The sequence below is a fragment of the Nicotiana tabacum genome, chromosome 22 (genome assembly GCF_000715075.1).
Source record: "Nicotiana tabacum cultivar K326 chromosome 22, ASM71507v2, whole genome shotgun sequence".
Taxonomy (NCBI): domain Eukaryota; kingdom Viridiplantae; phylum Streptophyta; class Magnoliopsida; order Solanales; family Solanaceae; genus Nicotiana; species Nicotiana tabacum.
Window position 1 is genome coordinate 20352067 of NC_134101.1, and position 72089 is coordinate 20424155.

At 38.4% G+C, this 72089-nt stretch overlaps 2 protein-coding genes across 3 annotated transcripts; one reads left to right on the forward strand and one right to left on the reverse strand.

Annotated features, from left to right (window-relative positions):
• Positions 1 to 21411: 21411 nt before the first annotated feature.
• Positions 21412 to 25705, reverse strand: LOC107778257 (flavin-containing monooxygenase FMO GS-OX-like 4). 2 transcript variants are annotated; one of them, XM_016598478.2, is made up of 7 exons: positions 24956 to 25705; positions 24061 to 24131; positions 23328 to 23480; positions 23164 to 23246; positions 22603 to 22738; positions 22340 to 22513; positions 21412 to 21840 (listed from the first exon to the last, which is right to left on the reverse strand). In XM_016598478.2, the coding sequence occupies exons 1-7, from the start codon at positions 25590 to 25592 to the stop codon at positions 21637 to 21639; spliced, it is 1458 nt and encodes a 485-aa protein (XP_016453964.1). In that variant the 5' UTR covers positions 25593 to 25705; the 3' UTR covers positions 21412 to 21636. The 2 variants fall into 2 exon arrangements, with proteins under 2 accessions (XP_016453964.1, XP_016453965.1); XM_016598479.2 differs by having other exon boundaries at positions 21412 to 22228; positions 24956 to 25703.
• Positions 25706 to 59229: 33524 nt separating this feature from the next.
• On the forward strand, positions 59230 to 63121 carry LOC107792535 (protein NRT1/ PTR FAMILY 6.3-like). Its single transcript, XM_016614756.2, has 5 exons — positions 59230 to 59493; positions 59697 to 59874; positions 60009 to 60048; positions 60650 to 61218; positions 61886 to 63121. Exons 1-5 carry the CDS (start codon positions 59376 to 59378, stop codon positions 62757 to 62759), a joined length of 1779 nt encoding a protein of 592 aa, XP_016470242.1. The 5' UTR covers positions 59230 to 59375; the 3' UTR covers positions 62760 to 63121.
• Positions 63122 to 72089: the final 8968 nt, after the last annotated feature.

A 72089-nucleotide genomic window follows, 5' to 3' on the forward strand; every position in this document is an offset into this window, starting at 1 on the left:
TTAACTAACGTAGTGGTAGTGCCTAAAAAGGGAAATAAAGTAAGAATGTGCGTAGATTATAAAGACTTGAACAATGCATGCCCTAAGTACTTTTTTCCTTTGCCTAGCATCGATTGCATGATCGATGCGACGGTCAGGCACGAGATACTCAGCTTTATCGATGCCTATTTCGGGTACAACCAAATCCGGATGGACCCGAGGATTACGAAAAAACTTCATTTATCACTAAATTTGGCACCTATTGTTATAACGTAATGTCGTTCAGACTAAAGAACGTCGGTGCCACTTATCAACGCCTAGTAAACCGAATGTTCGAAGAACATATAGAAAAATCAATGGAAGTTTATATTGATGACATGTTAGTTAAGTCCCTGAGAGAAGAGGACCATTTAAAACATTTACAGGAAACCTTTGACATATTGAAGAGATACAATATGAAGCTAAACCCAGAAAAATGTGCATTCGGGGTCGGATTCGGAAAATTCCTTGGATTCATGGTGTCCAACCAAGGGATTGAGATTAATCCCGATAAAATCAAAGCTATAAAAGATATCACCATAGTGGATAGTGTCAAGGTCGTTCAGAGGCTAACCGGGCGCATAGCCGCCTTGGGCCGGTTCATATCGAGGTCCTCAGATAAAAGTCATTGGTTCTTCTCATTATTGAAGAATAAGAATAACTTTTCTTGGACCCCGGAGTGTCAACAAGCTTTGGAAGAACTCAAACGGTACTTTTCGAGTCCATCCTTGCTCCATACTTTGAAGGCAGACGAGCAGTTGTATCTTTACTTGGCGGTATCCGAGGTAGTGGTAAATGGAGTCCTAGTCTGGGAAGAGGAATGTACGCAATTTCCTATTTACTATGTTAGAAGAACTCTAGGCGAGGACGAAACAAGGTATCCTCACCTGAAAATATTGGCGTTCGCTTTGTTAAGTGCCTCCAAAAAGTTAAAACCATATTTTCAATGCCACCTCGTATGTGCCGTAACCTCTTACCCACTAAGGAACATTATGCACAAACCCGAGCTCTCGGGCCGGTTGGCCAAATGTGTTGTAGAAATTAGCGGGTATGATATCGAATATCGACTCCGAACCGCCATCAAATCACAAATTTAGGCAGGCTCCGTGGCCGATTTTACGCCGGCCTTAATACCCGAAGTCGAAAAGCAATTGTTGTTAACCTCGGGGACTTCCTCGAGAATCTGGACCCTCTTTATGGACAGTGCCTCGAATGCAAAAGGGTCTAAACTCGGCATCGTGTTGAAGCCGCCTACGGGTAACGTAGTTAGGCAGTCCATTAGAACTATGAAATTGACTAACAATGAGTTCGAGTATGAGGCCATGATTGCACGTCTCGAATTGGCTAAAAGACTTGGGGCCAAGGTGGTCAAAGGTAAGTGCAATTCCCTTATTGTGGTAAATCAAGTCAATGGGACGTTCGAAGTAAAAGAGGAACGAATGCGAAGGTATTTAGACAAATTGGATGGAACGTTGCATCAATTCAAGGAATGGACCCTATAGCACGTGCCTCGAGATCAAAATAGCAAGGCCGATGCTCTAGCCAACTTGGGGTCATCGGTCGATAATGATAAATTCAGCTCAGGAACAGTCGTACAGCTCATGAAATCGTTAGTGGAAGAAGGGTATGCCGAAATAAACTCAACAAGTTTAACTTGGGATTGAGAAACGAATACGTAGACTATTTGAAGGCTGGGAAGTTACCCTCGGATCCTAAAGAATTTAGAGCTCTATGCACAAAGGCGGACAGGTTCAGCCTATTTGAAGGGACTTTGTTTAGAAGAATATTCGACGGCCCTCTCTCCATATGCTTGGGGCCGGGAGATGCATAATATGTCTTGAGAGAAGTCCACGAAGTCACCTACGGAAACCATTCGGGAGCGGAATCATTGGTTCGGAAGATAATCAGGGTTGGCTAATACTGGATCGCATGGAGAAAGAAGTGAAGGACTTTGTACGAAGATGCGACGGTTGTCAAAGACACGCACCGATGATTCATCAACCCGGAGAACTACTCCATTCGGTCTTATCCCTATGGCCATTCATGAAATGGGGAATGGACATCATTGGTCCCCTGCCATGGGCACCTGGTAAGGATCAATTCATATTGTTTATGACTGGTTATTTTTCTAAATGGGTCGAAGCTCAAGCTTTCGAGAAAGTACTGGGAAAAAGAAGTCATTGACTTTATTTGGGATCACATAATATGTCGGTGTGGGATACCGACCGAGATCGTGTGTGATAATGGGAAGCAATTCATCGGCAGCAAGGTAAACAAGTTTTTCAAAGACCATAAGATTAAGAAGATACTATCCACACCCTATCACCCTAGTGGGAACAGACAAGAAGAATCTACAAACAAGACCATACTCCAAAACTTGAAAAAGAGGTTGACCGATGCCAAAGTGAAATGGAAGGAAATTCTACCTGAAGTCTTGTGGGCATACCGTACAACTTCGAAATCTAGTACCGGGGCCATCCCATTTTCATTTGTCACGCCCCGACCTTGGGGAGCGCGACCAGCACTCAACCGAGATAACCCGGTCGAGCAAGCATGTACAATACCTTCTACCCAAACTCACTCATGAATAAAGAAAATATCCATTTAATTAATTAGACAATGGGAAGGACCATGTGAACAACGCTGATTCCTTATCATTAGTTACATCATTTATAAAGTTCAAAATACATACACTTTCATTGTTTGAAGTAAAACGTGCGATACAACTACAACATTACTAGTTTGACCTCCCCAACACCAACATACCACACACACTATGTCTACGGAGCCTCCAATAGATACAAAAGAGAACGATGATAGTATCGGCAACAAGGCCACGGCTATACCTCAAAACATAATACACAAGGAACAAAAGATACGACCCCGATATAAACTGATGCTCACCAAGTCAGCTGGGAAGAGGGTGTACCACTATCAATGATCAAAGCCGCCTTTTATGGAATCACCTGCATCCATTAAAGATGCAGCGCCCCCGGATAAAAGGGACGTTAGTACATATGGAATAGTACTAGTATAAATGACTAAATACCCTCTCAATAGAACGAACAATAACACAAGGAAGGACAATCATAAAATCAATGGGATCCTCAAACAATACCAAAATATCAAGTTAGTAGAAAGACAAATTTTCAAGTAAATTTCCATATTTTAGGTTGGGAGATCTTAGCACCGATATACCAGCGTTATTTTAGCACGGAGTCCGATCACGGCCCGATCAGCTAGGTCGTCTCACCCAAAGACATCAACCACAATCACAATCATTATTTCAATCTCAATCATTATTTCAATCATAATCTCAAGCACAATCAGCACCATGTGTGCGGCATAGCGTCCGATCACGACCCGACCGGCTAGCCCGTCTCACCATAATTTTGTATGTATCAACATCACCCTTTTCTAGAAATTATCTCATCCCAATAAAGAGGAATATTCTTATCACATCAATCGCATCCCAATAAAGGGGTATAACCACAATTCACTCTTACACCCGCATGTGTAGTTTCAGGGTTAGGTTTTTTTAACCTACCCTTCCTTGGTGACTAACGAGATTCCCAGGGTGTTTATTTATTTAAAGGATTGATAACTTATTTCATTATCTTTTATATATCATTCATTTCATTGGCACCAATGGCCATAACACAATGTCACTCTTGGCATGTTGGCCGTATTTCATATTTGATGTTCATCTCTTTCACTTTCAAACATCATCACGGATCATCAACAACAAAACATTTCGATTCAAGACTTTAAGTCCACATGTGAGCAAATAAGAATGTTAAGAACATTGAGATTTCTAACACAATTTGGCATATTAGCTTTCATTTGAATCACGACTTGAAGTTATAACATTTAGATATGCAACCCATGCTTTGAGAACATTTTCAAATGGAACATAACATAAAAAGAACATTTGGAATACATATTGAACATATATCTTTTGACACAAGGCTTATTCGGAATAATCAATTTATAATGAACAACTCGGGACTTACAAGGACATGGTGGTGTTCAATTCTATGAGAGAAGTTTAGCCAACATACCTCGCCTCGAGCTTTTTAAATTACTACAATATTCCGCAATTCTTAGTCACTTCCATCTATTTAGAAATATAGCAAAATTAAACACAAATTAGGATGGAGTTTATGGTTCCAACTCATTTGAGCATTTTATCAAACACTAGGTGTGCATTAAGGTTTCAAGGTCCTCTTATGGTGGATCCCTCCATCCCACTACCCAAAATTTACCCAAATGAGCTCAGCAATCTTCCCACTTCCTTGATGGTACATGCATGCACGATGAACAACTCCCATACCCAAGAATTGCTTTTCTCATTACCTATTTCCAATTAATTCCCGAGATTGAGGGATAGGGAATAGAATCTTACCTCCACGATGAAGACCTAATGAGTTTTTCTTGTGAATTCTTTAACTTTGAGAAAGAGTTGATGAAAAATAACCTTAGGAACTTCTTCTCTCAATCTAGACCACTCCCCTCTCTCTAAATATCAGTTAGGGCCAGCCAAAATAACCCACAAGTTATTTTTATGAAAATGGGATCGGGTGAAATTTTCCAAACATAAACTCTACGAAGCTGGGTCTATGGTCGCAGACCGGACCGCAAAGCAGGTATGCGGCCCGCAAAGGGGACCCCAAAAAAGGGTCCCAAAACTGGGATGTTCAGGTTGGGTCTCTGGCAGGTCTGCATTCTGCAGACTAGTTCTGCGACCGCATAATACGCCACAAAACTCCCCTATGAAAATCTTCATGCTGGATCTGTGATGGATTGTGCGGCTCGTAAAATATTTATGCGGCCACATAATGGACCGCAAAACAATGCAGGAAAATGGGCCATTTCTATGCTTTATTCAGTGGAGGTCCTGCGACCCGCAGACTGATTCTGCGGTCGCATAGTGGACCGTAAAAATGCCCTACTCTACCAAAAAAATAATTTCAACTCCATAACGCACTGTTCAACCCAACAAGCCTATACCATAGTGAGCTTGCGAGCCACAAAGAATCTCTGCAATCGTCAACACATAAGTCTATCTTGGTACCACGAAACCCCGGGTTTTAGGTAAAACTTTATGGGGATTTACATCAGTGGTCTACGATGCCGAAGCATTAATACCGGTGGAAGTCGGAGAACCGAGCCTCAGGTTCCGATATGCGACCGAAGAATCAAATGGTGAGGCCATAAGTATGAGCCTGGAACTATTGGATGAAAGACGAGAGGCCACCCTAGTCCGGCTGGTCACCCAGAAACAACGGATAGAAAGATTTTACAACCGAAGAGTGAACCTCCGACACTTCAAGATAGGGGACGTGGTGTTAAGAAAAGTAACATTTCATACCCGAAACACGAACAAGGGAAAGTTAGTATCGAATTGGGAAGGACCATATTGAGTCGTCGGAATTACCGACAAGGGCTCGTACAAACTCGAAGCGGGAAACAGTGCACAGCTACCGAACAACTAGAACGTGACATACTTAAAGCAGTACTATTGCTAAGGTACGATTATATTTACTATTTTATAATATTATGAATCGGGCTAACACTTTCAGGCAACATCCAAAGGAAAATGTGACTATTAGGTCTGAAAGCACGCGTTGCACTCTTTTTTCCTTGAACCGGTTTTTTTCCAAATGGATTTTTCGGCAAGGTTTTTAACGAGATAACAATAAATCGTGCTAACTTGGATTCGAAGATCGATTTTAAATCGGAGTCAATGGGTGCATCAATAGTATCTGAGCGCTCTCAAGATCGACCTCGAATACTGGGGGCCATCACCCTCGGGTTAAGGTTCTTAACAAGGAAACAAGGAAACTTTATACTTGAACAACTTAGGCTCGGTGGATAGGATTTATTGTAAGGGCCAAACGGTCAAGTGAATCGTGCCCGCATAGGCCACCTAATCCATAATAAATGTTTTTGATCATGTGATTTACACTCAAAAATGAAAGAAAGTTTCCACATTGCTATTACGTATTTTTGCCTCTTCAAACATCGAGCCTAAGGGCTACCCCTACTCGGGGACTATCGAGCCTAAGGGCTACCTGTAATGATCCGACCGGTCGTTTTGAGTATTATTACCCCGTTTCCACAGTTACTACTCAATTTATGCCTTACAGTTGATTTATGACTTATCAGGGTAGTTGGTTCATGTCCGGAAGGATTTCGGAGTGAAATGAGACACTTAGTCTCATAATTAAAAATTTAAGTTGGAAACCGGATATTCACTTATGTGTAAACGACCTCGGAATTGAATTTTGATGATTCCAATAGCTCCGTATGGTGATTTTGGACTTAGGAGCGTGTCCGAAGAATTATTTGGAGGTCCATAGTGGAATTAGGCTTGAAATGACGAAAGTCGAATTTTTGGGAAGTTTGACCGGGGGTTGACTTTTTGATATCGGGGTCGGAATTTGATTCTGAAAATTGGAATACCTCCGTTATATCATTCATGACTTGTGTGCAAAATTTGAGGTCAATCGGATGTGATTTGATAGGTTTCGGCGTTGTTTGTAGAAATGGAAAGTTTCAAAGTTCATTAGGCTTGAATCTATGTTTGATTCGTGTTTTTTAGTGTTGTTGGATGTGATTTGAAGACTCGACTAAATTCGTATGATATTTTAGGACTTATTGGTATATTTGGTTGAGGTCCTGAGGGCTTCGGGTGAGTTTCGGATGGTTAACAGATCAAAAAGTGGACAAAAATAGCTGCTGCAATTTCCTTGTGCTGCAATTTTCGTCTCCCAGAAATCGAGCCCAGAATCTGCCAGAAACTGAGCCCAGAAATCGAGGGCCATGATCGAGCCCAGGGTCGAGGGCCACGATTGAAAGCAGGGTCGAAGACATGATCGAAGGCCAGGGTCGGAGACCAGAGTCGAAGACATGATCGAAGGCCACGATCGAGAGCCATGATCGAGGACCAGGATAGAAGCCAGGATCGTGGCCCAGGATCGAGGACTAGGATCGAGGCCTAGGATCTAGGACCTCGACCGAAGGCCAAGATAGAGGCAGAATCGAGGTGGTCTGGGCAGAATTATAAAAACAGGGACTTCGTCCAATTCGCCATTTTTGTCAAATTGGAGCTTGAGGAGAGGCGATTTTTGGTAGATTTTCAAGGAAAACTTGAGGTAAGTCCCTTGTGATCATTTCTACTCCATAATATTGAATTATCATTGAATAATCCGACTAGATTACATGATTTTGAGGTGTAAATCGGAGATTGGAACTTAGAAATTTGGAAATAAGATTTGTAGATTTGAGGGTGGAGTTGAGGTCGAATTTTGGTAAAATTGATATGGGTAGACTCGTGGTTGAATGGGTTTTCAGATTTTGTAACTTTTGTCGGGTTCCGAGACGTAGGCCCCACAGGCAATTTTGAGCTAAATTTTGGATTTTTATGGAAAATTAGCATTTTCTTATGGAATTAATTCCAAAGAATTTTATTGACTGAAATAAATTATTTATGACTAGATTCGAGGAATTTGAAGACCAATTCACGAGGAAAGGACATTGCAGAATAAGAATTTTACGGCGTGAGGTAAGTAACAGTTTTAAATCTGGTCCTGAGGGTATGAAACCCCGGATTTGTGTCATGTGATTATTTTAGAGGTGACGCACATGTTAGGTGACGTGCATGTGGGTATGCACTGAGGGGATTATGACTTGGTCCGTCCCGGAAAACTGTAAAGTTGAATAATTTATTGTTAGTTATATGCTTTCTTTGTGTTGAAGAAATTTGACTCTAAATCATATCATAAATCATGCGTAGGCTATGTGATAGTACTGTTGGGACCTACCGAGGTCACGTACTTGTTGAATTATTTGTTAATTGTTGTATTGTACTCAATCATGATTTTACATGCATATCATACCTCAGTCTTTCTTAATATTTGTTGATACACTATGTTATCTTTGTTTGGGCTGATCTATGTGATTTTCGAGAGCTCAAGAGACTAGAGAGGTTAAGGACTGAGTAAGGCCGAGGGCCTATCAGTGAGGTAAAGATATTATGGCACGTGAGTTATCCGTGCAGGATATTATAGCACGTGAGTTGTCCGTGCAACACGTGAGTTGTCCGTGCAGATTATGGCGTTTGGGCTGTAAGAGCCCCTCCGGAGTCTGTACACCCCCAGTGAGCGCGGGTACCCATTGAGTATGAGTGCTGAGGGCTGAGAGCCGAGTGATGAGTTGAGTGACTATTGCCTGAGAGGCTATACTTGCTTTGCATTTGTTGTTGCACTTGGTTGCTATCTGTCATTGTTGTGAAATCTCTGAAAGATTTTATATCCGGATTACATGAAATTGAACTTTATAAAATAGATTTGACTTAAACTGCCGGATTTGAAAGTATGTCTATTCCTTGATGAATTACTGAAAGTGAACTATAACTGTATAGCTCGTCATTATCTTCAGTTCCTTAGTTATTATTGTTACTTGCTGAGTTGGTTGTATTCATACTACACCCTGCACTTCGTGTGCAGATCAAAGTATTCCCGGACATAGCGGGTGTTGATCCTTTTGCGCAGTTGAATTCCAAAAGATTTTGAGGTAGTTGTAGTGTTCCATAGACCTTGTCTCTCCTTCTCTATCTCCTTGTTTACTGTATTTAGCCTTAGACTATTATAGACCATATTTTTCAGACTTGTATTCATATAGATGCTCATGTACTCAGTGACACCAGGTTTTGGGAGTGTCGTATTAGTATTTGTGGGATTTTGTATTGTATTTAAATATTATATTTTCAAACTTGAAAGAAGTTGTGGATCATGGATGTTATCGGCTTGCCTAGTATCAAGATAGGCGCCATCACGACAGGTTGGGATTTTGAGTTGTGACACTACCTCTACTCGGGGACTATCGAGCCTAAGGGCTACCCCTATTCGGGAACTATTGAGCCTAAGGGCTAACCCTATTCGGGGACTATCGAGCCCAAGGACTACCCCTACCTGGGGATTGTCGTCTTTTTCTTTGTTTGAAAGGAGACAAAAAGAGGTAATATCTATACCTAAATATTAATCCAAATTGACACGAATCTAAATGACAATGACCAAGAATTGACCCCTAAGTGGACTAGAAAGAAAGGATTTCTCGGAGCAGCCCCCCAGGTTCGAGACCCAGGAGTCAACTTTTCCGTATGAGCATTCGGTACATGTATCAGTCCGTGTTGGAGACATGGGCAGTTACTCCTTCAGAAACCGGGAATCCACAAGGAAGGATAGGACACAGAATAAAGACCTAAAGTTGTTCGTCGGATGAAACCGAGAACCTAAAGATGTCTATCAAAGAGCGAGGGGGACTGACTAAACGGCTGTCAACCAGCTCTGAAGGTTGCAAAGCCTTTAGAGTGCCCCTGAACGGAAGGAAGGAAATATATTTAGAAATCTTTCCTAGCTACTAGGAAAGGGGACTTTCCACTCGGCAGTCCACCGGGTGGGTTTGTTTCTCCTTCCAGTTTCGAGAGTTCGGGCAACTCGAGCTACCAAATCCCGGACACAGAAAACCTATTGGGTAGTGCCTAAACACGAAAGGCTACGGCCACCCTAAAAAAATGGCTCGGAGACGTCCAAAACTCGTAATCAGAATATAAGGCCTTTATTAAAAAAAAATCTACTAAAAGGTTACCTTAGGCAAAAACATCATCTAAAATCACTTAAGCACCTTGGGAAAACTGTTGGTCACACCGAGTTTTCAAGGCCTCGAGCAAATAATGTTTCATAGAAGTCAGGCTCTGTTCGTACATATGAAACACGAATAACTTATTACTACATTTGATTCTATGTTAAGGCATCAAAAATATTTTCAAGAATAGAGATTATAAAAAGATGCTATAAGAGTAGAGACTTGAAATTGCCAGAAAGGGAAATTTTTATATATTCCGCAATGTATTTACAAAGGCCCAACAAAACTGACCTCAAAATAAACAACAAATATACACAAGACAAAAAAAAAACTTTCTAAGGCATTCATGCCTGATCTTCACCAGGGGCCGACTCGTCGCCAGAACCGTCGGAGCCTTTGGACCCCCTAGAACCCTCGGAACCTTCGGCACCTTCAGGCTCGGAAAGTTTCTTCGCCTCGGCCTAAATCTTTATTTCTTCCTCGATCTCGGTCGATAGGTCAAAGCCTCGGGCATGAATTTCTTTGAGGGTCTCCCTTCGAGACAGTCGCCTCATATATTCGGCATTGGTCTTTAGGCGGGCCTTGGCTACTTCGACATCGACCTTGTATTGGGCAACCATCACTTCAGCATAGGCAGAGGTTGTCTCCAGCTTGGACTTCATTGCCTCGTGTCTCTACCTAGGGCATCCCGTTCTGCGACAGCCGAGCTCAGCTCACTACAAAAAAACCTGGAATTAGCTACGAACATTGTCGCTAAACTGCTCGTAGCTAGCAGAATTTCTTGATAATTTGTTGCTAATCCGTTGCTAAATGAGATTAGCGATGGATTTTTCTATTTAGCTACAAAATTTGTTCGTCACTAAAACCTGATTTTTTTAGTACTGTTCTGCTCGGAGATCTTCATTCAGCTGAACCCATTTGTCAGCTTTCTCCTTCGCCACCTGAAGTTGAACCTCTACCGATGACAGCTTTGCCTTGGCGGTTTCCTTCTCCGAAGCCAGATGGTCCATTTTTCTTTTCCACCCATCAGCCATCGCTTGGACCTCGTTCATTTTAACTTGGAGTTGGTCGATCAGGTTGATCTTCTGCTAGACCTGTGAGGTTTTGTCGTTAGTCGCCATGACTATTTCCTCATTTCTAACTTCAAAGATCTTTACCTTTTCGACCAGGTCGACATATTCCCGCCTCAGGGTCGAGGCTTCGTTATGAGCCCTATCAGCTTGGCCTGAAGGTCCTTGATGGCCCCGTCTTGTTGCTCGCTGAAGAGCTTGTACGTATCCCTCTTTTAAGCTTGCTCCTTGAGCTCAAGATCGAGCTGATTGACCTCAACACGGTACCAGAGGAAGCTTTCATGATGAACTACCGAGGCTTGAAAAATAATGAAAGTCATGAGAGATATCGAAACCTGAGTAAAATTTAAAAAGATGTAATGATGCCTTACTCGGTTCAGCGCATGCTGCCCCTAATTGAAAAGATACGACACGTCCACCTCGTTCATTTTTTCCTGGTCCTCCTCGGTCTCCAGGCATCGGAGGTAGCTGGCTACAACCATGGGAGAAGATAGAACCCATGCATCATCCAGGACAGTAAGAATAACCGATATCTTGTGACCGGGTTCAACACTCAGAGCGAGAAACTAATTAATCAATTTTGGGCTCGAACTCGGCCCACCAACTTCTGAAGATGTATCCTTCTTCAGGACTTCCAGGTCGCCCAGCCCAGAAACATCTTCCAAAGTGGACGAGTCCATACCATCAAAGAAAGATGATGGGGATCGTCTGCGCTATTGGACTTCTCTTTTCCTGCTTGGGCCTCCTCAAGCATGGACTCGGTGTAGGAAGGTGTCCCCATAATTTCAATTACACCGGGCGCTTCCTTCGGAATGGAGCCGGCATCCCAAGGGGTCCCACCCCCGTCTCTATATCGTCTTCCCGAGTCTGAGGGAGGTTGGCCTCAAGAAACTCCCCCTCGGATGCCACCTGCTCCTCGGGAGGGGTCGATCCATGGGCAACAAAAATGTCATCTTATTCCGACTCATCCTTGAGCCGGAGAAGCGAGTCAGAATCTGGCACATAGGAGATGGTACTCTTCTTGGGCTTGCGAGCCACCCTCTTCTTTAGCTTCACCTCGGGACCCGGGGAGCCCGCAGGTTTTCTTTTCCTCTTCTTCTTTTTCCCTCAGGTAGCCCTGGGTTGTCCCGTAATGGAGGGATCAATGGATAGGGATACGTCGTCGTCCCCTTCCAAAAGCCTAAGCTCGGTGGTCTTAGGAAAACCTATAAAAGAAAGAATAAAGGTCAGTATGATATGAGTTAAGAACACGGTAATAGCTATTCGAATGAGAACCTTTCCGTGAGAACGGGACTCCCATCGGCCCTTTGAAAGCTTGCACCATGAGCGTTCAAAGTATGACATCTTTTTGCAGATGACTTTGATCCTCTCCTTAAGCCAGGGGACCGCACTTGGAACCTGGGCAACATCTGCATAACCACAAATACAGATGATGAGAAAGAAAATGAAGAAAAATTGGCACTTAAGTAAGGACTGCACTTACGAGATGCATTCCACTTCTCAGGGAATAGCATAAACTCAGAAGGGATCAGATCTTCGGTCTTCACCCGAACAGAGTTGTAACGACCCGGCCGGTCATTTTGAGCGTTATAGTCCCGATCCCCTATTAACTGCTTCTCCCATATCTATTTCTTCTATTGTGACTTGCCGGGAGGTTTCGTTTTGGTTTTTGGAGTGTTTTGGGACACAGTCCCTAAAACGGGAGCTTAAGTCTTAGGATTTTTGACTGTAGTCAGAACTGTGTGAAGACGACTCTAGAATGGAGTTTCGGCGGTTCTGTTAGCTCCGTTGGGTGATTTTGGACTTAGGAGCGTATCCGGATTACGTTTTGGAGGTTTGTAGCTTACTTAGGTTTGAAATGGCGAAAGTCAAATTTTTGGAGATTTGGACCGGTAGTGAAAATTTTGATATCGGGGTCGGATTCCAATTTCGGATATTTGAGTAGGTGTGTAATGTTTAATATGAATTGTGTGCAAAATTTGGGGTCAATCGGGCGTGGTTTGGTTGGTTTCGGCATCAGATGTCGAATTTGAAAGTTTCAAGTACCTTAAGTTTGAATCGGGGGATGAATTGTGTTTTTAACGTTGTTTAATATGATTTGAGGGCTCGACTAAGTTTGTATGGTGTTTTAGGACTTGTTTGTGTATTGGGTTGAGGTCCCGGGGGCCTCGGGTGTGTTTCGGATGATTGACGGATCAAATTTGGTTTTGGAAGAATAGTTGAAGCTGCTGCACCTAGTGTAATCGCACCTGCGCAACACTGACCGCAGGTGCGATCCCGCAGAAGCGAGCCAATGGATGCAGGTATAGTTTGGAAGGAAGAGGCCAGAGGTTGCAGGTGCGGAGGTATAACCGCATCTGCGCATCCGTAGATGCGAAAGATGGAGCGCAGAAGCGGAAGGGGCCAGGACGTGAGGGATCGCAGGAGCGGGCGCGCAGATGCGGCCCATTGCTCGCAGATGCGGACCCAGTCCCCTTAAGTCATTTCCGCACCTGCGATGGAAATTCCACAGGTGCGGCGTCGCAGGTGCGACTATGGGCCGCAGGTGCGAGATTTCTGGATAGAACACTTAAATGCAAGGGTTCGCGATTTTTGCTCATTTTCAACATTTTGAGCTCGGGTTTGGCGATTTCTTGAGATCATTTTTTAGGGGTTTCTTGAGGTAAGTCCCTTGTGCTTATTTTTTATCAATAATCTTTCTTCCCCATGTATTTTCCCACCTAGTTAGTATGTATTTAAGGTGAAAATTAGAAGTCGGAGGCTAGGGATTTGGAGGTTTGATTTGTGGATTTGGAGGACCATTTTGTGTCGGATTTTAGTAAATTTGATATGGTTAGACTCAAGAGTTAATGAGCTTTTGGATTTTGTGACTTTTACCCGATTTTGAGACGTGGGCCCGGGTCGACCTTTTAGGGCAAATTTCAGAATTTTTGTTAAAGTATTGATTTAATTAATTAGATGAGTCTATTATGATTGAATTTATGATATGTAATTTATTTTGGCTAGATTCGGGCCATTCAGAGCCGGATATTCATGGGAAAGGCATTCTTACAGATTGATTGAGCTTGGTTCGAGGTAAGTGGCTTGCCTAACCTTGTGTGGGGGAACTCCCCGTAAGAATTGTATTGTTTTTGATATATGAGCATCGTGTACGTAAGTTGACGAGTACGTAAACGGGCTAATTGTGTAAAACCCCGATTTTCTACTAAGTAATAACTTGATTTCTTCCTTAATTGAGTTCCATCAATATGTGTAGTATCCTGCTAGATTAGAATAACATGCTTACTTGCCTTAACTGTTTACTTGAACTACATGCAGCATGTTTAGTGAATTTATATGTCCTTCCTTAACTGATACTTAGGTTGAACTACAGGATTTCGTGCCATGATTATTGAATTCTATTATTTTTCGCTGTATATTTATTTTGGGACTGGAACGGTATTCCGGGAGATCCCCCTGTACTGTATATTTACTTTGGGACTACAGAACGGTATTTCGGGAGATCCCCATGTATTGCATATTTACTTTGGGACTACGGAACGGTATTCCAGGAGATCCCCATATTCTGTATATTTACTTTGGGACTACAGAACGGTATTCCGGGAGATCCCCTTGTACTGCATATTTACTTTGGGACTATGGAACGGTATTCCGGGAGATCCTCCTGCACTACATATTTACTTTGGGACTACGGAACGGTATTCCAGGAGATCCCCCTGTACTGCACATTTACGTTTGGGACTGCGAGACGGTATCTTGGGAGATCCCCTGTTGTGTTTCTGCGTACTGAGTTGTTACCTTCTATGATTTCACTGTTGTTAGATTTCAGCCTTTATTTTATTGCGGTATTACACTCTATCTTGTTTTATTATATATTTACCAGTAGGGCCCTGACCTGACCTCTTCACTACTCGACCGAGGTTAGGCTTGGCACTTACTGGGTACCGATTATGGTGTACTCATGCTACTCTCTGCACATATTTTTCGTGTGCAGATCCATGTACTCCTTATCAACCGCACTATCAGTGAATTAGGACAGCTTTGGAGACTTCAAGGTATATCTGCCGCGTTCGCAAACCTCGGAGTCCCCTTCTACTCTTCCCCATGTCCATTATCTTCTATCTTTTCTTTTGATAGACTCTGATGTATAGAGACACTAGATTTTCCATCCTGTAGTTTGTGATTCAGGATGTTCCGGATTTTGGGATTGTTGTGTATTTTTGAATAGTTGGTTAAATTTATATTTTTATTTCATGTTTCCGAAAAAAGTTAAGCTTACCTAGTTGTAGAGACTAGGTGCTGTCACGACGTCACACAGAGGAGAAATTTGGTCGTGACAGAAGTGCCCCTACCAGTCTCGGTCTCGGTCTTCATCAATACTCGAAAATGGGGCCTTGCTGGCCTGGCGAATAAGCTTGATTAGTCTCCCTCGAAAAATTCGATGATTGTATAGACGGAGCAGGTGGTCGATGGTGAACCGATTAGACTCGGTGTTATTCACAATAAAACATGGTTGATGGTGGATTTGCCCAAGGCACACCTCGTATCTCTTGCAAAAATCCAAAACAACTTGGTCTACCGGGCCCAGTATGAAGGGGTAAGTGTAAACACTTAAATACCCCTCCACGTGGTAGTAATAGCATCCTCAGGCCCGGGAACTACTACGTCTTTGCCTTCCCATTTACATTCCCCTCGGACCGCGGGAAGGGCGCTTCGATAACAGAGCATGTATACTTCGATGCTCCTTCACCCCGGTCCTATTTGGATGAGGGTTTCTCGACCTTGAAGTCGTCCGCAATTGAACAGCCCCCGAGAGTAAAAAAATTCAACGGGGGCTTGGGAGCTGGTTCGGTGGCAGTCGACTCGGTGGAAGCCACTTCGGGAGGAGCAGTCGGCCGGTTGGGAAGATGAAGAGGCAGCCTGCTGAGGGACTGGCTTGGATGTTTTGGCCATTACTATCTGAGAAAGTTCGAAGATTTGAAGAAAAAGTATGGAGGTTTGAAGGTGAAGAACAGAGTATGAAGATTCGAAGAAGGTTTGAAGGAAGTTGGTGATAGCTAGAGAATTTAAAGGTAGAAGCCTGATCGGAAAGTGGAAAAAGAACAGGGGATAGAAGCTTTTATAGGAGAAGTACGCGACGCTTCGCATTCGGAGGCAACCAACCAATGGTTGACTCGTGTTTGAAGTCAGAGTGACGCGACTGATGGGACGTTTATACTTCTTCGCCATTTCGGTTGTAACGTACGGAGGAAGGAACCGGAGAACATCTATCATTTCTCAACGTTTCGGCAAACCTACTCTCTGAGAAACGAAGGGACTATCTGTATATGGGTAAAACCGAGGCTAATGAGCACCCCAATTTCTCGGTGGAGTAAATGAAGCTAGGAGCCTCTCGTATCAAGGCCCAAACAAAATACCTGCCCTCGGAGCCATCGAGACCATGCCCCCCGGATCTGGTTCGAGTTCCAAGACCTCGAAAAGTATTACCAAACTTTCGCGCACGGTTAACAAAGGGTCGTGATATCCGTGCCCAACCGGATATCACGGCGTGAATCTCGGCCCGTATCGGCATCAGATCAGTGATTAGCGAAAAGGAAAACTTTTACCTTTCTTAGAATTGTACTTAGGTAAAACTCCCCCACTATATAAATAAAAAATTTATTATTTAATAAACACACTCTAACACGCATATCAAAACAATATAAACTTGATTTCTCTGTTTCTAAGCTATTCAAAGGTTCTTATTCTTGTTCATAAATTTTCATATATATATTGGCTACGAATCGAAGGCAGATAAATTGTTACGCCCACAACCAAGCCCGAATTCAATACTACTGCTGGTTTGGCTATTTATTCTATCTTTCATTTGCTTATTTAACATCATTAATCACTTGTATCGTATTAATCCATATATCTTTAAAATCGCGTATAAATTCAGTTGTTATCCATTTTAAGGGTAAAAAGTTTGGCGCCCACCGTGAGGCTAAGGATAATAGTGGTAGTTTGATATAAATTTTCATAACACACTCTGTTTTACGCTTGTTCTTTGAGATTTTAATTTCAGGTCAACCTAAAAATGTCAAACCCTCAGTCTACTCACTTGAACATTGATGTTGAATCTGACCATTACGGTGAAAACAATAATATAGTGCCTAGCAACGCGGTGCCCCCTACTGATCCCAACGGAAGTCCCAGTTGCAAACCCAGTCGATACCAACTCACATGTGGCCATCCACGCCAATCTGCCGATCGACCTTGAGAACAGCATTCGTGGAGGAGCCTGTCCAATGACTCGGGGTACGATTGTTGAAACATTATATATTAACCTTTGATAAGATTTTATTAAGTTTAATGTTGAATTTTTTTCTCCACATGACCGTCAACATAACTCACTATATACAATTGCCTCCCAAAGTAACAATCATATGAGAATTTGTATTTACAAAGATGATAAACAAATCAACTATAGCTTTTTAATAATAAGTACAATAAATATTTATATTACATATAAGAAAAGTAGGCTTTTGGGCCGCTAATTTTGTGAAGCCTAAAGCGGCCGCTTTAGTGGCCTGAGGGTTAAGCCCCCTCTGTACGTATATAACATATACCATCTTACCTATCAATCTTTATAGAGATTAACCAGTAACCAATTAATTAACTTAGAAGTGATTAGATTATGTAATACTCCATAATTTAACAAATAATGTCAAATTTTAACTTGTATACAATGTTTCTCCTTCTTACATCAACATATATTATATATATCTTTCTTTCTTTAATTTCCTTTTTTTTTCTTTTTGAACACGACGTGAAATAGGTTGAAGGCCTAGTGTTCTCTAGCTAGAATAACAATGGAAAGTCAAAAAACTATGACAGTGACATTAATGTAGAATTAAAGATCACAGGGAAAATAAGATAAAAATTGTCCATGATCTCATTAGACAGTAGCTGTAACTTGTAAGCCAAGCATTATTTGTTGATGTCCATATATTTAGTCATAGTCTTTCTTATTTTGAAGTCCTGTGCATGTTGCCCCCAAGAGGAAGTTACTTTTAATATTACCATATGGTATACGTACACGTTATTTTTTAATCTGTTATTTCAAGCCAGCAACCAGCTTGAGAGTTTGTATATATGAACCGTCGTCGGTGCCCAAATTTAGTTTGATTTGAAGGAAAATAACTTTTTGCTGATTTATTCCCTAGTATTATAGTCTCCCCTAAGTCTGTATGTCCTTTTCAAGTGCATCACATGTGTGGCGAAAATTACGGCACACAAATATATTTGAATTTTCATGTTCAATCGAATTTAGGCATCTGTCTCGCTCACAAGCGAAGTTATGGGTATTTGATTCTTGATTCTCATACCCAGAGAGAGAGAGAGATGCTCACTTGACCATTTTCATTTCAGTTCTGAATTACTGCTCGCGGAGCACCCATTTTTTCTACTTAAACAAGAAAAGGTAAAAATCAAAGACTTGCAAGTAGGGTTGGCATATATAGGGTAAAACTGATAGTCCGAATTGAAAAGTACCATTGGTTATCGGTATCGGATAATTAGGTTAATGATTCATTAACGATTTAATATTATTTGACTATTGGATTAACGATCTGTTCGGATCTTGATTTGTCTAATTTTATTAATAGTTTAACCGATAATCCAATAAGCTTAATTAAAACTATAATTTTATCCTTAAGTATATAAAGTCACCTTAGAGATTCATTCTCTCATTCTCTTAATTCTCAACCATCACTCTTCATTTTCAGACCTTACTTCTTAGGATAACTATTAGATTTTTCTGAAATTCTCATCTTCATTCTTCACAGATTATTTGTTTTAAACTTTAAATTGTATCTTTTGTACATTTACAATTTTTTCTGTGAACTATGTACTGAGATAGTTAGTAAGATTAAATTATTGAATATCTTATTAATTACTCCTACTAACTTATTTCGTTTATTGACTATCAGAATGAAGGTGATTAGTAAGATTAGATGTGCATTTTTCACTAATTGGTAGTTGGTTAAGGATCACCAACTATTCTGTTTTAAATTTTTCATCTTTATGCAGCGTTATATATTACGTTTTTTTCCTTTTAGATTGAGTTACTTTATCGGGTAAATCGATAATTATATTGAAACAATAATGATTAATAACTGACTAACTTACTATCCGATATGTCGGACCTATAATATTCACAAGCGAACAGAACCGACCGATACCTACCGTTGAAGGTAGATTGTAGATGTATTATTAGGAAGATACACAGCAGGACTTCATGAGACCAAGAGATTCAAGTCGTGCAAGTTGCATTTAATACTGCTTCTATTCATCTATTAAGAGCAAAAAAGAGTCACGGATTTTTCAACTTTTTATTGCTACTATACATTGTCGGAAGATTTATTTACCTGAGTGCACGGATTTACATTCCTTAGAATTTTGGAAATTTTATATACTATAGCAAAGTTATACACCATATTTATTATAAACCAAAATTATTTTAAAATATTATTTTCTATAGGTACCTTTTATATTTTATAACAAAATAAGTATTTTATGGTATATACTACCATTGAGGCATTAAATACGCTATTTATGTTTTTCCTCTCTCTTAAACAGTTGGACATACCTATTTTTAAGGGATTGTCGTTATTGTATTCATGAATACATGGCGCGAATACATGTGAATACATGCGCGTACAGCTGGACTGCCCCGATTTTAGGCGCTTTTTACTGTTGTATTCATGAATACATGGCGCAAATACATATGAATACATGCGCGTACACCTGGACTGCCCTGATTTTAGGCTCTTTTTGTTGTTGTACTCATGAATACAGCAACGCAAATACATGTGAATACACTACCGTAACAACTGAATAGTAGTTATAGGAAGTAATTATGTATATGGTAGTTATAGGAAGTTAATAGCTACTAAACAATAGTGATTTATGAAAATTCCTCTAGAATTTTCTTGTTAAACTTTTAGCTTTTAGCCAATTTATCTTTTGGCGTAAACTAGGGGTGTACATAAGTCGGGTTGGTTCGAATTTTCTAATTACCAAATCAAATCAATTGTGTCGTATTATTAAATCTAAAGACCAATCCAAACCAATAAAAGTCGGATTTTTTAATCTCGGGTTTTTCAGTTATTTCGGGGGTTTTTTTCTTTATAAAGTCTTCATATCACAAAACATAGAATTTGTGCTCCAAATATTCTTTGATCCTAGTAAGAGATAATTATATAAGGTGTTTTTCAAGAAAATAACATAAAATATGAGATGAGTTATGTCATTAATTGTACTAAAATATTCAACAATAAAGATAATAAAATCGCATAAAATAAATATAATTAATAAGCCATAATAAAAATAAACATAATCTAAAATTATTAAGTTGTTAAAATAAGTACGACTAACAAGTAATATTTTTACATGACTAACCACTATAAAAAATTGTGCATTTTATCTAAACCATGAAAAAATTAAAAAAAATAGATACCCAACACTACTGTCATTCCTACAACAATTTAATTGAATGTCTTTTATTAGCATTAATATTAATATGATTTTGGTTTGGGATTTATTTGAGTTACTAATATTTATGGACTATAAAATTTATTGTAGCATTCAAAAATTATAAGTCTATACATGTAATGTCAGGTTGGCTTGGTTTCGGTTTGACTTTTTTTAGTTAAAATCAAACCAAACCAATTATGGTTGGGGTTTTTTTCCCAACACCAAACCAAATCAAACCAAATTATAATTGGATTTTGTTTATCCGATTTGGTTCGATTTATCGATGTAAACATCAGGTGTTAGACTAGTATTTAACTATTTTGTGCCAGCTTTGTTTGGCCTAACATGATTTGCCGTCTTTCCGACATGTTAGGAGTACTCACTTTCTTTTTAGGTATCTATCAATTTTCGCACTAAACTTCCTAGTATCTTTTTTGCTTATTTGTTACCTCTATGAATGTATACAAGTAGCTCCACACAAAATGAAAAATTAACTTGAGATCATAGGTGAAAGCAACTGCACAAATGCATACAAATTTAGGTTTGAAGCATTTTAAATATCAACCCAAAAGAATTTTGAAACAGTTCAAGTAACCATGTTATATATTCCTCTCTTCCTTTTTGAGTGTACAATTCAAAATGTGTAAGAATTAGAAAAAATATGTAAATAAAGGCGAATGGGCGAGAGGTGCACCCAACCCACCTATGACCTACCCACTCGTTAATCTCGGTGTTAAGCTAACTTGCATACATAGAGTTTTCTTTTCCTATTATTTTGAGTATAATCTATGTGTTACTTTTGTTTTTATAATCGTGCTGTCTGAACCAACTTACGCGTACCTCAACTATTTCTATGGGATACCTACTACTCCATGTGTTATTTAATTGAGATTATTTATCCTTTAATTAAACCAAATATGTACCTTAAGCTACTTCTACTAGTCATTAATTCCTTTTTCCCACTTATCTTTTATTTCGTGTGTTATAAAGCAGTAGTTATTTTTTCTAAATCAAACATGAAATTTTGAGAATGGTTGAGATATTTCATCACTTGTTTTTCATACCAAACACACCCTTAATCCACCTTATTTTTGTTTTTCATGTCCTGATACATTATATTGAGTTTATCTGTGCTTGCTGCAGAGAAACTGAGAAGGTATTGGAATTCACCAGAATCTTATTGAATAAATGTACAAGCATAAGTAGCCTGTATATGTTTATAAGCTGGGATGACTTACATTATATTTCGATGGCAGAGTTACAATTGAAACTAATAGAGGAATTTCCAATTGTTTCTATACTTTTCAATTTATTCAACTACATTTTCCTGTAACAACAAAAATAAGCAATTTCAGGCATATTACATGCCAGTTCTCCCGAAAAATCATTTGGAGAGCTTCTGTGCTTCAGGAATATATTTTACAAAGTCTTCCTGAGCTTGAATGATCAAGTCATCATCGTCCCACTGGTCACGATATGTCTCGGGCTGAGTCTTTTTATTCTTTCTTGAAATAAAATACATTTGCTTTCTCCATTCTTCAGAGGGTGGAGATCCACACTCAGCAGCCAACCAATCATCATAGTCAAACTGTAAAGATGGGGATTGTCAACGAGGCAAGACATACATGTCACTCTTTTGGTTAACCTATAAGATAGGAATAATAAGCACTAGAGCTACTTTCTTGTATAGAACGGGCATAACCATTTGGTGTTACCATGCCAGAACTAGTTTAGCCACATATACAGACGTACATATGCCAATCACGCGCAGAGATTCATATCCGAGGATGTAAATGTGCTAAAAGAACCACGACAAGCCAACTTGAGTGCACATGAGAAGTCTGCATGGATTTTCGTATGACCAACAACTTGCGTTTGCTCATAATGACAGAAGCTTACTACTCTCTAGTTCTTCAGTTTCATTTCTCTTCTCTTTTTCTTTTCCAAATTAACTAAGGTGGTGTAGCCTAGAACTTCTGTATGTTAAGAATAGGCATATGAAGTAAAAAAGGAAAGGAAAAGAAGACGACACAGAGAACAGAAATAGAAACCTTCAACCATTCGACAAGTTTTGGCAGATGTTATACCTGACAATCATCCATATTATGAGTGTACCGTTTTGGAATGCAAGAGGTTTCCATGGATGAGTATAAAGCCTCAATATCAGCATTCATATCTTCCTTTGATGGGAGAGAAATGCGACCAGATAAAACACCAGCGATCCACTTGCTTTGCAATTCACACAAGGGGAATGGTATAACCTGGGGTCAACAACAGACAAATACTTTGTTCATGTCCGCCGTTTAAAATGTAAATTGATAAACCCAAGCACAGAATCTCTTAATTTTACCTTCCAAGGCAGCCCAACAAATGAAAGACTTGGAGCAAAGGCTGGTGGAAAAATGTGTTTGTAAAGTGGCCCAACCCGGTTGTCGTCCACAGTTACTAGTCCATTAGTTTCAAGGAAAGGAAAATGATACTTGTACCTAGGAAACATATAAGCAACATTCTTGAATACTTCATCCTCCCATCAATTTGACTATCTTGTAAGATTAATAGCAATTATTCTCGATTATGAAAGCAAAGTTAGAGATCTCTCACGGTGAATTAGGAGGTCTGTACTACCAAACTCACATAAATAATATTCATTTAGTTGAAAAATAACTTTTCTTTACAAAATCAGAGAAGTTTTCTGTCCTTTAGCCAAACTCACAATATCTCACCAAATCTGGGCTTTTACCTTTCTATAGACTATATTTTCAATAATATACACTGTCCAAAATAAATTCTAAGGGGAACCCCCCCCCCCCCACCCCACCCCCCCCAAAAAAAAAACAAGAACTATCACCTTCCTTTTGTTTTCTTTAACCTGGGGGTGAAAAGGAAAGTTTCAACATTACTAATCACTCACCCTGTGCAGTGTAGGATGATGTCGGCAAGGACTTTGGACCCGTCTCGAAAATTCACGCCACCATCGATACCAACAGATTCAATCTGCATCATTTAGACAACTGAAGATTCAGCATCTCGTGTTGATAAAAACCACATAAATATACAAGTTATAAACAATTTTACCATAGAATGTTGCCAAACATTATCATAGCTAGGCAGCTTCAGCGGAACTCCACTTGTAGCTGATCTAGAAGAAATGTGGACCTCTTTAGCAACTTCAGCGATTTCTCTGGAGATATCAGTAGCACTTGCAGCACTCCCTATCAGCACAACAACCTGTCAAACCATTTATCATATATGATATGCTCTGAATATGATACCAAAATGTAGAAATGTCATATGATTGCGCAATAAGATGATATTATTTCTTTGCAATATATTAGTCAAAGCATGGAAGCTGATACAACCAGGGAGCATTTTTCCCACGACTGGGCTCGAATGAGCATACAAGTACGTTCACTTTCCGTATAGTCTACCATATATCTAAACAGCTTCATGAAAATAAGGACCACTATAGCTTCTAAGTATTAATATTAATTATAAACAAACAAGTTGATTAAAATTAAAAAGTTATCTGTGTTTGTAGTGTCATCCTTCATATGTCCAGTACTTCATGCAAAAGTAACACTTGAATCATAGACTTGTCCAAAGATGTTCGGGTTCAACAGTCTATTATGTGTAGCCAGAAATTTCATGTAATAGAATATCATAGTTCACACTTTTAGTCAAGAAAATTAAAAGATAACTTCCAATGAGTAGAGCAAATTCATAATCGAAATAACTGCAAGCATTTCAGTTACGTGACCGCAGTTCTAATTCGGAAACATTTTAAAGAAACAATGAACCTGACACATACTTGGTCTCGAAAAGGATCAGGAACACGGTAATTGTGGCTGTGAATTTGCTTTCCGGGCCAGACTTCGATTCCTGAAAGGCTAAAGGCCTCCAGTTAGAAACTTCAAAAACTGCAGATTGACATAGCTTGTCAAATCATAATGACAACTCATAAATAGTCTCAAAGCTACTCATAAGGTCATCCTGAATAAGGAGAAAAATGGAAAAGAAGTGCCAACTCAAAAATTTTCAACTGCTTGCAACATATGAACCATAATAATTAACAGAAAAAAATACTTATCATATGCCTCATAACTAAACAAAAATTATGTTTGAATAAAAAAAATGGCTGGAAGCTTAAAAAGGCTAATCTTTTATTCGTACAATATTCACTATTTGTTGTGACACTACCTCAACAACAGAAAGAGAAAAGGAGAAAACATTTCAATTCAGATGGGAAGCCAAAATTTCCTAAGAAAAACCATGACAAACAGCATGCACATAATGTTGATGCTCAAAATGATCAACTTTGATCGGCCACCACAAATAAAACAGAAGGATGGAACTGTTGGCTTAATGTACAAATAAACCTGGCTAATGGATATTACAATTGGATTACCAAATACTTGAAATATTCATACCAAACTTTATTTACAAAGACTTCATCAGCATTTGTCTTATTCCCTTAAAGAATCTACAACTACCACAAATTGAAACGTCACTATAGGAGATACTCCAATATTCTATTCAAATGTGAAGAGTTAAAGATCAAAATATAATTGGATTACCAAATACTTGAAAATTCATCAGGATTTGACTTATTATATCAAAGAATCTAAAATCGCCAGAAATTTAAAAGCAACAAAAAGAATATAGTACTCTGTTCGACTAGAAAGAACTAAAGATCAAATTTTTACCAGGAATATCAGCAGTTCTTGGTTCAGTATAATGTCCATTGCATATAACTACAGCATCATATTCCTCATTAACAAACACAGCATCATTCTCTCTCTTTTTCGAACTAACCTTCCATTTTCCATTCTCCAATAATCCCACATGGCCCACTTCCATCCCAAATCTCACAAGTCCAATAAGCCCAAAATCAACCGCAAAATCCTCCAAATAATCCAACACTTCTTTATGACCCGGATACCTCCTCGGGTCTCTATTAGGCTTTTTCTTTGCCACAAACGGATAATCCCGATAACCCATTACTTCCCGAGGAAGGTTAACACGAAGAGATGAATACAGGCTTGAGTGAACGATTTCCCGTTTTGGGTCGATCCCAATCGGGTCGGATTCTGTGGCGGGCGTGTAAACCCATGTGCCACCAAATTGATTTTCTCGTTCGAATACAACGACACTGTGACCTTCTCGTTGGAGTTCGCGGGCCGTAACGAGTCCCGCGGAACCTGCACCGATAACGGCGACGTTTTTGTTTTTGGGGGAATTTTGAGGCATATGAAAATGGGATGGAGTTGGGGATAGAAGTGTCATGTGTGTTAGTTTGCGAGAATAAAGTTGGTTTGAAGAGATGACACTTCGAAGAATCATGACTTTGTAATATTTTATGTTGTTTTACGCTTTTAGCTGAGTCTCGTGTTTTGTATCTTTTGTGTTTGTTTGATTTGTTATGCTACTGGTATTGCATGTGTGTTTGTGGCAAGAGTGGACCCGTGAATCTTTGGTTTGATTCCTCACCAGTCACCACATTCAATGTTTCTTGTTTCGTACCGTAGTTTAGAATGAAGCTTATAATGTGACAGGTATTATCCCGTTCTTTCCGTTTATGTGATCCTACTTGAGCTTATATTTTTTTATTTTATTTTCAATGATAAGTTTTAATAACCATATAAATGTCATATAAACATAATAGAGGAATTAACTCAAATAGCCGCCCACTTAATCTATTAAATTAAAATTAACTGACAAATGTATTATATATGTATAATTCATGTATAATTCATGTATAATATATGTATAATTAATGTATATTCTATGTATATCGACTAGAAAAATTAAACATTGAATCTGACCGACTATTTGTGTAACAATACATGACATATTTAAAAGAATAATTTACGCGCCACAACAAATATTTACACTGTATTTATCATTCGTAGCTATACTTTTCAAAAAATTACCTTTCGTAGCTATATTTGACTTCATTGCAAATCCACCTATCGTATTGAAACAAAAGATCAATTGTTTTAAACTGAAACAAGAGAGCAACAAGCTCTGTAGCTCAGTTGGTAGAGCACTTGCTTAGTAAGTAGAGGTCTTGAGTTTGACTCCCTACAAGAGCATTTTATTTACTGTATTTCTGTATTTTGCCTTAGTTGTATTCGTTGTGCGAACGAATACAATCAATACAACCTGGTTGTATTCGCTACACGAACGAATACAGTCGATGCATGTTGTATCATTTATATACACCCTTAAATTTTGACTTGGTTGTATTCATTACATGAAAGAATACAGTTGATACATGTTGTATTCGTTGTGCGAACGAATACAATTGCGCGAATGAATACAGTTGATACATGTTGTATTCGTTGTGCGAACGAATACAATTGCGCGAATGAATACAGTTGATACATATTGTATTTGTTGCGCGAACGAATACAATTGACACAGGCTGTATGCGTTGTGCGTCTGAATACAAGTGATACAAGCTGGTAACAATTGAATAATAGCTAAGAATAGTAATTAGGCAAATAATAGTTATGTATGATAATTAGGCTCTAAAGTGTAGTGCTTTATGAAAGTTCCCCTATTTAAAATCATGAATTTCAAAAGTATTATAATAAGGGTGCAGCTACTTATTATATTTGGGTTTAGACAAATCCATTAGTTTTTGCTTCGACTTAAGTATTTGTACCAGGCAATCCATCAAATATGTATAAATATTTAATTATAAATACAATAACTAAAATGAGCTATGAAGTTGGTAGCAAATTTAGAATCTATAATGTATAAATTTTGACTTCGCTTCTGTGTTATAAAGTACTATAACATATTTTAGATCGCTATTTCAAAAAATTTAATACTTACTATTCTACCACTAGACCACTGGATCATATAAAATACTCCTATAAAGGAAGGAGTATTATATTACTTGATGGTCATTTTCTTCCTTTCGTCATGGAACCTATATTCCTTGATAAATTAAATCATGTTAATTAAGAGCCCGTTTGGACATATAAAAAAATTCCTTTTTCTAAAATATTTTCACTTTTTTTTCTAATCAGTGTTTGATCATAAAAATTACAATTTTCACTTGAAGATGGATTTTGGAAATTTTCGAAAATTTAAAAAACTCCTTAAAGTTATTTTTCAAAATTTTCACTCAAATCACTCACAAAACTTCAAAAACAACCCAAAATTATATTCATGTCCAAACACAACTCTAAATTTCAAATATCATTTTCACTAAAAACATTTCCCCCCTATTTTGAAAATTTACAATTCTTATGTCCAAACGCCCACTAAGTTTCAAGCAACACCAGTGGTCTAGTGATAGAATAGTACCCTGCCACGGTACAGACCCGAGTTCAATTCCCGGCTGGTGCAATCAATTTATTTGATAAATTGTTGTGCAATTTTTCGGCAACCTGTTTAAGGAAAAACTAAAAACTTCACGTTAGGTGGCTCATAATAACATCATTCTCTTGGGGCTGGGCCAATTCCCAATGTAGGGTTTGTATTAGATAGCCACTGTTGCATGTGCTATTCACGTAATATTCAATTTTTCCAAAATATTTAATTGGTAGTTAATGTTGGCATTTGCTCCTCCTTAAAAGTTAGGCTTATCGATTTTTTAACTTCAGTCATGTTGGTTTGAAACTAATTCCCATACGGCTAAACATTGTAATTTTCTACTATGTTTTGAATAGCGATCCCCCAAGCGACTATATGAGCATTTGCCCCTTTCTCATTTCCGCAGCAAAAGCCCCTCAAGCTATTACAAATTATCCTTCTTTTTTGTACTTCTCCTGTAACATTGTTATTTTTACTCTAGAAATTATTCTCGCTAATCCTTAGGAATTATACATTTGGGAGTTAATCCTTTAGGATTATAGATATTTATGGAGTAAATTTATTTAAAAGATGATAGGCTATATGTATATCCCTGTTATGTTTTGATGATCTAACAAACTTACTGTCAAGAACCAGATAAGGAACTTGTTACACATTATCAAGACCTTAAGATCAAAAGGTTCCAGCTTGGGATATGGTTCAACTCTTCAGAGTCAAAGGAACAACAGTAAACTCGTTTGGGTTCCTAAGTCTAACTCCTGATTTTCTTGTACATAAAACAATGAAAGGAAGCACCCTACAATGGTACATGGATAGTGGTTGCTCAAAGCATATGACTGGAAGTACAAATGACTTCCTTTCACTTAAGGCCCTGCAAGGAGGGAGTGTATTCTTTGAAAATGGAAAGAAATGATACATTCTGGGAGTTGGAAGGATTGGGAAGTCTCTCTCACACTCAATTGAAAATGTGTACTACGTGAACGAGTTGAAGTATAGCTTGCTAAGTGTTTCCCAGATTTGTGATAAGAGAAACAAGGTGGAATTTGTGTCAAAAATATGTACAGTCACAAACCTAGTGACTGGTGAGGTGGTGCTAGTGGCAAGAAGATACAAAAATATCTAAGTTGATGATTTTGAGTCTCTGCAAAATGGTGATCTCAGCTGTCTAAGTATTGTTGATGATGATGCTGAATTATGGCATAGGAGGCTGGGTGATGCAAGCTTTACGTTGCTGAACAAATTGGTCAGGAAGGACCTGGTTCGTGGTCTGCCCAAGTCAAGCTTCAAGGATCACAAAGTGTGTGATGCATGTGTAAAAGGCAAGCAAGTTAGATCCTCATTCAAGCCCAAAAAGGAAGTCAGTACCTCAAGGTCACTTGATCTTCTTCACATGGATCTATGTGGACCTATGAGGGTGCCAAGCAGATGAGGAATGAAGTACATCTTTGTGATAGTTGATGACTACTCCAGATTCACTTGGACCTTGTTTCTCAGAACCAGGGATGAAACTTTTGAAGTGTTCGTTGCTTTTGTCAAAAAGATCCAAGTGAAGATGGGTAATAAGGTAGCCTGTATCAGGTCTGATCATGGGACAGAGTTTGACAATGCCAAATTTGATGAGTTCTGTACTGAAAATGGTATCACTCACAATTTCTCAGCTCCAAGAACACCTCAACAAAATGATGTTGTGGAAAGGAACAATAGAATCTTTGAAGACATAGCAAGGACAATGTTGATGGACAGTGGGATTGTAAAGAATTTCTGGGCAGATGCTGTCAACACTGCTTGGTGAACAGGTGCATAATCAACTCCCTTCTGAACAAGACTCCATATGAACTGTTGAATGGAAGGAAGCCCAAGCTGACACATCTAAGGACTTTTGGGTGTAAATGCTTTATTCTCAACAATGAAAAGGAAGCCCTTGGAAAATTCGATGCCAAAAGTGTTGAAAGAATCTTTCTGGGATACTCATCTCAAAGCAAAGCTTACAAAGTATACAACAAAAGGACTCAATGTGTTGAGAAAAGTATACATGTGATCTTTGATGAATCTCACCTCTCCTGTGAGAAAGACAGACAAGCTAATCAATATGGAGAACCTTTATCTATTCCAGGGGAAGTTACTAACATGGCAAATGGAAAAGCAGACATGATGAGTCATGTAAAGGAATCCAGTGAAGATGATGCGAGTACACCTCCATTTATTTAAGAGGAACCTGGTCCCTTGATCACACCAACTGAAACTGAAAATAGAGTTGCTGATGCAGTCCAAGGTACTCCACTTGCTGAAGTAAGAAGCGCCCAAGAACCTCAGTCAGACATACCTGGGTCCTCTACCAATGAGATTCAGGCACCAAATTGGAAGCACAAAATCTCACATTCTCTTGACAACATAATCACCCCTATTGAATCTAGGATTCAAACTAGATCAAAAGCAAGAAACTCACTTGCCTTTTCAGCCTTTCTTTCCCAAATAGAGCCCAAAAATATCAAAGAAGCGTTGAAAGATGCAGACTAGATCACAGTCATGCAAGAGGAGCTGCATCAATTTGAAAGAAACAAGGTATGGCACCTGGTTCCTCGACCTACAGATCAAACTATCATAGGGACCAGGTGGGTATTCAGGAACAAACTTGATGAGTTTGGAAATACAACAAGAAACAAGGCAATGATTGATTATGATGAAACATTTTCTCCAGTTGCTCGAATGGAAGCTATTAAAATTCTTATTGCCTTTGGATCTCATATGGATTTCACATTGTTTCAAATGGATGTCAAAAGTGCATTTCTAAATGGCTACCTGAAAGAAGAAGTTTATGTCAAGAAGCCACCCGGATTTGAGTGTCATGAGCATCCTGAGCATGTATTCAAGCTGGACAAGGCATTGTATGGGCTAAACAAGGCTCCCCGGGCTTGGTATGAAAAGTTATCAAAATTTCTTCTAAAAAATGGTTTTACAAGAGGGAAAATTGACAACACTCTTTTTTTGAAGAAACGAGGGAGGAACCTGCTCATTGTTCAGGTATATGTTGATGATATCATTTTGGAGCCACAACTGACTCTCTTTGTGAAGAGTTTTCAAAACTCATGGGGAGTGAGTTTGAGATGAGTATGATGGGAGAATTAAATTTCTTCCTGGGACTTCAAGTGAAGCAATCTCAAAAGGGAACAATGATAAGTCAGCAGAAGTACATTAAGGAGCTGCTAAAAAGGTTTGACATGGAAACATCAAAAGTTATTGACACTCTTATTGCCACAGCTACTCGTTTAGATATGGATGAACCTGGTTCTCGTATAAATCAAATCATGTATAGAGGGATCATAGGGTCACTGTTGTATCTCACTGCAAGCAGACCAGACATTGTGTTCAACGTGGGCCTTTGTGCAAGGTTTCAATCCAATCCAAAGGAATCTCATCTGAAGGCTGCCAAGAGAATATTGATATATCTCAAAGGAACGCAGAACCTAATTTTCTACTACCCCTCAGGTGACAACTTTAGTCTTATTGGGTATGCTGACGCTGATTATGTAGGATATCTGGTGGATAGGAAAAGCACGTCTGGGATGGCACATTTCCTGGGTTCTTGCCTAATGTCATGGGGTACAATGAAGCAAAACTCAGTGGCACTCTCAACTACAGAAGAAGAATATGTAGCTGCTACTTCTTGCTGTGCTCAATTGTTGTGGATCAAGCAGCAACTGGAAAACTTTGGAGTGTTCTCACATTGTGTGCCTCTCCTATGCGACAATACAAGTGCACTCAATATGGCCAAAAATCCAGTCCAACATAAGAGAACCAAGCACATTGATGTGCGTCACCACTTCCTCAGAGACAATGTTGAAACGGGGCTCATTTGCATGAAATTCTGCAGCACAGAAGATCAGATTGTAGACATATTTACTAAGGCCTTAAGTAGAGAACATTTTGAAAGAAATCATCTGGCACTGGGGTTGATAAAACCCAACTGAGAACCTGGTCCCTCGATGATTGGTTATGAAAGAAATGTTCAGGTAAAATTAGCTAAAAAGTATTTTCTGGCAAAGTCTAACTCATCTTTTTACCGTTACAGGTAGACACGCATGATGATTACAGAGCAAATAGGCAGTTGATGCAGTACGCGCTGGTAAAAGGGGCAAAGCTTATAGATGCAAGAATTAGTCAGGGAACCTGGTTCTCCTGACACAGGTTAGTAGTTTCTCTGTTCTCTCATGCACAATTTTGAACGGTTAAAACAAGTGCCATGTCATCAGTGTGTTAGTTTCTTTTCTTTGCGTCTTTTGAACCCAAACGTCTCACCCGTTAGAAATCGACCCGACTCCCAAAACTGCCGCCTTTTCCTAACCGGTCCCTCATCAATCTTAAATACATCCATCATTGTCACAACTCCTCATCTCAAATGTTAAAATTTTCCTTCTTCTTTCTCTCTTTCAAACTACCCATCTCTTCTTCTCAACTCATCACTTCTCTCCATGGCTGAAAATCACGAAACCTCAAGTGTTCCAAGTGACACCCCCATTGCGTCATCAGCTATTCAAACACCGATATTAGACTCATCCCTCAACACTACCACTAGCCAAAACCCTAGGGCAGAGTCACCCCCACACTCCGTCTCCTCTCCTACCCAATCGAGTTCTGGTTCTCATAGGAGTCGCAAAATCTCAACTCCTAAAAGATTTGTGGTTACAAGCTCTCCTCGTGCCTCGCCGGAAAAACTGGGTGAAAAGGGTCATGTTGATGAAGAAGAGAATCAGGAAATCTCTAGTCCTCTTTTGGATGAAGGCTCAAATGTAGATCCAACTACTGGTTCTGAGAATGCCTTAGTTCCCAAACTTGAGCCTACAGGTACAACTTCTTCTTCTTCTTCTGCGATTTCAATGGAGTTACAAGAGAAAGAAGTAATAGAGAACATGCTATCTATAGCTAATGTAGGGGTTGTTATAGAAGGAAGCGCGGATGGGTCTGAGGTTCAGAGGGAAGAGTCTAAGACTGTGGCAGAGGGTAGAGAGCTTATGCCTGTTGAGCAATCGGCACAGGACAATACTACTGGGTCCCAAATGAGGGACCTGATCCCTCCTCAGAGGATCCAACTCAGGGGTCCTCTCAAAAGCCCCAGGTCAGCATTGATCCTGCTCCCTCCCCTCATTTCGATGCTGAGCCTTTGTCTATGGTCATGCCTGAGATGAGATCTGATTCTAAAGAAGTAATTGAGGAAAGTGAAGAGGATTCTGATGATATGTCAATTGCTAGCTTGATTAGGCGTAGACCAATGGTTGCTCAAGAGTCAAAGTTGTGAGCGAGAAGATAGTACTAGTTGTGAATGTGGATGATGAAGTAGAAGAGGAACCTGGTTCCTTGACTAGAAAGTGCTCAGAGAAGCATGGTTTCCCCAAGCCTTAAAGGGGATCTTCTATGTCTGCTGAAAGTCTGATCAAGTATGATGATGTTGTCGCTAGTGAAAATGTGGTGAAAGAATCTGGTGATAAGTTGGTAGAAGAGTCTACTGGTAGGGTGATGGAAGAATTGGGTGAAAAGTCTGTGAAGTTTGATGAAAAAGGAAAGAATGTTCGCAAGTCTGCTAAGAGAAAAACTGATACTGACGAGGAACCTGGTTCCTCAAAGAAGGCCAAAATTGGTGATCCAAGGAGTGTTGGGAAAAAGAAGTTGAGGAATAAAAAGGTGCTATGGGGCCGCACATTTGCCCATGACATTTTGAAGAAGGCTGGTATGAGACAGCTGGTTGAAATTTGTGAGTTTCAACAGTGGACACATTTGTTCACAAGTGATGCTCCAAAAGTGTATGAGGAGGAAGTTCAAAGTTTCTATGCCGACCTCTTCAAAGTTAAGGATGATCACATCTGCGTGCTGGTAAATGGAATTGATATGGTAATGGACTCTGCTTTGTTGGGATATATTCTGGGTGTGCCTGCTGAAGGGTTGTCTAGTGTTCAGGGATCTTGTTCTCAAAATTTCAGAAACGCCATCCTGAAGGACAGAGCAGTTCAGCAAGGGGAACGGGTACAGAAGAAGGCCCTCCTTCCAGTGTACCAACTGTTATTTGAGATGGTGAATAAGGTCTTGCTCCCTCGTGCTGAGAGAAGATCTATCACTTCTCGTGCAGACTTATTCCTCATGGAAGCACTGGACAACTTCGCTACCATCAACCTGTTTGGGATCATGATAGAGCACATGCAGAAAGTGACAGATTTTAAAGATGGTAATCATGGGCTGCCTTATGGGTTCCTTCTCACGAAGGTCTTTGATTACTTCAAGGTTCCTCTGGGACAAGCAAAAGTGGGCACTAAGAAGCAAACTTTCTCCAAGTCCACTCTGGAAGAATGTGAGTGCATTGATAGGGCTGGAGGAGTTGGAAGTACTTCTACCATTTCTCAGTTAATCAATGCTCAGAACAGTGCTACTGCTGAGATAAGGCAGTTAAAATCAAGGAATGCTATTCTTGAGAGTCGGTTGAGTTAGCTTCAGGAGGCACCGGGTTCCAGTATCTCTCAAAGTGAAGAGGTTGCCTGTCTGACCAAGGAGAATGCTGAGCTCAAGAAACAGATGGAGGACGTGAAAGAGAAATTGCTCAATGAGAAAATGTCGGCGAATGCTCGAATGGATCTCGTCTTCCAAACCCTTGTCTCTACCTCTAAGCCCTCTCCTTCCAGTTCTCCCTAAACAGTGTCCCCTCAGTGTCAATTCTTAAGTATTGGTTTCCTATGATTAGTTTTTTATGATGTTTGTGGTATTTATTTTTGTTGTTCTGGATTGTGGATGGTTGTCAGTAACATTGACTCTGCTTCCTGTTTTCAAATCCAAATTGTTTAATGGAAGCTTTTCCCTTTTTGCTGTATATGCCTTATCTTTATGATCTATTTTTAGTCATGTTGTGTGCACACAAGTGACATGAGTAACTCAAGCTAGACTTCTTTCTGCTATAAACCCGTTACTAATCTTTTTATGATGCCAAAAGGGGGAAAAATAATTTAGGGGGAACAGGATGGGAAACAGATTCAGGGGGAATTCAGAAAATGTTAGTTCTTAGGGGGAACTTGAATTATAAGTTTGTCATCATCAAAAAGAGGGAAATTGATAGGCTATATGTATATCCCTGTTATGTTTTGATGATCTAACAAACCTACTGTCAAGAACCAGATAAGGAACCTGTTACACATTCTCAAGACCTTAAGATCAAAAGGTTCCAACTTGGGATATGGTTCAACTCTTCAGAGTCAAAGGAACAACAGAGGGAACAGATAGCTACCGTTTCCTGAGAAAACTGCACAAGTCAACTGCCCCATCTGTAAAGTTACTGCCTGCACACGCTACAGTGCAGAAACAATGCAACAGTCAACTTTACGGGGAGTGTCTTTTACCTACCTTGCTTACATCATCCTAGTGATGTCACAAATGCATTATTAACATCAAGGAAGGTAAAACAAATGACTTGAACACTTAAGAGAATTTGCCAAAAAACACTCTGTGTGATTGATCATCAAGAAAACGATTCTCAAGTGCACCAAAAACAAAGAATAACACTGCTACGGACCAGTTCCCCATATTAAGTTAAAATATGTCCTTAGTTGAGTTGTAAATTTATAATAGTTCTTCAAATGTAATTCTTACTTAGCTTGTTTAGAAGCATTCCGTAGGAAACCCTTTGTAAATCATAAACTCTTGTATTTGTGTCTTGCCTAGAGTTAGTCGAGTTGTAAAGTCTTTGTAAAAAAGTTATTACAAAGTGGCTTATAATAGTATGTTACAAGTTAGTGAGGGATTAAGAGGTTAATTCCTAGGTTGCATAGGTTGTGATCTGAAAGATGCTCAGTAGTGAAGTTGAAATCCTACAAGGGTAGGTCGTGATTTTTAATCCCGTTGAGCTGGGAATTTTCCACGTAAAAACTCTTAGTGTTATTTACTTTCTGCTGTGTTCGTGTAATCTGTGGAAACTAATAGAGAACCTGGTTCTCTATATAGTTTGGTGGACCCTCGAATTCTATCAAAAGAAGATCAAATTTGTTAAAGGTTTACCATTAATTATCTGAAAGCATAAATATTTCTGGAGCAAGACTTGTTCCATATTTTGTGATGCTAGGCTAGTGTTTACCCAAAAATCAGATAGAGTTGAATTTGTGTATGGTTCTAAGGACACGTGATATAACTTGATACAAATTGTAGAGCGAAATGTAAAAATCTCTTTTCTTGGCAAAATGGAAGGAAATATGAAACAGAGAAAAGGAAATGTTCATGAATCAGACAACGTCCTCCGTAAATGTGTTAACATCCCCCCTTTTATATTAAAGGGATCCTACTTTTTCTATAATAATAAAAATATGTAGTGGAAATCCCACGATAAATTATCTTTTCCTTGATTTCTGCCAAGATTCTCTCCCATAGTGTGGTTGCAACGGCTCTTATCTGCGAGCTCGATACTGGCTCGAGCTCGGTATTGGGTCGAGCCCTAGGTCTTAGTTCGAGCTCGATTCTGACTTGGGGTCTCGATATTCGGGGTGAGTGTTGGTCGGTCTAGGCATCTTCGATAATCTCCGCCTTGCCTCGTAGTTCGATTTGGATATGAGCTCAATAATGATATCGAACTTGTCATTGATCGGTCTTATAGCTCGAAGCTCGACGCCCTTACTTCGAACCTCGATCGAGCTTGTCATGCAGATACCCTTTGATCGAAACATCATCGTCTCGACCAGTCCGTATGACTGAGTCAATCAGTTTTGACCGTACACAGATAGTCCCCTCGTTTCTCGGAAAGGGATGTGGCGAGAAACGATATGATTTCCCAACAGCTCGATCAGATATATGCTGACATTTACATCGATCTCGACTATGACGTATGTGATATCTGTCCTATCGGCTCGGTTTTACCGAGGCATTTAATGTGTGTCAGACGGTGGACACCCACCGCTGATATTGAACCGTCATTGCTTCAATCTATAAATAGCCTTTCCTTCCGCCATTCATCACTTTTACGTCTTCAATCTATAAATTTTCTAAGTTCCTTTTTGTCTTTTCTGAGTTTTCTGCCTGCAAATCTGTGAGTTTTATTGCAAATTCTTTCTTAAAACACCAAATACTCCCGTTCTTTGTTCACAGAATTTTAAATGGCAAAAACGTTTAAAACTGTTCCGCAAAAAGAGACCGCTTCTTGCATCATGAGGCCTTTCTTCGAATCCGGGAGGAGCATGATGCCGAGGTTCGGAGCCTCACTGAGAAGAGCGACTCATACAAGCTCCTTAGTGAAAAACTTCAAGCAGATTTGACAGCGGCTCGGGAAGAGCATGAGGAGATGGCTGAGCAGGTATTCCGAATGTTCCATGATAGTGAAGATGAAAAAGTGATAACCATTAACGATCCGATTCTGCAGGTTCGGCAGAGGATCGAGCAAATCGGACGGCTTAACTCACAGGTAGATGCGTTAATGGCCGAGGCAGAAGAATTTAAAAAGTGTATGGATATCCTTGCCTAAAAAAAGGAAGCCATTCAAGCTCAGTTGGAGCTGTCTGATGCCCAGCTTCGATCTTCGAAAGAAAATACTTTGGGGCAGATCGAGAAGATGAAAGAGCTTCAACATCGGTTGGATTTGGCTACTTCAGATAAAGCAGATTTAGCTAAAGAACTTGAAGTGGCCAGATTTGAGGTGATCGAAGCCAATAAAAGAGCTGATGCCAAAGTGGCTCAGTTCAGGATCAATGTCGAGGTTAACCAAGCCAAAGCTGAGAGCATGGTCGAATATGCAAAATGGCAAGCTCGGAGAGAAGCTCTCGAGGAGGTCAGAGCTCCGGGCTTCAATATTGGGATTGAGATTGAAGTTGCCAGGGCGGAGGAGAACAAAGCTCGAAGGTTGGCCTTTCGTGACTCGGGGGAGTCAGAAGATGAGGATGATGCCGAAAATACGGCCTCCAATGAAGATTGAGTCATTTAGGGCCTTAGGTCGTTTGCTGCGTTCTTTGGATACCACTTTCGGTTTTTTATAAAGAACTTCCTTTTGGCAGAGTAGCCGCCTCTCTACAAAAAATTTGTAAATATAAATCTTTCTTCCTTTTGAAGCAAAATGGCCTTTCAAGCTAAATAGATAGTTTGAATTTTAATCTATGTTGCCTTCGAGCCTTGTAGGTAGTCCCATTTGCTTTATCGGGCTCGAACATCCTTCAGCCTTAAATAGTCACGTGTTCATTTGAATTCGAAGAAATGAGTAATTTTACTCGAAGTAAAGTAGCTCATAGGCGTAATGGTCGAGTGAGTACTTGCTCGAACTCGAAATAAAGTAGCCTGTAGGTTCAGTGAATAATTTGAACTAGAAATAATGTAGCCCGCAGGCGTAATGGTCGAGTGAGTGCTTGCTCGAACTCGAAATAAAAATAGCCAGTGGGCTTAGTAGTCGAGTGAATGATTCGAACTCGATGCAATGTAGCCCATAGGCGTAATAGTCAAAGTAGCCCGTAGGCTTAATGGTCGAGTGAGTGCTTGCTCGAACTCGAAATAAAAGTAGCCCGTAGGCTTAGCAGTCGAGTGAATGATTCGAACTCGATGCAATGTAGCCCGTAGGCGTAATAGTCAAGTGAGTGCTTGCTCGAACTCGAAATCAGCTTAAATAGTCAAGTGTTCGTTTGAATTCGAAGAAATGAGTAGTTTTGCTCGCAATAATGTAGCCTGTAGGCGTAATGGTCAAAGTAGCCCGTAGGCTTAATGGTCGAGTGAGTGCTTGCTCGAACTCAAAATAAAAGTAGCCCGTAGGCTTAGCAGTCGAGTGAATGATTCGAACTCGATGCAATGTCGCCCGTATGCGTGATGATCGAGTGAGTGCTTGCTCGAACATAAAAGTAGAATGTGGGCTTAGTAGTCGAGTGAATGATTCTAACTCGATGTAAAGTAGCCCGTAGGCTTAGAAGTCGAGTGAATGATTCGAACTCGATGCAATGTAGCCCGTAGGCGTAATAGTCAAAGTAGCCCGTAGGCTTAATGGTCGAGTGAGTGCTTGCTCGATCTCGAAATAAAAGTAGCCCGTAGGCTTAGCAGTCGAGTGAATGATTCGAACTCGATGCAATGTAGCCCGTAGGCGTAATGGTCAAAGTAGCCCGTAGGCTTAATGGTAGAGTGAGTGCTTGCTCGAACTCGAAATAAAAGAAGCCTGTAGGCTTAGCAGTCGAGTGAGTGCTTGCTCGAACTCGATCCTGTTTGCATGATAAATCTTGAACATTGAATATCAGTAAAAAAGATTGTCTCTGCAAGTCATTATACATGTGTTCCTATTTTGCGTCAGGGCTCAGGCCAACTATATAATCATGGTTCGTTTTGATCATTTGGCTCTTACAACGTTTCATGTTGAGACATTGTTTGTCATGAAATAACGAAGTAACTTCCTTTGCACCGAACTTGATAATTATCACAGATGCGTTCAATGATAAAGCCCCCCAGTATACGAGGTTGATTTTAAAGAGGCCTCGGATACTCATCAGTGGTATCGTTTTCGCTATATGGCTGGTATCGTTCTCTGGTCAATTTTTGCTTGGTGGTTCTTTTCGTAACGGACCTAGAAATCAACTGGTCATCTTCGACTCTTATTTTGGATTGATATCGATTGTGCACATCGGTCCAAGTAATAGCTGGGTATTCGGTCAGATTTTGCTTTAGCCGCTGTGAAGCCATCGAGCTCCGCTTGTTTAGACCTTGAGTGAAAGCTTGAACAACCCAATCGCCTGTGACTAGTGGCAGATCCATTCGTTCCATTTGAAAATGAGATACGAACTCCCTCAGCATCTCGTTATCTTTTTGTATTACCTTGAACAGGTCCAGCTTTCTGGTTTCGACCTTAATGGCTCCGGCATGTGCTTTTACGAAGCAATCTGCAAGCATAGCAAAAGAATCAATAGAGTTAGATGGTAAATTATGATACCATACCATTGCCCCCTTTGACACGATTTCACCGAAGTTTTTCAGTAATACAGATTCGATCTCATCATCTTCCAAATCATTGCCCTTGATGGCACACGTGTAAGAAGTGACGTGCTCGTTGGGGTCGGTCATTCCGTTATATTTGGGTATTTCCGGCATACGGAATTTTTTGGGGATTGGTTTTTGGGGCCGCGCTCGAGGGAAAGGATTTTGTATGAATTTTTTCGAATCGAGCCCTTTTATCATTAGCGGAACCCTCGAAATTTGATCGACCCTAGCGTTATATGTTTTCACTTTTTTGTCGTTGGCTTCGACTTGCTTTGTGAGTTCCTCGAGCAATTTAGCAATTTTAGGAGCAGTCCCCGATTCCTGCTCGTTTGATTTCACTACGGCGGGTTCCGTTCTGGGGGTGACTTCTCGAAGAAGCGGATTGGAGTTCGGCCCGCTTTGCGTATGAGTTCGGCTCTGCAACAGAGCTATCACTGCTTGTTGGGCTTGTAACATTTCGAAAATCATACGCAAGCTGACCCCGATTTTCCCCGTGCTGTAGGTGTCTCGGGCTATGGATCGAGCACCGCCCTGAACGCTTCTCCCCGGTTCAGAACGCTGATTCGCTTCTAGAGCTATCTGCGAATTGATATCCAATGGTACTTCGGCTTGAATTTCGGGTTCTTCAATTCGAGCCTCGTTGCCGTTGTCAGGTAGCCTTCCGGCCTCGGGGACCAAGTTGTTGCTTTCATCTTGAAGGCCGGCTTCGAGGTCGATAGGTAGAGCCATGGCTGATTCGAAGTTGTAAGCTGGAGTGTACTGTAGATTTATATCAAACAATCACTGTTATCCTTAGCCCCACGGTGGGCGCCAAACTGTTTACCCGAAAATCGGATAGAGTTGAATTTGTGTATGGTTATAAGGGAACGTGATATAACTTGATACAAATTGTAGAGCGAAATGTAAAAATCTCTTTTCTTGGCAAAATGGAAGGAAATATGAAACAGAGAAAAGGAAATGTTCATGAATCAGGCAACGTCCTCCGTAAATGTGTTAACATCCCCCCTTTTATATTAGAGGGTTCCTACTTTTTCTATAATAATAAAAATATATAGTGAAAATCCCACGATAAATTGTCTTTTCCTTGATTTCTGCCAAGATTCTCTCCCATAGTGTGGTTGCAACGACTCTTGTCTGCGAGCTCGATACTGGCTCGAGCTCGGTATTGGGTCGAGCCCTAGGTCTTAGTTCGAGCTCGATTCTGACTTGGGGTCTCGATATTCGGGGTGAGTGTTGGTCGGTCTAGGCATCTTCGATAATCTCCGCCTTGCCTCGTAGTTCGATTTGGATATGAGCTCAATAATGATACCGAGCTTGTCATTGATCGGTCTTATAGCTCGAAGCTCGACGCCCTTACTTCGGACCTCGACCGAGCTTGTCATGCAGATACCCTTTGATCGAAACATCATCGTCTCGATCAGTCCGTACGACTGAGTCAATCGGTTTTGACCGTACACAGCTAGCTAGTACTTTCCAATGATTATCCATGAGGAATTATTGTTCTCTCTTTCATTATCAGTTTTCCGAAACTCATGAAGTCTGGTTTTACCACATATATATTATTACAAGAGGAAGATGTCACTAACTAGATGGGGCAAGTGGCTAGTCATTAACAAAAAAGGAAACTTCCCATTTTCAAAGAGGGAAATAAATAGAAAAGGATAGTAGAATTCAGACGAGGAAACTCGACTATGGATCGAATAACTAGAAAATGGAAATACAACTTAAGATGAGAAGAGGAAATCCGACAATGAAGCTAAATTAGTAGAGGAAAATCGACAATGAAGCAAAATGAGAAGAGGAAACTCGAACATGGTTCCATTTTGTTACAGATGAATGATTAAGTAAATGACATATATTTTTCTATCTAAAAGGAACAAAAGACAGCAAACAGAACTTTGTACTCATTAAATTATACTAGTTCAGAGTAATTTTAAAGTAATACCCCTACATTAATTATATCGGTCGAAAATTAAATTATTGGACAGATAAAATTATTGGACAAAAACAAGACGCGAAGGGCATACCTGAACAGCTCAAGACAACTGCAGATTAACAATATTCCCCCATTAAAAAATAATAGCACTCCTCTTTGCTGCCCTTTCAACTTCTCGAATGGACGAATTTCATTAAAATTCTTGGAGGTGATAATTTGGTTCAAATAAATTATTTGCTACGTGAGTTAACATATACTCCTATTTTTTCTCTTTTACCATATATATTGAGCCAAATAGTTACAAGTAGTAGCTGATATGCGTCTAGAAAAATTGGTTATTAATACACTGGCAAGGGTTTGCCAATATCCCGCCACAGCAATTTCTGAAAGAAAATAATTATCTCGGCAAGAGATCACTCTCTAAATTGGAACAGAGGATATATTTATTTACTGAGGGTGAAAGCACTTGCCTTGTGAACAAGCCTGTAAACTGGGGAAAGTTACACATATAATTGGAAAAAAGAAAAAAGAGAAGGCCAAACATGATAAGCGAGTCAGCAGTTATGACAGCTTTTTTATTAAACATGTATTGAAGTATCCTAAAATAAGATGTTGACAAGATATATATCCTTACAAGACCACACAATTGCTAATAATGTATTACAAATATAACTAACATAACATCCCTTTACCAAAATGAGTTGAATAAAGTCTACTTTGCTTATATTATTACTAAGAATAAAACCCATTCATGCATTATTTTTAGTGGATAAAATATGAAAGGAAGAAAAAACAATTCTCATACACAGTACGCTAACCAACCACTTGTTCAATGTGGGAAAATCCGTCTATTATATAATCCATCTCTCACTAAGAAAATCAATAAAACTTAATTATGCTTAGACTTCACGCATAGAAAATCAATAAAACTCAATAATTGGCTTAGACTTCAGTCATTTTCAATTAGTCTATGATTAATTCGGCCATCTGTCACTCCATGGCTGGAGACATAGTACTCTTGGGATTCGTGAAATAATTCACAAAAGATTATTATCCTATTTGATACTACTACTACTACAACTACTATATAATCTTATTTTAGAATGCTAAATTGAGCAACACGGGATTGTCAAGTATTTGGTTTCTGGTGTCGACATAGAAAAATGGCTGAATTGCACGTGTCTGTGGGAGCTGAAAACCAAACAGCCCCTTGTTTAAATAACCGTTTTCACGTGAAAGCTAAGCTTCGATAGCTACAATATGGGTGGATGAAGTGTTTATAAAATCCATGAAATTTAACTAATTATAAAAATGCTAGTCGTCTTATTTTTCATCCTATTAATTGCAATGATCATGTGTAATGGTGACAAAATAAATAAAAATATAATTATTTATTTATATTATCTACTAAAAAATAGGATAGATAATGAGTTTTTTTAAAATGAGTCAAATATGAATAAAATTCATATTATTCACTTAAAAAATAAATATTTAATGAATAATCAATTAGTTTAACATTTACAATTGCAAGCCTTAACAATTGCCTATAGAAATCAGGATACAATATAATACGGACATATTATAATTTTCCTCTTTTGAAAGAAGACATGTACAGAATTCTTTTCATTTGGACAGAAACACTGATAGGAGCTACTCTTTTGATGTCCCCTGAATAGCAAATTATTTTGACATAGGGATGGGATGATTTCATATATCCCCTTTGTATACTTATTTTTTAAGAGCTTTAATTTTTGAAATCCTACAATCATGTAAGATTGGAGCCTGTTCCAATCCGGTAGGTAAAGGGTGCTCTACACCCTTTTGATGTACTTCAACTTCATCTAATAATCCGAGCATTTGAAAAAAAATATATATTTGCAACGACTCAAATTGGGAATTTCTTAAATTTTGGAGACTAGATTTTTTCTCAAAAATAATTTCATTTAAGAAATCATGAATAATATAAGATTAACCCATTTTCTATCCATATTAAATATGGACGAATCAAATATTTATATTTATATATATATATATATATATATATATATATATATATATATATATATATATATATATATATATATATTATCCGCTTTGACCCGTCCACATTCGACCACACCCATCTGTTTGCTCCCCTAATCATGTGTAATGGATTTAAGTTATATGCTCTAATGTATAGCTTCAAGAAATTTACACTATCAGTGCAACTTTTACGTACGTGTTATATGCATTTTTTGTGTGTTAGTTATAGTAACGAATTTATGGTAAATAACTGCTATAACATATAACTGACCTACTTATTGTTACTTTAAATATGATATTTGTTTTGATTGTTACGTAAATTTTATTGGATCGTATCGTTAAATCTGTCGTTACGTAACGACGAAATGTGTCACTTTATGTAACGACTGATTTGGTGTGGACGCATTTTTTCTCGCATCTCACCCTTTATTACTATTAAATAATTTTATTTTATCATTTACCCTACCTTTTTATATAATATTTTTATCTCGTATCATATTTTTTCTTTATAATATTACAAGTTTATTCTTCATATTATTGGTGCATGATATCATAAAACGACGACAAACGATACAATCTATCCAAACATTGTATTCATCAAACGATACCGTACAATACAATACAATATAATACGATACGATACATTATAAAACAATATGCAACAACCATACAATTATTTTAAAATAAATTAATGATATGAAAAATAAATACTTACTTTAATTTATAGCCGAAGTTGAAAACTAGAGTCGACAAATAAAGGATTCATTCCCCTTAAATTTGCACTTTTTCATCCGTCAACTCTTAAGTTTGATTTATCCATTATGATTCAGAAGTAGGGGTGTACAAACCGAATCGGAAAATCTCACCAAATTAAAAAGTCAAAACAAATCGATTAAAAAATCCGATAAGGTTTGGTTTGATTTGGTTTGGTGTTGATCAGTAAAAAAACCCGAACCAAACCGACATATAAATATATAATTTTTATATATACTTTTAAGACTTTATATAGAATTTTCTTTAAAAAAATATCTAGAAATATTTGGGATTCTCTTATGTGATGTAATATTTAATAGAATATGAAGTGTTCTATTTTTATTAACTTTAAATAATGTGTTGTATGATCACTTTCTTATCAAGTGTTATTGAAATGCGTCAATCTCTTTGTTCTTCCATAGTCATACGTCAAGATCAATTAATGTTTCGATAATTAAAAATTAAATAAAATATATCATTATTTATGTATCATATTGATTTTATGTTTAATTATTAAATTCGGTTAACTTTGAAAGTGTACATCAATGGCAAAATTATTGTCAGACAACTAAGAAAATAACTATCATGTGTTACTAAGAAAATTCTCTCATAAGCATATTTTAATAAATCATATGTTTGTCAATTTTTTTAATTTTTATTAAACATATATTTACTTATAAAAAATTTAACAAAGTAAGATTGACATATTATTCATGTAACCAAAAAAAAACCGAAAACTCGAAAAATCCGACAAAAACGAACCAATTCAAATCGATGTAAATGATTTGGTTCGATTTTTACTAAAACCGAATCAACCCGATTCATGTACACCCGTTACAAGTTACTAAGCGGTTACAGTTTATTCCAATAAAACCACGGCGGAGTTCGCAATCACCGTGTCAATTGCTTATTAAGGTTCAAGAACTCTTTTTTTTTTTTGATCATAGGTTCAACAACTCATATTTGATCCCAACGCATGGAACTATATTTTGTTTTTGCCATACGCATTTAGTTTTCTATTTTTATTGTCAGAAATAGTGGCACCTCATTTTTATCGTGTCACTGTAAAGAAATGAGAGTCCCTCGGCCCTGGCCCTAATTATCTGCCTTATTTGCTTTTCCAAAAAATTTCTTTCTACTAATTTTTCCATAAGAAATTTGTAAAAACTAAAGGAAGTTTTTCTTCCAAAATCCATTCATAGGAAGAAATAAGAATCCAAGAAAAATCATCTTGAATATAAAGAAAACTGACTCCTACTTCTTTTTTTTATTTCCCTTTCCTTATTGGAGCTATTGTTCCTTTGGTGACCATCTGAGCAATCCCTTTTGTAAAACAAAATGACCCCTACTCATTATTTGAATGTAAAGAAAACTATTTAAAGATAATTGTGATAGATATTTATAGTTTATCGAAAATAAAGCAGTTCTGAAATCTAACGAAGAATCAACTATTGGTAGAAACATGGTTGTCACGAGATATTATGCGCTGGACAAAAACGAAACATCAAAAACAGACTGGTTAACATTAAAGTTTGTCGCTGTTGATCCAAGCAACGATACATGCAATCATGTTACTATTTTTTGTTTGGGAGTTCTTTGTTACTTGAGATTCTACAACGTTGTCGTTTCTCCCATGTGTGTAGTTGTTCAATTATATATATTTTCTGGAGAATGTTTTTATTTCTTTTTCGAGGCGTGTGTAAGTGTGAAACCAACACTATATTCACAACCTGATCTTAGTACGATCTTTTTTCGTTTGAATTGATTACTTATAACGGTGTTTTTTTTCACACTATCAAGTCAGAAGCTTTATGTACAGTTTGTGCAAATATACCTTTACATACATAACGCCAATTAAATTTACTTCACTACGTCCTTCACATATCAATATTAGTAGCAAATTCAGACAGGATCAGTGATTAGGTAATTGTATAATTTTAATTTGTTGAATGAGATTCAGTCAACGAACAGATCGAGACAAAACTACAGAGTGGAGCTACGTTATATTCTCTAGTTGTAAACCATCATAAGGGGCCGGGACCGTGGGTGCGATCAAATATCCTTATGTAGATTCTAACACTCCTCACTCCCGGTCCTGCAAACTGGAGCGTGGGCAATTCTGGCTCTAACATGTTAAAAAAATGGACGTTGAACTTAACTCAATCCCCAAAACTAACTCATGACATAGGGATTGTCCAAGGCCTTTTAAGGAGCCAAGAAAATCCACCTTCCATCGTGAGACTCAACACATTTCGTATATCATCTTTAACAACTTTATTAGGTGTCATTCCTAAAGATGCATGCGTTACTCCCATATTTTACCTCGTCCTAATGCGTGAGATAAAATTTTCTCTTCATTCCTAGAAGTATCTTTAACCCAAAAATAGATTTTTCGGACAAAGTCAATATTTAGAAGAAATTGGGTTACTAATAATCAAGATTTACTTTACTTTCCCAATAATTTGTAGAATAAATCAAGGAATAAAAATAATTGACAAAAAAAATATGAAACATATTGGTTATCACTTTCAAAATTACGATTTCGAATAAAGTAAAGAATGATTGCATAAATTTCAATAAGTATCTGATGATGTTACAAATGAGGTCTGAGTCTTTATATGGATCATACAATTATAACGGTTCCCTTACTAATTAATTCGGGCTCACTAATGGTATTAATTACCTTGATTGCCTGTTACCATATACAATTATAACGGAAATATTTATGGCTAAAGATTTCTTGTAACCGTATCGATTTACCTTCCTTATTTATGACAGATTCGTGCATCCTCCCTTCTTAACAACCTTTATTCATTCTGTTCATGTTTCCCCTTTTACAGCTGTTAGATACGACTTTTTTCTCAGTATAACTCCATGAGTGTTCCTCTCGTGCCTTTTCCGCATTCTTTAACTCATCTAATTAAGAACTCCACTTGTTACTATATTGATGGTCCACGTACCATGCCCTATCACTTCGTTGTAAGTCCACGCGTCATGCCTTTTTTTCACTAACACAGATAGTCCCCCCACTTTCTGAATATTCTTAACTGAATATTTGGGAAGTCGTAAGTATTTGTGGCAGGAACTCTTTGCCGCTGTTTCTCGGGCATCATTATGCCCTCTTCAGAATCGATGCGACGTACGTCACATTCATTTAATGCTCATGCTACGTGGCTTTATATGATTGGCTCTGCAGTTTCTCAGCGCCTTTTAGGGTTTTTTCTGCGACTGCGACTACGTCAGTCACGAAGTGACGGTTCTATTATGACACTTCATATGATAAACTTTGGCGACAGTCGCATCTCCTTATAAATACTTCATCCCCTTTGATTTCTTGAAATCTTCTTCCTTCTTCTCTGTATCCATCATCTTAATCTTCCTTCGTAATTCTATACCTTTCCTCTATATTTTCTTTGTTAAATATGTCTTCTTTAACACCAGACCCTCACAAAGTTGTGATTGTTGATGAGTTTGCTCCTTCTACTGCCCCTACTAGGAGTAGGAGAGGTGGTAGACTCTGCAATCTTGGTTCGTTATCTACTCGCAGTTCTACTTCTCAAAGTAGTTCCGCCAGGCTATCTTCTTTTAGACCTAGAGCTCCTTTAACCTCTAGATCCTCTTCTAAAAATAGGGACCAGAATGAACCCATGCGTGAGCCTACGGTTTTTGAGATTGTTCCTCAAGAGTTTTCTTTTGTATCAGATCATGAAACCATGAAAAATCAAGTTTCTTCTATAGCTTCCCTTAACCCTGCTAAACTCTACCCAAGTTTGATCACTCATAGTCTTCTTTCTTTAGTTCGACGAGAATGTCTTGGAAACCAGATTTCCCAGTTTTAATTCATGGTGCCAACCAAAGAATCACTTCTTATCATGTTGGCTTTTCTTTCGTTTATACCTACCCTTTCACTTTAGGGTTTAAAGCTCTTATTGACCGCAATGATCATCGAGTTTTGTCACTATTTTAATGTTTGCATTGGCCAAATTGGTCCTATTGTGTGGAGAGCAGTAGCATGCCTTCGCTATTTGTCTCATTTAGTTTCCGCTCTTTTTACCTTCCGTTATTTACTTCATCTTTACTCCCCCAAGATGTTTTGTGAAAGAGTCTCTACCTTCGTGGATACAAGTAAAAAGGGTCTTAGTTAGCCCCGAGGATGACCGCGATCGTGGCTGGTATGCCCGTTTTGTTGCTGCCCCCACTAGTGGATTAGTGGGTGAAGAAAATATGCCATTTCCAGAAAAATGGAACTTTGCACGTAAGTCCTTTTTTTTTTCTTTCTTTGATGTCTTAAGTTCCTTTATGTAATCATATATTCATTTTTTCAGCAACCGTGGAAGTCTTCGAAGAAATTCCTGACTTCTGTACTTGGGTAGAAAAAATGTTGACTGCTGCTCCCATGGACAAAAGACCTTGAAATTTGGTTGGAAAGTGAAGACTCACGGTATTTTTCATTCTCAAAGTTTCTTTCCTTCTTTACTTGTTCATATATAAATTTTTTATCATCCCTTTTTTTTATTAGGGTTTGCTATTCATGGCATCACTCCGGCATCCGTTCCATCAACCAAGCTCTGTGTAAGTTTTGCCCAAGAATAAATTTTGAGTGTTTCTTCCTCCAAGAGAAAAACTGTTGAAGCCCGTAGGTTTGATGATGAAGAGGATTCAGACGAAGGTTCCGTGGTATGAAAATCGTGGAAGACGCGTGATTTCAGATGACGAAACCCATGTCCCCATGACCCCCCATCAAGTTCGATTCCCTTCAGACTCATTGATGAGCCAGAGAATGCTCCTTTAGAAATTTCTGATGAAGATACTGGTAACTCAGCCAATCCCCCCCCAAGTCATGTTGAAAGGTTATTCACCCATGGCTTTGAGGGTGAAGAAGGCCTCGAGCCTGTTTCTGAAGAACTGCCACTTGCTTCCCTTCCAGTGTTTCCTACTGTTAACCCCTATGTGTCTTTGCCTAATGTTGTCCCAATGGTCGCTCTCGCTGCTGCTCTTCATGTAGAAGCTGAGCCTTCTAGCATTAGGCAGGGTATGAGAAAAGTCGTAATTGAAGTCCCCGAGGGTGGAAATTTGTTAAGAAAATATAGACAAGCTGATGTGTGACTGAAGCCATTGTTAGGACCCGTGGAGAAGAAGAAGTTGGAGGCACACCGTTCCTTGACCTTAATGAATATAATGATATTGTTCATTCTTCTCTTAAGGTATAAATTTACTTATATTTCCTTCCTCCATTTCCTCATTTGTAACTCTTCTTCTTTTGACTTTTTTTTTTGTAGATTAACTTGATAGGCACTCACCTTATGAAAAGGATCTCTTGGACTGACCAACAATTAATTGAGTCGCGAGCCGAGGCTAATAACTGGAGAGAATAATTTGAAGGTCTTGAGTTGGAGAAGGACGTTCTTGCAAAGGGAAAAGAAGCTTTGGAACAACAACTGAGGATGGTCTTTGCTGAGTTAGCGGTTCTAAAAGCTTCTTCCAGTCAAGTTGAAAAAGATAGGATATATTGAAATTCTCTTTTGCTGAACAACTTTCCAAGGCTACTGAAGAGATAAGGAGTTTAAAAGAGCTCTTTGATCAAAAAGAGGTTTACGTGGGTGATCTGGTTCAGACGCTTACCCAAGCCCAAGAAGATCTCTGTGCCTCAAAGTGTAAAATTCAGTTCCTGGAAAGTTCTCTTGCTTTTTTTGAAGACAACTTATGAAGCCTCGGAGGCAAAAAAGAAGAAAAGAAAGCTGAAATTGAGCAATGGGAGAAGGTTTACGAAGCTCTCAAGGATAAATCATTACTGGATATTAGTTGGACTTTTTTGAACACTCGCCTCGAGACTTTAACTGAAGCCAACCAGGAAGGTTTTGACCTTAACGCTGAAATTGCTAAGGCCAGAGAAACAATTGAACAAATTCAACAACGTCGAAGCTTTTCCACACCCGAAGACGAAGGTTCTAAGGGAGATGGAGATGGACTTGCTCCTGGTGAAGCTGATGTTCATCCCTCTTCTCCCCAAGTCAATCCTTCTTCTCCCGTTGATGATTCTCCTTAGCTTTTCCCATTTCTAGACTTTTTCTGTTGAAAATGTTTGTTTGTTGGTTTTTGTATGGAACTCCCTCGTATTTTTTGGACAACTTCTGGAAGGTTTTTACGCCCCTGTCTTTTTGGGGTTATGATATAAATAGTGCCCCTGTTCGTTGGGGTTATAAATATCTTTATCTCTTTTGTCGCATATTATGCTTTATGATCCTTTAATATTTGAGCTTACTCTTGCACTTAAAATACTTTAACAGACCATGACTTCGATATACACGGGTATTTATAAAAGAGGGCCCTTTTATATTAATGATACTGATGGAGATGACGTCTCATCTTCATATTTGTGAAAATATATGAAACATGAAGTAGATATGAAAAGAGAAATAATTTGAGGAAGTTTTATTTCTTGATTTCTCAAATGAATAAATTTTGTACATCATTTTTCATAACTGTTCATACAACACTTTCATAACTGCTTTCATTGTAGCAGGTTTACAAATTCAAGTCTATTTTCGCGCGACTAAATTTATGGCCTTAACCTAGAAGCTCGTGGGAATATCTTGCATCCATTTTGCGAGTTTGAACTCCTTTGAAAACTTTTCAAAGGGCTTCTTCAAGGTTTTGATTCAGGCTAAACTATGCCCTTGGTATACATTTTTCTTCCTTGTGTAACCTTCTATATGCATAGTCCCCCTAGTATTGGAGCATTGAAGTATGAAATCTCGAACACTGGATCAACTCCTTTCTTTTGGTCCTTTCCCTGAAAAGGAAAATACAAACGAGACTCGGAGATAAATTCTTAGATGATGACTGCATAACCACTTTCCCATAAAAAAAGTTGTAACCTAGACCTGGAATAATTCAATATTCTACGTGTCTTTTGGGTCTAATATCATCATTTGGTACGGGCCAGCATTTTGCCTATCATCTAAAATGGTTAGTATATTCAAAAGAACAAAATAAAATCGAACTTGCGTGATACATGACCGTGGGTATTATCCTCGTTTAGAAGTAATACCTTTTCAAATGGACTGCATTCCAGTTCGACAGTAATACCTTGCCATCCATGGTTTCCAACTCGTATGCTCCTTTTCTAGCGATGCCTCGAACTCTATATGGGCCTTCCCAATTTAGACTCACTTTTCCTGCATTTGCCGCTTTTGTTGACCGGAACACCTTTTTGAGGACGAAGTCCCCAATATTGAAATACCTCAAATTGGCTTTCCTTATATAATATCGTTCAATCATCTGCTTTTGAGATGCCATTCGAATTAATGCCGCTTCTCTCCTTTCTTCTAACAAATCTAAATTTACCCGTAGCTCTTCCTCATTTGCCGCTTCAGTAGCATGCGTGTACCTCGTACTTGGTTCACCTATCTCCATCGGAATCAAAGCTTTTGCTACGTATCTAAGTGAAAATGGAGTCTCACCCGTACTAGTTTTTGTTGTTCGGTAAGCCCATAGCACCCCTGGTAATACCTCTAGCTATTTGCCTTTTGATTCTTCCAGTCTCAACTTTAAATTGATGATAACCTTATTTGTAGATTCAACTTGTCCGTTGGCCGCAGGGTGATAAGGTGCGGAAGTAATTCATTTAATCTGCCAACTTTGGAAGAATTCTGTGATTTTCGCGCCTATGAATTGTGGGGCCTTGTCATATGCAATCTCCTTTGGAACTTCAAATCGACATATAATATTTTGCCAAATTAAAACCCTAACTTCTTTTTCTCACACCTGTTTAAAAGCACCTGCTTCTACCCATTTTGATAAATAATCTGTTAAAACTAAAAGAAACCATACCTTTCCTTTAGCTTGAGGCAACAATCCTACGATATCCATGCTCCATTTCATGAAGGGCCATGGTGAAATTATTGAATGCAACAGTTTTGCCGGTCGGTGCATGTTATTGACATATCGTTGACATTTATCGCACCTGGCTACAAAGTTTTCTGCTTCTTCTTTCATTTTTGGCCAATAATATCCTGCCTTTATTAATGTTTTCACCAACGATCTTCCCCCGGTGTGATTGCCGCAATGCCCCTCATGTACTTCTCTCATTACACACTCCGTTTGTGATTGTCTGAGGCACCGTGCTAAAGTCCACCAAACATTTTACGATATAAATTTCCACGAATTAAGCAGTACCAGGTAGCTTTCAGTCGTAGCAATTATGATTTCTTCTTATCTTCAAGCACGATACCATACTACAACAAGTTCACAAATTCGTTTCTCCAATTCCAAGTTAAATTATTGAAATTTACCCCACTTTTGGTTTGATTAAGTGCTGAATGAAACAAATGTATCACAATGGCATTTTCAGCATTTGTTGCATCCGCGACAGACACGAGATTTGCCAATGTGTCTGCTTCTGCATTTTTCTCCTTGGGTATTTGCACGGCTTTCCATGTATGAAATTGTCTAAGCAATTCTCGTACCTTTTCCAGGTATTGCTGCATTCGCGTCTCTCTTGCCACGTAAGTCCCGTGCATTTGATTAACCACCAGATGCGAGTCACTTTTGATCATAATTTGTTCGATACCAAGTTCTCGTGCCAGTTCCAAGCCTGCAATCATAGCTTCATACTCTGCCTCATTGTTAGGGATTGGATAACATTTTATTTCTTGTCTTATGACTTCACCTGAGGGTGGAATTAAAACGATTCCTAAACCTGCTCCTTTAACATTTGAGGAACCGTCGGTAAATAGGGTCCAAGTCCCCAAATTAGCTCCGGTAAACACCTGTAGTTCCTTCTCTGCTTTAGGAACTAAATTCATGCTAAACTCCGCTACAAAATCTGCTAACACCTGTGGTTTTATTGCAGTTCTAGGCTGATATATGATATCATACTCACTGAGTTCTATTGCCCATTTAGCTAATCTACCTGATAATTCCTGTTTATGCAGTATGTTTCTTAGGGGGGAAAACAGTTATAATAGAAATATGATGATATTGAAAGTAAGTTCGTAACTTCCTAGATACCATAATTAATGCTAAAGCAAGCTTTTCTAGGTATGGATACCGTATCTCAACATCTAGTAAAGACTTATTAACATAAGAATTGGGGATTGTTTACTTTTATCTTCTCATACCAACACCGCACTTACTGCTACTTCTGACATACCGAGGTAAATGAGCAAGTATCGAAAATGATCCCCGCCCTGTGTTGAATTGACCAACATATCGTCTGTGTAGACTTCTATGGTTTTTTCCAGATGTTCTTAAAATATTTTAGTCACCAATATTTGATACGTGGCTCCAGTATTTTTCAAGAAATATGGCATGACTTTGTGATAACAACACGATAGGGGTCCAAGAATTACTAAAAAAAATCAAGAAACATGCGGAAGCAAAAAGAAAATAAAGAAACAAAAAAACGACGGAAAATTAAAGATAGATTGAATTCAAGAAAGAGTTTCTTGAATTCATGAAGTCTATTCTTAAAGTTGAATCCTAACAACAATAATTAACTAACAAAGAACTAATCGCCTTTGGTAGAGAATTAAAAATAAGAGATAGATTGTGAAACCCGACCCCTTTAGAATAACAAAAACAATAATAAGCCTAAACTTATCACCTTTCTTGAATACCTAGAAGTGATCTGAGATTTCAAAAGAGTTTAATCTTACCACCTTAAGTTGAGTCTTGAAGGTTGAAGAATAAATCCAAGAGTAGCCACATACAAGAGTGCAAGAAAAATTTTACAATTTTTATTAATAATAGTCTATAATAATCTAAATTCTAATAACAAAGAAGACACCCTTTATATAGAGAGGGGGTCACGAAATTTCTACCTAAAAATAAGGAAATAAAGTCCTAAACTACTTTGGACAACAAGCCAAATACCTTGGAAAAAGGAAAAATACTAGGAAACAAAAACCAAGTCAATCTTGGAAAGTAACTCCAACAATCTTAGGAAAAGGAAAACATAACCTTAACTACCTAGGAAAGCAATAAATCTATTTTCAAAATATATGAAAATAAGTTAAAACCAATCTAGGATAGAATCTTGAAAGTCCCAAACCAATCATGGATAGGATCTTGGAAATCTTGGAAATCTTGAAGGCAACTTGCAAGCAACTTGGCACAAACTTGTATCCAACTTCTATCACGTCTATTGAACCTTTCTTGGGAAGCAAGTAAGTCCTTTTTATGTTATAATAAGTGGCTTCATGTAGGACTTATTTGGTTGCAAGTTTGGACACATTTTTAGGTGCCAAATAGGTCCAATAATGGCCTGATTTGGACCTTCTTCAGAGGATGTCTCTTGGTATCTAATCCACCTCTTCTTGGACATGAATTTGGACTATAAAATAATTATAACACTTAGACAACTCATATCCTTTATCCTTGAGCTCTCCATCCCAATTAACAACTTCTTTATTTGCACTTAAAGTCTAATGACCTTGTTTTGTAACTCTTTAACTTGACATCTTGTAAAAGGCCCTCTTTGAGATTTCAAAGCTTATTCTTGTCCTTGAATAGATTTGAGCTTCCTAGGATGCTATCACTTTATAATAATAAGTCCCCTTGTCTGTGATAAACAAAGTGTTTTCTTCATCTAGAGGGTCCATTTTTATTTGGTTATATCCTGAATATGCATCTAAACAACTTAAAAGTTCATGACCTGCAGTAGAATCAATTAACTGATCTATATGAGGTAAAGGAAATGAATCTTTAATACAAGCCTTATTTAAATCAGTATAGTCTACGCAAACTCGCTATTTTCCATTTTTTTTTGGAACCACAACGATATTAGCTAACTAGTCAGGGTACTCTCGTATTGAACTAATTTTTAAAAGCTTTTGTACCTCATCCTGAATCACTTGATTTTTGAAGGACCCTTGCTTCCTTTTCTTCTGCTTGACAGGTTGGTGTAATGGATCCTCATTCAACTTATGAGTTATCACCCTCCGGCGATATACCTGTCATATCTGAGTGTGACCAAGCGAAATAACTGTTCTTTTTGGTGATGGAGGTTTTGGGCGCTCGTGTCTGTTCTTAATGTATGATTGTCTCCCTTTCTCACTGAACAGATCAGTAAGATAACCTTGCTTCAATAAATGTTCGACTTCTCCTTGCAAAAGCCTGCAATCAGTTCTTTTATGGCCGTGATCATTATGAAACTCGTACCAGAAATCTGGGATTCTTTTGTTCAGATCTGATCTCATTTCTTTTGGCCATCACACCTTATCTCTTTGTTCCTCTTAAAACATCAACTAATTCAGAGGTGCTGATGTTAAAGCTGTAATCCCCTATCCTTACTTGCGTACTGGAATCATTGCTTCGGGCATCCTGCTCATTTTGATGAAGAACTCGCGTCTTTTTGCATTGATCTTGAATTAAATCATGCATTTTCCTGTTTAGATCGAGAGTCTCGCCCTGTAGGTCCCATGTACGGCTCGTACCTATTTTTACCGGACCTCCTTTCTGATTCTGAACGTCTCAAACCTGGTCTTTTATCAGCCTTTGGTTGTGCGACTTTATCTTCTTCTATCCGCAGCTTCATACTGTACCTATTGCACACATCGTTCCAAGTTGTTACAGGAAATTCTCGCAAACTTTCTTTCAACCTCCTCATGGCTTCTGAACTTTTCTCGTTCAAGTTGCTCGCGAATGCCATAGCCGTCCAGTTATTAGGTACCCGAGGCAACATCATCCTATCCTGATGGAATATATCTACGAATTCCATGAGCAATTATGTACTCCCTTGTTTAACCTTAAAGACGTCTTTCATCTCTTTTCAACTTTTTTAGCTCCCGAATGTAATTTTATAAATGAATCTTCAAGCTCAGCAAAAGAATTAATAGAATTTTCAGGTGAAAGAGAATACCACGTTAACGCTCCTTTTGTGAGTGTTTCACCAAACGTTTTAACCAAAACTGATTCGATTTCCTGCTTGGTTAAATCATTGCCTTTCACGCCGGTAATGAACAGAGTTACGTGATCTCGAGGGTCAGTTGTTCCATCATATTTGGGAATATCAGGCATTTTAAACTTTTTGGAAATTAGTAAAGGTGTTGCACTTGGCTTCCAAGATTGCTGTGAATACTTGTCAATATCCACACCTTTGATCACGGGAGGCTCGCTAGGTATTTGTTCTATACGATCGTTTTGCTCCTTCAACTGTTTCTGCAAAGTTAGCACTAAACCTTGTAAATTAGAATTATTTGGCGTACCTGACCCTCTATCATGAGATTCATTAGGAATTTCTCTACTCCCAGAATTATCAAGCCCTGAACGTGGCTTCTCCAAAGTTGTTGTATTAACTGGTGGAGGAGTTTGCTCCGCATTGGGTAATCCTTTGACAAAAGCCTGTAGTGCACTGTTCACGTGTTCTGCAATCAATTGCTTTAGAGCATCCTGCTCTACGGTTTGGTCGTTTCCCTACAAATCATCAGCGCGCGAAGTAGACCTTTCAGGTGAATTTCTACGGGATTGTTGAGGGGATCCCGTAGGTGTGTGGTGTGGTAAAGTTCCACTTTGTTGGTTCAACTGGTTGTTCTCTTTAACGATTGACATACTTGGTTGTTAAAATTGGAGTTTGGAAAGTGAATAAATTATCAAATTCCCGTTAACGGAACCAATTTGCTTAACCCAAAAATAGATTTCTCGGACAAAGTCAATATTTAGAAGAAATCGGGTTACTGATAATCAAGGTTTACTTCACTTTTTCAATAATTTGTAGAATAAATCAAGGAATGAAAATAATTGACAAAGAAAATATGAAACAGATTGGTTATCATTTCCAAAATTACGATTTCGAATAAAGTAAATAATGATTGCATAAATTTCAATTAAGTATCTGATGATGTTACAAATGAGGTCTGAGTCCTTATATGGATCATACAATTATAACGGTTTTCTTACTTAATTCGGGCTCACTAATAGTATTAATTGTCTTGATTGCCCGTTACCATATACAATTATAACGGAAATATTTATAGCTAAAGATTTCTTGTAACCGTATCGATTTACCTTCCTTATTTGTGACAGATTCATGCATCTTCCCTTCTTAACAACCTTTATTCATTCCGTTCTTGTTTCCCCTTTTACAACTGTTAGATCCGGCTATTTTTTCAGTATAATCCCATGGGTGTTCCTTTCGTGCCTTTTCCGCATTCTTTAACTCATCTAATTAAGAACGCCACTTACCACTATATTGATGGTCCACGTACCATGTCCTGTCACATCGTTATCAGTTCACGTGTCATGCCTTTTTCCGCTGTACAAGTGTTACTATTATTCACCTTTAGATACTGGAGTATAGATACTGGAGTATTAGTGGGTAAAAGTGATGGTTCAGAAAATGAAAGTTAATTTCAGGCATTTTCGTATATACTGGAGATTGGAGAAAGAACATATAGAAAGACGGAGTGGACGAGAACTAGATATATCTATCTCTTGCATTCTTTCACAAACAACCAAAACTACTTGATAGACACAAAATTATTTCTAGTCGGAGATACCTTGAATTGGAACGCTAGCAATGAAAGGACATTTTCTATATTATTTTTCCTTTTTTCAAATTTGTTTTTTAGTTATGACCCTACTTTTTTTTTTTTTTTACACGTGATATATTTATTTTTACACGTAAGAAATGTGTCTTTTACACATAAGAGATTAAAAATTCCCTCATATTTTTTAAATATATATATATATATATATATATATATATATATATATATATATATATATATATAGGTGAGGAACAAAAAAGAATTACCATATGATGAAAGATTAATTAAGGGCTCAACAAGTCACGAATTGACCCGCGACCAAGAGGGAATGACCGTTTTTCTCGCTGTCACTTTAATTTGGTGAATGCACCCTTCCACTTAGAGTCCGTTTGGATTAGCTGATTGTAAATACCTGATAAGCTTGTAGTGCTGAAAATTTTTTTTAAATGCTGAAACTGATTTTTAAAATAAGCATTTACGTGTTTGGATAGAAGTGCTGAAACTGATAATAAGCAGTTGATGTGTTTGATTAAAAAATGCTGATAAGCTATTCTTTTGTTAAAATGACTAAAATACCCTTGAATCTTTTTCAAAAGATTATAAATTAAAAATTTTTTTGCAAAGAAAAGAATTAATAACGAATATGGAATGAAGAGAAAGTTAAGAAATTTATTTTGGGAAAAGTATTTTGTGAATTAGAAAATATTATTAAGGATAAACTAGTAAAAGTGTTGGTCAAACTAAAAGTGCTTATAAGTTGAAAAGCCATAAGTTGGGGGTGACCGACTTATGACTTATGGCTGATTTTAACTTATAAGCACTTGGTTTATAAGCACTTTAAATGTTTACCAAACGCGTAGATAAATCAAAAGGTACTTATAAGCCAGTTTGACCAGCTTATAAGCTTAGCCAAACACCCTCTTAAAGGCAAATAGGTTGCTGGTATAAATTTTAATCCCCAAGAAAAATCAGTACTTTAAAAGATAAAAAACTTAAAACAGGGAACCAGAAATGAAATTTTACTTGTTTATAATCATATAAAAAATATCACTACTTTGGACACTGTAATCGTTTACATTTACTTTTATGGAGTGGCCATTCGTAGAAAAAATAATTTATCTAAATGTGAAACTTCTCAATTCAAATTTCAATTAGCCGGGCCCCAAGCGGGTATACCGTGATAAAAAAGAAAATAAAAAATTACATTTTATGTATCCTAAATTTTTTGAGAAGCTTCAATAAGGTATATTGCCTTTGACTTAGGGGCCTAGGGTAATAGCACATGATACACGGATAAAAGTTCACCATCAATCATTCATACTATCATTTGATGCTCCTGGACCCCAAAATAAAGAATAAAGAATAGACAATCATAGGAGAAACCCTCCCATTTGAAATGGAACTACATAAAATATAAAAATAATAGGTATACAAAAATGATTAAAGAAACAACAATTACCCACACGACTCTCCTATAAAAAGGTGAAGGAATCAGTTCAGTCTGCAATGCTCTGAGTTTTACTCCCAATGTTCCTTTAATCTCCTTCTACACCTCCAATTTTATCCATTTTCTCTCAGTTCTCAGGAGTTGATCTATTTCTCAAGAAACATAAAAATACAAAAAAAAAGAAGAAGAAGTTAAATATGGACCTTCCCCAGACACAACAAGATACAAAATCTATTCCAGATGCCTGGGATTACAAAGGGCGACCTGCTCTTAAATCACTCTCTGGTGGTTGGGCTAGTTCCGCCATGATTTTAGGTGACTTATCCTTTTCTCTTCTTTTTGCACATTTTTAATCATTTGGTATATGAAATCTATTGTTCTCTATGATCATGTCAGATAGGCTCAAAACCTCGAGCACACGACATGACCTTCGATTGGTGGATTACTTCTTCTTTGTCACTTGTCATTACTTGATCTTTTAACATAGAGTTGTACGTTGTATGTATAATATATAACAGGGGTTGAGGCAGTGGAGAGGCTAGTAACACTAGGCATTGCTGTAAACCTGGTGGTGTACTTGACTAAAACCATGCACTTGGGCAATGCTAACGCCGCAAACATTGTTACTAACTTTATGGGAACTTCTTATATCCTTACTTTGCTTGGCGGCTACATTGCTGACACTTTCATCGGAAGGTTAGTACGCTCCTCCATATATAAACAATTCAGCATCTTATGTGCTGCGGTTCGACCAAACTCAGTATTTTTTAAATTTATATATGAAAAACTAGTTATGTTTTCTTAATTTCTTCTTGGTTTAATCGTTGCAGGTATCTTACCATTGGCATCTTCGCCACTGTTCAAGCTATAGTAAGTTTCAATGCTTCTTACCCAAAACGGAAGAAATTTCATTCTAGTTTTCTTAAACCACTTCACTCACCTTTAGAGTTTTAAAATGTTGGAACTAATTAAATATAGCCATGAATCAGCCTTTTTTTCCTCTTACGTACGGATAAATACGTATGCCTCTTTTTTCGCACATAATTGGTAGTATGCGAAAAAAGTGATTGCGTAGACAAAAACCTTTTTTCTAAGTTCCTATGAAAGAGATCACACGCAAGAGCAAGAGGTAGAGCTATGAATTTAATAATAAGTCATTTACAGAGGAGTACAAATTGCAGAAAACTGCATGCTAGCTATAATTGCAGGAGGAAGAAAGAAAAGAAAAATCAAACAGATCTAATTTAATAGTAGTAAATGATACTGTATAAAACTTTACACTATCATATTACAATAAATTAAAACTATTACAGGTTGCCTGTAGTAAGTACTGTATAAATTAGTAGCCTTAAAAATGAAACAGTAAAACAATATTAATAATAAATTTTGAAACATACTACAAAATTAGATTTATACTGTTTCTTCTTTTGTAAGTACTACTTAAATTTTCTTTTATTGCTGTGATGAATAGGGTGTCACAATTTTGACAATATCCACCATAATCCCAAGCCTACGACCTCCAAAATGTGAACTAGGAAGCTCAACATGCATCCCAGCAAGCGGCAAACAACTCGCCGTCCTTTACACCGCCCTATACATGACGGCTCTAGGCACCGGCGGCTTAAAATCCAGTGTCTCCGGCTTCGGTTCCGACCAATTCGACGATTCCGACAAAAAGGAAAGAGGCCAGATGATAAAATTCTTCAGCTGGTTCTTTTTCTTAATAAACGTAGGAGCGCTAGCTGCAGTGACAGTACTAGTTTACATTCAGGATAAAGTGGGAAGGGAATGGGGTTATGGTATATGCGCTTGTGCTATTATTGTTGGACTTATCGTGTTCTTGACTGGCACAAAGAATTATCGTTTCAAGAAACTTGTAGGGAGTCCATTGACCCAAATTGCTTCAGTGTTTGTTGCTGCTTGGAGGAAAAGGCATCTGAAATTGCCATCTGATTCCTCTTTTCTAATCACTGTTGATGATATTATTGGGGAAGATAACAAAAAGAATAAACAGCAGTTGCCTCACAGCAAGGAGTTCCGGTAAGTTATCCTACAACGTTAACGTTCTTAAGTTAATACTATAATTATAGTCAAATATACAGATACTTAGGTAAAAGTTTTAATATATGTATATATATAGTCTATGCAAAAGTTATCCGTAACCGATCTTTTAGATAAGCTCCTGCCATCATTAGCTCTTGAATTTTATTCCTTTTGATGCGACGTAAAATATTTTTAAAAAACTATCCGATTTGCTAAACATTATTAACAATCTTTCGGAGAATATTTACAGAAGTTCACCCAAATACCAAAAAACTTGTTCAATGAACATGCATATTTATACTAGCATCTGGCGCGGAGGGGGGGGGGGGAGTGCAATTAAGAAATTAACTCTTGTATGTCTAGAAAACTATTTAAAAATTGGGTAACAGTCTTGCATTATATTTTAACAGTATGAAGTAGTTATAGTGTAATAATTAAGTAGCTATAATTGTACCAAAGAAAAGTTGGTGCAACTGGAAAATTATTTTCATGGCAGGCCAATCTTTGATAGTTATTTATATACGGTAGGCCAATCAACCTATTCACCAGCAGTAGTCTCCAAGCAAATCCAAAAATTATTTCCATTATGCTGACTGTTCTGTTCCGATCCAAAAATTACATTTTTCCTGTGGCTTTAATTTTGTTTAATTAATTTATTTTGCAGTTTCTTGGACAAGGCAGCTATTAAAGAAGATGACAGTGAATTTTCTGGGACAACCATATTGAATAACTGGAATTTAGCAACTTTAACCGATGTTGAAGAAGTTAAATTGGTAATCAGAATGTTACCAACATGGGGTACGACCATTATGTTCTGGACTGTCTATGCTCAAATGACAACATTTTCCGTGTCACAAGCTACTACAATGAACCGTCATATTGGTAAATCCTTTGAAATTCCAGCTGCCTCACTCACTGCTTTCTTTGTTGGAAGTATTCTTTTGATGATTATTTTCTACGATCGGATCATGGTTCCAATTTGTCGTCGATTCTTGAACAATCCACACGGTTTCACCCCGTTGCAACGTATTGCTATAGGCCTAGTCAGTTCAATTTTTGCAATGATAGCCGCTGCTTTAACAGAAGTGAAAAGATTGAAGGTTGCGAAATTACACGGATTGACAAACGATCAGAATGCTATAATTCCTATGAGTGTGTTTTGGTTAGTCCCACAATTCTTGCTTGTTGGTGGAGGTGAAGCTTTTACTTATATTGGGCAACTTGATTTTTTCTTAAGGGAATGTCCTAAAGGGATGAAGACTATGAGTACAGGCTTGTTTATAAGCACAATTTCATTAGGATTTTTCTTTAGTTCAATTTTGGTCACAATTGTGGATAAGGTGACTGGAAAAACAAAGCCATGGTTAGCTGATAATTTGAACAAAGGAAAGCTCTATGATTTCTACTGGCTTTTGGCAATATTGAGTGTTTTGAATTTGATGGTATTCTTGTTTTGTTCAAGACGATATGTGTACAAGGAAAAGAGGCTGGCTGAAGTGGGGATTGAAATGGAGGAGTCGGACCCAGTTTGCCATTAAAAAGCCAATTATTAGCAAAGCCACTTTGATTTTTTTTTTTTTGGTTTGAAATTGATTTTGTTCTCTTTTCTTCTTGGGATTTTATTTCAGGCTTCTTTCAGTGGCAAATGTAACATAGTAACAGTGGGTTCAAAGAACCCATTGTCTTCGGGTCAGAATTACTATTTATATGTAGAAACTGTAAGTCAAAAATAATTACATATGAATGAAATCTGAACCCACTGCTTCAAAGAAGCAGTGATTTAGTAGTATTTGACTCGTATGGAATTTGGTTGCAAGTAGGGGTGTACATGGAACGAGTTGGTTTGGTTTTTATAAAAACCTAAAAATCAAACCAAATCAACTATATTGGTTTGGATTAGTTAGATTTTGTCGGATTTTTTGAATTTTTTTTTGTTATATGAATATTATTTCAATCTTACTTTGTTAAATAATTAATAAGTAAATATATATTTAATAACAAATTAACAAATTTATGATCTATTAAAATATTCTTATGGAAGAATTTTTAGTAGCACATAATAGTTATTTTTAGTCGTCTGACAATAATTTTACGTTGATGTACACTTTCAAGGTTAACCGAATTCAATAATTAAACATAAAAATAAATATGAACCTATATAATGATATGTTCTATTTAATTTTAAATTATCGAAATACCATTTCAAATTCGAAAAAGATATAAGAATTTAATAGATCTTGACATATGAATATGAAAGAACAAAGGGATTGACGCATTTCACTAACACTTGAAAAGAAAGTGATCATACAACCCATTATTTAAAGTTAATAAATATGGAGCACTTCATATTTATCTAAAGGCAGAATAGCTTAAATGACGCTTATACTTCTGCCACTTTGTCATGCCGGTTCCCAAACTTATCATTTTGCCAATTGAATACTTACACTAGTTCAAATCGTGTATAATAAACGCTTATGACAGGAGGCTGCCAATGCGTGTTATACAATCTCCTACATGTAGGACGCCGCGTCATTACTAGTGCCACATAGGAAAATTAACTATTGAAAAATAGGACTAACAACCCAAACCTAATATTTCCTGTCATTTTATATTTATCGATTATTCCACGTCATTGTTTATTTTTTGAGAAAGTATGTTTTAAAAAAATTTGAAGAATAATCCAAAATGCCTCAATAAACTACCTCATAGCCACCATTACAACTTCTTTCTTTATCTGACCACCGTGAACCATTCCCTAACCACCAGCAAAGATCGTCCTTTCAAAATCTCAACCAACAGAACTCTTTTTCATCTGTAAGAACATCCTCACACATTGACCTCTCACCACTGTTCTACGGTTACTGGTAACCATACAAAATAGAGAAAAGAGAAATTCAACCGCCACAAAATTTTCTTCACTGTAACCAAACAACCGGAAGTCATCACATTCCTCTAAAAACCACCACCCAAAAGCTCCATTAAATACCCATCTTGTCCTCATTTCATTTAAAAAATAAACCAGACGGAACCCATTATCTCGAAATTACCTGAAGAGTCGATTAATTGAAAGTTTGTTGTCTCCGCCATTTTTTCTAGTAAAGAACTAGATAATTGGTTTTGAGTTAACATAAAAAAAAAAGTGCTTTTTAGAAGTTCAGTTGAGAGAAATCAATTCGGTTTTGATTAAACAGAAAAAGAAAAAAGAAATGTAAAAGATTCTTTTGTTAAAGAAATAGAGAAAAATAGTATATCTCTGCATGATTTTGTGATTTTGAAGGCTCATTCATTGTTTACAGTAGTGTGGAGGGAAAAAAGGGAGGGGGAAAGAGGGATTGGGGGCGATAAAAAAGGTGGGAGAAACTGAGAAAGAGAAGAAAATTGGGAGGGAGAGGGTGATAATTTCGATTAACTTATTAACTTTATTTTTTTAGTTTAATTTATTTTTAATCAAAATCACTAGTATCACTCTCTTTACACGCGTGTGTTAGACATAATATGTCCACCTCAGCTATGTCAATGCCACATAAGCTCGATCAATGGTCAGAGAGATTTAGAAAATTAGTTTTAAACAAGTAGAAGTGTCTGAATAAAAATCCGTAAAGTTCGAGGACCGGGATGTCAAAACGATATAAGTACGAGTGTCTCTTAGGCTATTCTGCCTTAACTAAATATTACATCGCATAAGAGAATTGCAAATATCTATAGACTCTTTTTAAAGAAAATTCTATAAAAACTCTTAAAAGTATATATAAAAATTATATATTTATATGTCGGTTTGGTTCGCATTTTTTACTCAATACCAAACCAAATCAAATCAAACCTAATCGGAATTTTTAGTCGGTTTGGTGCGATTTTCCGATTCGATTTGTACAATCCTAGTTGCAAGCAATCATTTGAGAGTTTAATTGAATTTATCATTTTTTAACTACATTTGTTTTCACAAAAGAGACACAAAGAGAAGAAAAAGGGAGGGGAAGAGGGTTACCGGAAGTCTAGCAATTAGCAAACTGAAAATTCAAATAATTAGAGAGATCATACTTTTACTTAATTATTATATCGTCTGATATTTATTTTATGGATTTTGACAAGCATATACCTATTATTGGTGTTCTCGTCCGAGCCGCTTGAAGTATTTCTAGATTTCGTTTCCTTCAACTTTTAGATTTAAAGTATAAAAAAAAAACAATTTTTATTTATTCAAGCTAAGGGTGGCTTTTCCAATCATTTTCTTCAAAATAAGTTAATTCTTGGTTGTCACAGCTAAACGGATATCCTTTTTCTTGCAATTGCTTGTTTCCTAATTCCTAGTTCCTAGCTTTTATACGCCAATCATTGAAGGGCTCTCGATCATTATTTGTTAATTATCTATCTCAATTCTCTTTCTCTCTGAAAATAAAAATGAAATATCCTCGTTTGTATTAAAATATTATGTACAAGACCAAAAGGGCATGAAGTGCGTTGAACGTAGTTTTATTATTTGTTGCAATATATATATATATATATATATATATATATATATATATATATATATATATATATATGTATACTACGTATCCTTAGAACCGCGTATAAATTCAATTGTTATCCGTTTTTCGGGTAAACAGTTTGGCGCCCACCATGGGGCTAAGGATAATAGTGGTTATTTGATACAAATCTCTGTAAAACACACTATTTTACATTTGCTCTTGGAAGTATCTTTGATTTCAGGCTAAAAATGACGAACTCTCAATTAATACCCCTACATATCGACAACGAATCTGGCCATCAAGGGGAAAATAACAATGGGACACTCGGGGATGAAAGGCCACTCGCTGACCCCGTTGAAACTCGGGTTGTGGATCCGATTGATGTTAATTCCCATGTGGCCATCGAAGCGAACCAACATTCCGGTCCCGAAAACAGCATCCATGGTGGAATCCGATTTGCAGTTCGAAATACCCAAAATATTGGAGAAGACGAGATCAACCTGCGTATGATCTTTGAAATGCTGCAAGCTCAACGAGTGGCGATAGCTCAGTTGCAGAGCCAAACCCAGGTACCGAGCAGGGCTGAGCCCGGTCCACCCCAAGAAGTAACTTACAGAACGGGGCCAGCTGTGGTAAGGTCAAATGAACAAGAATCGAGGACTAACCCCGAAATTATAAAGATGCTCGAGGAATTGACAAAACGGATAGAATCAGGGGAAAAGAGGATTGAAACAAATGACAAGAAAGTGGAAACTTACAACTCTAGAGTTGATCAGATCTCGGGCCCCCCACCAATATTGAAGGGTTTGGATTCCAAAAAGTTCGTACAAAAGCCTTTCCTTCCGAGCGCAGCTCCCAAACCGATCCCCAAGAAGTTCCGTATGCCCGAGATTCCTAAATATAATGGAACGATCGACCCCAACGAACATGTCACCTCTTACACGTGTGCCATTAAAAGGAATGATCTAGAGCACGACGAGATCGAATCCATATTACTAAAGAAATTCGGGGAAACCCTGTCGAAGGGAGCAATGATATAGTATCATAATTTATCACCTAACTCTATCGATTCTTTTGCCATGCTTGCAGATTATTTTGTAAAAGCACACACTGGAGCTATAAAGGTCGAGACCAGGAAGTCGGACCTTTTCAAGGTAAAGCAAAAAGAGAACGATATGCTAAGAGAGTTTGTATCTCGCTTCCAAATGGAACGATATGCAAGGATTAAATGAACGAAGCTCAATGGCTTCACAGCAGTTGACACAGAACTTAATTGAGTACCCGGCTGTTACCTGGGCCGATATACATAATCGATATCAATCAAAGATTAGAGTCGAAGATGACCAGCTGGGGGCTCCTTCTGGATCCGTTACCAAAAGGGACATCGATCGAGAACCGAGGTTGAACAGGGATCGATACTAACCATATAATAGAGATCGTAGGGGAAACGGACCTGGGCAAAACTCTGTATGAGGTGAGAGGTGAAGTGATCGAGTCCAAGGCTCCCGAGGGCTGATGAGCAAGAATGGTTTTGACAGGCATACCGGACCTAAGGAAGCACCGCGATTTTCGGAGTATAACATCAATGTTGATGCATCCGCCATCATATCGTCTATCGGGCGCATCAAAGATACTAAATGGCCTCGACCTTTGCAGACCGATCCAGCCCAGAGAAATCCCAATCAAGTATGCAGGTATCATGGCACCCATGGCTACAGAACGGAAGATTGCAGGCAGTTGAGAGAAGAAGTAGCCCGGTTATTTAATAAAGGGCACATTCGAGAGTTTTTAAGTGATCGGGCGAAGAATCACTTCAAAAATAGAGCGTTTAATAGACAAAACGAGCAAGAAGAACCGCAACATATTATTCACATGATTATCGGAGGGATCGATGTTCCCAAAAGGGCCAGTGTTTAAACACACTAAGGTGTCGATCGTAAGGGAGAAGCGATCTCGGGCTCAGGATTTCATACCAAAAGGAACCTTGTCCTTCAACGACGAAGACGCAGAAGGAATCATGCAACCCCATAACGATGCATTGGTAATATCTGTACTCATGAATAAGACTCAAGTTAAGCGTGTGTTAATTGATCCAGGTAGTTCAGCCAACATCATTCGATCGAGGGTCGTAGAGCAACACGGTCTACAGGACTAGGTTGTGCCCGCGACCCTAGTACTAAACAGATTCAATATAGCATGTGAAACTACTAAGGGCAAGATAACTTTGCCAGTAAACGTGGCCGGGACCATCCAAGAAATGAAGTTCCACGTGATCGAGGGCGACATGAGGTATAACGCCCTGTTCGGAAGACCATGGATCCACAACATGAGAGCAGTACCCTCGACCCTTCACCAGGTTCTAAAATTCCCAACATCAGAGGGAATCAAAACAATCTACAGGGAGCAACCCGCCGCAAAGGAAATGTTTTCCGTCGACGAAGTGATTCCGATATCGTCACTCTTATCGACAAAAGGGTCAAATTTGAAGGGAAAACAGGAGACCAAATAGCAATCACAAACGCCGGCCTCGACCGAACTGGAGAAGTAGGAAACTGACGAAGATGATGATTATGGGGTCCCTCATTCCTTCATAGTCCCCGATGATTTCGACGCTCCAAATCAACGGTCGAAGAACTGGAGCAAATCACACTAATCAAACATCTGCCCAAATGAAACGTATACCTGGGCACGGGGTTAAATCCCGAGCTCAAGAAAAATCTTATTCAATTTCTTATAGCTAACATGGATTGTTTCTCTTGGTCCCATCTTGACATGACAAGGATTCCACCGGAAATCACCATCCATAGACTAAGCTTAGATCCGAAGTTCCATCTGGTAAAGCAAAAAAGAAGACCCCAGTCCTAGGTCAAACATGCTTTCGTCAAAGACGAGGTAACCAAGCTTGTTAAAATAGGGTCCATCCATGAAGTAAAATACCCTGAATGGTTAGCAAATATAGTAGTAGTCCCTAAAAAAGGAAACAAACTTAGAATGTGTGTAGATTACAAGGATCTAAATAAAGCTTGCCCCAAGGATTCTTTTCCTTTGCCTAATATCAATCATATGATTGATTCCACGGCCGGCCACGAGATCCTCAGTTTTCCCGATGCCTATTCCGGGTACAATCAAATACAAATGAACGCGGATGATCAAGAAAAGACCTCGTTCATCACTAAGTATGGTACCTACTGCTACAATGTAATGCCATTTGTATTAAAAAATACTGGTGCCACTTATCAACGCCTAGTAAATCGGATGTTCGAAGAACAAATAGGGAAATCTATGGAAGTTTACATTGATGACATGCTAGTTAAGTCCCTGCAAGCAGAGGGCCATTTAAAGCACTTGCAGGAAACTCTTAGTATATTGAAGAAGTACAACATGAAGCTAAACCCGAAAAAATGTGCATTCGGGGTCGGGTCAGGCAAATTTCTCGGGTTCATGGTATCAAACCGAGGAATCGAGATTAATCTCGACAAGATCAAAGATATCGATGGCATCACGGTGGTAGACAGCGTAAAGGCCGTGCAGAGGTTAACCGGGCACATGGCCGCCCTGGGGCGATTCATCTCGAGGTCCTCTAATAAAGGCCACTGATTTTTTTGTTGCTAAAGAAGAAAAATAATTTCACATGGACCTCGGAATGCCAGCAGGCCTTGGAAGAGCTTAAACGGTACTTATCGAGCCCGCCGCTGCTTCACACACCAAAGGCAGACGAACAACTTTACTTATATTTGGTAGTATTGGAGTTAGCGGTAAGTGGAGTCCTAGTCCGGGAAGAACGAGGTACGCAATTTCCCATTTATTATGTCAGCCGGACCTTAGGTGATGCCGAAACTAGATATCCCCACCTAGAAAAATTGGCGCTCGCTTTGATAAGCGCCTCTAGGAAACTAAAACCATACTTTCAATGTCACCCCATATGTGTTGTAACAACTTACCCACTTCGAAATATTTTTCATAAAACCGAGCTTTCGGGACGGTTGGCCAAATGGGCCATAGAAATCAGCGGGTATGATATCGAATATCAACCCCGAACAACAATTAAGTCTCAAATTTTGGCAGACTTCGTAGCTGACTTTACACCGGCCCTAGTACCCGAGGTCGAAAGAGAGCTATTGATAAATTCGGGTACGTCCTCAGGAGTCTGGACCCTCTTCACGGACGGTGCTTCAAATGTGAAAGGGTCCGGGCTCGACATCGTACTAAAGCCACCCACAGGAAACATGGTTAGATAATTTATTAGAACTGTGAAATTGACTAACAATAAGGCCGAATATGAGGCCATGATTGCAGGTCTCAAACTAGCCAAAGGCTTGGGAGTGGAGGTGATCGAGGCCAAGTGCGACTCCTTCCTCGTAGTGAATCAGGTTAACGGAACCTTCAAAGTTAGAGAAGACTGAATGCAAAGATACTTAGATAAGTTACAAGTAACTTTGCACCGATTTAAGGAGTGGACTTTGCAACATGTGCCTCGAGATCAAAATAGTGAGGTCGATGCTCTTGCAAACTTAGGGTCATCAATCGAGGACAACGAGCTCGATTCGGGGGCCGTCGTACAACTCATGAGATCAGTAGTTGAAGAAGGTCACGCCGAGATAAACTCCACAAGCTTGACCTGGGATTGGAGAAATAAGTACATAGAGTATTTGAAGACCGGAAATCTTCCCTCAGATCCGAAAGAATCTAGGGCCCTACGCATGAAGGCAGCACGATTCACTTTGACCGAAGATGGAACCTTGTTTAGAAAATGTTCAATGGTCCATTAGCAAAATGTCTGGGACCGGGAGACACCGAGTACGTTCTAAGGGAAGTTCACGAAGGCACTTGTGAAAATCACTCCGGTGCTGAATCGTTGGTTCAAAAGGTAATCAGAGCCGGCTATTACTGGATCGACATGGAAAAAGATACGAAAGAGTTTGTTCGAAAATGTGATGAATGTCAAAAACATGCGCCAATGATTCACCAACCTGAGGAACTGCTCCATTCGGTCTTGTCACCATGGCCATTTATGAAATGGGGAATGGACATCGTCGGCCCCCTTCTATTGGCACCAGGTAAAGCTCAATTTATTTTATTTATGACTAGCTATTTTTCTAAGTGGGTTGAAGCACAGACTTTCGAGAAATTTAGGGAGAAAGAAGTCATCGACTTCATTTGGGATCACATCATATGTCGATTCGGGATGCCATCCGAAATTGTGTGTGATAACGAGAAATAGTTCATCGGCAGCAAAGTAACCAAATTTCTCGAAGATCATAAGATTAAAAGAATCCTATCAACACCTTATCATCATAGCGGGAACGGGCAAGCCAAATCAACGAACAAAACCATCATCCAAAATCTTAAGAAGAGGATAACCGACGCCAAAGAAAAGTGGAAGGAAATTCTACCCGAAGTTCTTTGGGCATATCGCACAACCTCGAAATCCAGTACCGGGGCTACCCCATTCTCATTAGTTTATGGCGCCGAAGCTCTAATACCGGTCGAAGTCGGAGAGACGAGTATCCGGTTCTGATATGCAAAAAAGGAATCAAATAACGAGGCCATAAATATGAGCCTAGAACTATTAGACGAAAGGCGTGAAACTGCCCTCATCCGATTAGCTTCCCAAAATCAACGAATCGAGAGATACTACAATCGAAGAACTAATCTTAGATATTTTAATGTCGGGGACTTAGTGCTAAGAAAAGTCACCCTCAACACCTAAAATCCTAATGAAGGAAAATTGAGTCCGAATTGGGAAGGACCACACCAAATTCTTGAGGTCACCGAAAAAAGGATCTTACAATATCGGAACAACGAATGGGGAACAACTACCAAGAAATTGGAACATATCTCGCCTAAAATGGTACTACTGCTAAAGTACGCTCTTTTTTCATTCCTTTTCTATTTTCAGATTAACACCTGCAGGTGGTCGACAAGAAACAACGATGAACTTTTTAGTAAACGGCACAAAGTCCTTAGGTTTGAAAGCACGTGTTGCACTCTTTTTTCCTCAGACCGAGTTTTGTCCCAAATGTTTGTTTTCAGCAAGGTTTTTAACGAGGCAACGATGAATTGTGCTAACTTAGAATCAAGCCCGATTACGAATCGGCATCGAAGATCCATTCGACATTATCCGAGGTTCCTTTGCAATCAACCTGGAATATTGGGGGGGGGGGGGCTACCATTAGATATGCGTTATCTTCTAATATCAACTCTAGAAAGGAAACTACTTCATAAAGGGAGGATCTCGATAAATAGGATTTATTGTAAGGGTCAAACGGTCAAATCGAACCGTGTCCATATATGCTGCTCGAACCCTGTTTTGATCGAGAATAAAGAGAAGTATGTTCCTTACAAACATCTTTTGCTTTAAAATTAGTAGAATTTCTTTTATCTTCCTCATTTGCAAAGGTC

Excerpts from the sequence above, each read along its gene's own strand:
- LOC107778257 (XM_016598478.2), bottom strand. The coding sequence starts at position 25,592 with ATGATTCTTCGAAGTGTCATCTCTTCAAACCAACTTTATTCTCGCAAA. Across the intron at positions 22,739-23,163 it reads ATCATCCTACACTGCACAGG|GTACAAGTATCATTTTCCTT; the intron begins GTGAGTGATTAG and ends TATGTTTCCTAG. Across the intron at positions 22,514-22,602 it reads TTGTTGGGCTGCCTTGGAAG|GTTATACCATTCCCCTTGTG; the intron begins GTAAAATTAAGA and ends TGTTGACCCCAG.
- LOC107792535 (XM_016614756.2), top strand. The coding sequence starts at position 59,376 with ATGGACCTTCCCCAGACACAACAAGATACAAAATCTATTCCAGATGCC. Across the intron at positions 59,494-59,696 it reads TAGTTCCGCCATGATTTTAG|GGGTTGAGGCAGTGGAGAGG; the intron begins GTGACTTATCCT and ends AATATATAACAG. Across the intron at positions 61,219-61,885 it reads CCTCACAGCAAGGAGTTCCG|TTTCTTGGACAAGGCAGCTA; the intron begins GTAAGTTATCCT and ends TTTATTTTGCAG.